Source organism: Coenobita brevimanus, chromosome 23 (assembly GCF_032717465.1).
Source record: "Coenobita brevimanus isolate Jiangsu-jjx chromosome 23, ASM3271746v2, whole genome shotgun sequence".
Lineage (NCBI taxonomy): Eukaryota > Metazoa > Arthropoda > Malacostraca > Decapoda > Coenobitidae > Coenobita > Coenobita brevimanus.
Genome location: NC_136976.1, coordinates 55,555,823 through 55,627,911, shown reverse-complemented (window position 1 = coordinate 55,627,911; position 72,089 = coordinate 55,555,823). Strand labels below are relative to the sequence as shown.

The 72,089-nt window shown below is 43.2% G+C and overlaps 1 protein-coding gene and 1 non-coding gene across 3 annotated transcripts; one reads left to right on the top strand and one right to left on the bottom strand.

Moving 5' to 3' along the window:
- Positions 1–27,006: 27,006 nt before the first annotated feature.
- Positions 27,007–61,968, top strand: LOC145392982 (mitochondrial thiamine pyrophosphate carrier-like). 2 transcript variants are annotated; one of them, XM_080267282.1, is made up of 7 exons: positions 27,007–27,058; positions 29,145–29,286; positions 36,462–36,614; positions 36,794–36,958; positions 37,096–37,264; positions 54,724–54,869; positions 61,200–61,968. In XM_080267282.1, exons 2-7 carry the CDS (start codon positions 29,149–29,151, stop codon positions 61,398–61,400), a joined length of 972 nt encoding a protein of 323 aa, XP_080123408.1. In that variant the 5' UTR covers positions 27,007–27,058; positions 29,145–29,148; the 3' UTR covers positions 61,401–61,968. The 2 variants fall into 2 exon arrangements, with proteins under 2 accessions (XP_080123408.1, XP_080123407.1); XM_080267281.1 differs by lacking the exon at positions 27,007–27,058 and having other exon boundaries at positions 29,119–29,286.
- Positions 50,992–51,110, bottom strand: LOC145393096 (5S ribosomal RNA). The gene has a single exon (XR_013896114.1). It is a non-coding gene; the product is annotated as a 5S ribosomal RNA (ribosomal RNA).
- Positions 61,969–72,089: the final 10,121 nt, after the last annotated feature.

The window sequence follows — 72,089 nt, the reverse complement described above, 5'->3', positions numbered from 1 at the left end:
ATGGTGAGAAGAGAATGGAGGTATGGGAAGGTTTGTTAAGTTTTACCCAAGCTTCATGATGTGGTGGAATGGTGATAGAGGAGGCGACAGTGGCTGGAAAAGATGGGGAGGGATGTAGATGATGAGTGGTGGGTGGTGGTGATGGGAGTCTAGTGGTGTGAGGGGCTGGGTTGGGTTTAGGTGTGTCTGTGGTATGGGACAGGTGAGTGTCTGATGGTAGTGTGTGGGGGTGTGGGTTTTTGGTGTGCCTTCGATGTTTTTTTTTTTTTTTTCTTTCTTCCTTAGTCTTGATTGCTGGTTGGTTGTGGTGGGCTGGATTGAAGTGGAGGCGGCGTTGATGGCAGTCAATGGTGGCATGTAATTCCTGGAGGAGGTCCAGCCCTAAATATCCATCGTATTGACTGCATGTTGAGTCGAATATGATGAATGGGTGGCTAGTGGATATTTGTTGATGGGTGTGGGTCTGAAGGGCTCGAGTTTCCCCACGGATAGGCAGGGGGCCGTCCCCTGCATCGACGAGGTTGGCTGAGGTGGGGAAGAGGGGGCCGAATGCACCCATGTGGCGGGAGTAGAAGTGGGAGTAGAGGCACGATCTGGCTGCTCCCATATCCACTAGTAGACGTGCCTTGACCCCGTTTAGCCAGATTTTGCCGTAAACAGGGGGTCTGTAGTTGTGTGAGGTGGCCCCCGCCACTGTGGGGAGGTGCGGGGGCGGGCCTAAAAATCCATTTGCTGTGGAGTGGTGTCCTCTTGGTCGTCGTCGTCTGTTCCCGAGAGGGCGTGCGTCGGTGTGTCGTCTTCCTGGGCGGCGGCGTCTAAGGAGGAGACTTTCTTGCGGCCTTGTTGAAAACTTCTGCGCCTGCTAGCTTTGAGCTGTTCCCTAATGTCGTGTAGAGGGCAGGTGCGGCTGCAAGCCGTGAATTCCCAGGGGTTAATGGTAATGAGGTTTCCTTGTTCCCTCGGGTTTGAGCGCTTCTTTTGGGGGTAAGCTCTAGGGACTGTGGGCGGCTCAGTAGCTGGCTGATGCGGCGGCAGTTTAGGTTTGGAAGGGGGTTGTTGCCTTGTAGGAAAACATGTCACCGCGTGGAGTGGCTGTGGTGTGGGGCGGGCGGCGAGCAGACGTCAGACGAGTTGTAGGTCATTTTCCATGTCCCCTGACGGGTCGTAGATTGAGAAATGCTCCCTGACTATGCTGGGGAGGATTCTCAATAGTGCATTGAATGTATGGATATCCCGGGCATTTGGTGGTGCCTCAGGATAGGCGGCGCTGACAAGGCGCCTAGCCCGGGTGAATGTGTCATCCAGGTTTCCGTCGTAGGTGAGGGCGTCCAGTTGAGAAAGAGCGACAACTCGGCCTATTGATGGCATGAAAGCCTGTCTCACTATTTGTGAGAATTGGTCCCATGACAGTTCTGGGACGATTTTTGGTGCGACACTAGTGATTATTTTACCCAAGTTAGGTAGAGTGACAGCGATCTTTTCTCTGTCTGAGTCAAACCCTATGTCCAGGAGGGGTTTGACCATGTCCAAATATACGTCTATGTCACACTGGTCCGGGTTGAACCTCGGCAATTGGATGTGCGGTTTAGCTGCCATTGTAAGTTCCCTTTCGTGTTCCTCCGTGTTACTCGGATCTAGAACCACCGCTTGCCATCAGTGTAATGCTGTGTTTTTAAGGCGACTTCTCGTCGTAAAAACACGAGCACTGGAACGGGGTCCTTTTACTAGACCGGATGTAATGCACTAACAAAGGAACAGGGCATAAAAAGAGACAGTACACCGAATCACATCTATTGCTTAAATTCTACTCCTTACAGTGTACATACACAATATTTGACACATAATAGAACAGAGATACAATAATACACTCGTTTACATAACTTGATCCAATATACATTAACACAGGGCACAGGGCAGCCATGGATATGTGTTACTGTTACTTAGAGGAGATATCACTTCACTGCGGTTGTCAGTTGAGATTAATTGTCGTGTCACTGGTGGATAATAATAAACGGCGGAGTTTTACTTGGATTCACTGTGATCGGGAGTCTGTGGAGGAGATGTTACTATAATAGAGGTAGGGTGCGTATGGCGACATCCGACACTGTCACCTAGTCACGGGGGAGCACTTCACTTGCCTTTCGGCTCACTCACGCACCTACCTCCTTCCTATAGAGGGGGACTGAACTGTTTAACGTTTACGCATGACTTACTATGATACCACTGTTTAATATAACTTTTATTAGACACTGCCACTGTGCATTGGATCACTGTCACTGTATTCGGGGTCACTGTCACTGTCACTGTTTTACCCTTGTTTCCTGGGTGGTTAAGTCACTGGTACTTACTGTCAGGGAGGCTCCCTTGTTTAGGGCCTCGACCTGAGGGGCGGCTCCTTCCTAGGGCCGCGCTGGTGGGGTGCAGGGAAGCCCTGCGGTCTGGGGGCCTCGACCTGATCGGGGGCCCTCGGGACTAGGACCGAACAGTCGGAGGATTCGGGCCTGCTTCCTCTGCTGCCGGGGCGTGAGGGAGCCTGGGTCTTCGTCGTCGGGGACCGCGGTGGAAGGCCTGGGCGTCCGGGGACTGCAGGTGCTCAGGGGGAGAGGCGCCGTCAGGGCTGGGCTGCGGCAGCGTCTCCTGTAGGGCTCCGACAGTGCTAAGGAGCATCCGGGTGTGGGCGGTAAATCCGCTATCAGGCCTTGCCACCACTCTAACGCCTCCGCTTGGCCAAGAAGCCTGGATGGCGACGAAGGGCTCCCCGAAGGGAAAGAGGCTAGAGGGAGACTCACGCTCTTCGTGGTTCCCTGAGTGTGTTCATAGGGCTGAGGTGGGGCTCTACTTCCCCTAGTGTGGACTTTGGCTGGAGCCGTGAACTTGCCCGGCGTGTGAGGGACACCAATAGGGTGATCGAGGTTGCCCTTTTGCCGAGGCAAGAGGCCGTCAACGTGGTGTTCCTCCCGCAGTAGGAGACAAGCCAGAGTGAGGGGCTCAAGAGCCGCACTCTCTCCAATACGGACAGATCCTACCGTCAGGGAATTCTCCACCCTGGTACGTGCCCCGGCTGTAGCCGAGTGTCTGCCCGTACGGGAAACGACTAACGGAGAAACGGGATCACCTGTCTGCTCCGGCGAGAGGCCGGCCCCGAGTCGCCGCTTCCGTAATTGGGTAGCGCTACACGTACGGTAGCAGGGTCTCTCTACCCTGGACCGTATTCTGGCCGTAGCCAAAGTACAACTGGAGAGGGATGCACACAGGCAACTCTCTCTCCTCAGCGTGTTAAGGCCGGAGCCTGGGGTCACCTTCCCCTTTACACACTCTGTCAGGCCGTAGCCTGTGTCTACTTCTCTCTTATGGCCATAGCCTTGGGCCTCTTCCTGCCCTTGGGCCTCTTCCTGCCCTAGAGGGTGTAACAAGACCGTCAAGACGGTGTTACCTGGGACTGACCTCTTTTCAGTCCCACCCCTGGTCTGACGGTCACTACCCCGCCCGCACAGTAGTTCAGGTTGTCTGAACGCCTGGGGTTGGGGCACTTGCGGGGAATAGGGGCTCAGGGTCGGGATGCCCCGATGACCCTCTTGCCCGAGGTCACTAACCTCACCGGTGTGTCCTCCTGGGGTGGTGGTGGGGTGGCGGCTTGGCGGTGGTGTGGGGGGTGGTGAGGTGGGAGGTCCTGTGGCGGGCTCGGCGGGCATTTTAGGAGCAATCTCCACCTCTAGTGGTATGGGGGGAGCATGAGGGGCGTCTCACTCGGCCTCTGGAGGGGCAGGCCGAGCCAGGAACACTGCCCTCAGTGGGAGCCTCTGAGGTATTGGAGGAGAGAAGATCGGGGGTCGTTCCCTCAGCTTGGAAAGTCCAATGGACGTTGCCGGAACTCCACTCCAGGGCAGTGGAAGGAGATCCAGTGGATGCTCCCTCTGTCTGGCAAGTCCAGTGGACGTTACCAAGGCTCCCTTCCAGGGTAGTGGAGGATGTCCGGTGGATGTTCCTCCCGCCTGGCAAGTCCGATGGACGTCACTGGGTACCACTCGTCCCAGGGGCAGCAGAGAGAGGAAGTCGGTGGACATTTCTGTGCCTGCAGTAAGTCCAGTGGATGTTACCGAGGTCCTGCTGCTGAGGGGAAAGTCACAGCCAAGGGAATCTGGTGGAAGTCCCCTCTATGGCAGGTCCGGTGGACGCTACCAAGGCTCTGCTCCCTTCTCTGGGACGACAGGTGGAGGAAGTCCGGTGGACGTTCCTCTGGCGGCAAGTCTGGTGGATGTTACCATGCCCCTGCTCCCGTCGGTGGGTGCCAGAAGAGGGAGATCCAGTGGACGCTCCCTCTACAGCAACTCCAGTGGACATTATTGTGCCGCTGCTCTCCTTGGGGTGTGTAGGACTGGGAAGACTGGTGGTCGTTCCTCCTTTAGTGGCGAGGCCAGTGGACGTTACCAAGGGCCTACATGGGACTGTATAAAAACAAGTCCCACCCCGAGTCTGGTGAGCACTGTCCTGGCCAGAGGGTAATGTACCTGGACGATGCACTTCCTGCTGGTCCGGCTGAGTGGAGAGGGGCATATTGTTACGTCCCAGTCCCCAAACTGCCACAGGCTCCAACAGCAGTAGTACAGTACAGGAAGGACGTTGCCAAGTGAGTTGTTCTTCCTGTGGACAGCCTTTAGGTGTGCAGTACTCAAAATCAGCTGAGGCAAAAATAAACACTGGCTCCTTAAGGTTCAATGTGTTACAAACACTGGAGCTATACACACTTTACTACTGCTATCACATTTAATGCTTAACAACACTTCACAGTTATCACAATACTTGACCACTGTTTTCTCATGTACCAATATATACAAACTTCAATAACCTGTCACTGTTTGCCACTGTTTTCATTCATTGCCAGACGCCATGTATCCCAAACGGGGTGGCCAAGGGCTTAGAGTTAATTGTTTTACAGGGAGGGGCACTAATCCTACACCAACCCCACTTGACACGTAGGGATGCCAACAGCATCTGGTGTTCCTAGGTCACCCATCCAAGTACTAACCACATACCAAAAAATATACAATCTTCACTGACACTGCACTACACTAAAACCGACTGCACTTCACACAAACTGACCTGAAACCAGAGTAAACTTGCAATAATCTCTACCCCATCTTGTATAAGCTTGCATTACACTCGAAACTTTGTGTTTACTCTCTACGGGCAACAGTAACAAACAGTTGCCAACTCGGAAACAGCCCAAAACATGCCAGTGTTGTCTTATATTACATACCACTCTAAATCATTTACCATACGAACTTAAACTACATAATTTAACAAGCAATCACATAAATAAAACATTATAGAGAAATAGAGCACAAAAATTAATGCATTACTTACAAAATAACTACGCTCACAAACAGCAGGCAAACTGGCAACTCAAACTCGTATCGATACAAGAACTTACGGTACGAGAAACATCTCGAAGATACGAGACTGGCAAATCCACTTTCATGACAATATGGGTAGCGGCAAGGTGCGGGGGACATGGGCCAGGGGGACAGATTATAACGCTACACTGGTGTGGCTCGGGGCCCCTGTGCGCCTCCTTGTGGCTTTCTCTTGGGGTGGGTGTCTCGCCCTCCCCGGAGTGTCCTCCTCGGGTGGGCATTTCAACCTTGATTTTTGACCCCTTTACCCTGCTGACCTACTTAGTTCATTCTCCTCTCATACTGTATCACTGACAAAAATTTGGTCGAAATCCGTCGAGGGATTTAGAAGATATCGTCCTCACAAGGATTAACTAAGTCAACCCCATATGACCTTGACCTTTGACCCCATGGCCTGGCTGACCTAAACAGTTCACCATCTCCTCATACTGCATTACTGACAAAAGTTTGGTGGAAATCCGCCTATGGTTTAAGATATCGCGCCCACAACAGTGTTACGGGACCTTGGCCTCCACCATAGTGGACGGAGGCATGTATGAACTTATGAAGGCTGTCGATTGCACTGAGACAGTCACACGTTAGTGTGCAACTTAAGAATTCTTTCTAAAGCTAACTGTTAAATAGACCTTGATAAATTCCCCATGAAAATTCATGATCACATTAAGCATTAATTATTATTAGAATGCGGGGAATCGTAGATGACGGGGAATCAAGGTGAGGGGGGCAATCGTCCAGGTTTTGACGGGGAGTTGTTTTCACAGAACCACTGTCTTGACGGGGAAGTCCCGGAACCACTGTCTTGACGGGGAATTGTTCCGGAACCATTGTCTTAACGGGGGATTGTCCCGGAACCGTGGGCTGGTAAACTTTGGTCATGTTAATATTTATTCACTCTGGGGACGACTTCGTGGCATCTGAAGGCAAAGTATTAGGAAAACCAAAGCTTTGCTGTGGTTGACCGTTGTCAGACATGTTATAATAGGCTGTCTTGTTAGAAATAAAACAAGAATAAGTAGGCTAGTTATGCAGGTTCCGTAATAGATACTGATAGTAGTAGATATTCCTCTGGTTATAGCACCTCTTCGCAAGGCGTGTGCACTGTACACCATCCATTGGGTTCTTTCATTTTGATTCGAATTGGTTCAGCAACTTTCTGTTCATGTTCATCTTTGACAACAGAGGGCACATTTTGGTTGCAAGTAGTAGTAAAGATGCAACTACAGCTCTGTTTCAAGAACCCGAAAGATTAAAAAATAATACCCGATAGCAACTAGTTTTCGTTTGCGGTATTTCCCATACAAATTTGTTAAGGAGTAATGAGTAGGAGGGAAATAAAGTTTGGGCACCAGAATCAGCTTTTCCCAAAAATGAAAACTGGGTTAATGTCGAAGGCCAAAGGATATACCATTAGTTAAAAAAATCACCCATGATGAAAATTTAATGTTGCATTCCATACTGTAGGATTATAGATTATCATTCATCTCTATTGATGCAAATTGTAAGTCATTATTTTTTTCCATAACCATCCTAATGCAACTTATAATTGAAAACATTTTACCTCTGTGACATCATATGAGCCAATTTCAGACAATGAGATGCTTTGTCAAAGAATTACATTAACCTTTTCTGCAGTACATCTGTTTGAGACAGACTGCAGGAGGGCTTCCATTTAAAGGTGATGAAAATTTTACTACAGGGATTTTCTTTATTATTGGCTTCTTTTAATACCTTTATTGCATCCACATTTTTTGCTTTTTTTTTTTTTAATGATTTTTAACCTTTATATAGATATTGAGACTTCTGCCTCAGATGACTCCTACTCTTATAGAAGTGCAACTTCTGATATGGAGTAAAACCAAAAAATGTGTTCTAAGTAGATTGCCTGAAATCATATGCAGAATAAAATCCAAATTGATTGAAATACGATATGACCTACCGGTACCTGAGTTGAGCATAACTTGCCCTAGCCAACTATCATAACCAAACTAACCTAACCATGTCCTATCTGGGGCGTCTTCATCCAGCCAGATCCCCCACCCTTCCTGGTGTCGTTAACCAGTGCAGACTTAACCTAACCTTCAGGGAGAAGGTGTAGTTTAGGTCTCCTCAGCCACCTTGACACCACTGGGAATGGGAGCTACCACAGGGTGAAGTCGTGCATCGATAGGAGAAATTACAGTACTTATGGGATGATAATGAAACCTCCATGATAAACACATTTGCGACAGAAGTGCCATAGAGAAGGCTTCCCCTAATTTGGGCACATATGTCATAGAACGTACTGAAATAACTGATGGACGTGGGTGCAGTGAAGGAAAATTAAATCTTAAACTTCATAATTGTAGTGTATTCTGTAATTCGTTTGACACCCAGATTTGTCGTATTGTATCGTTTAAATAGGCTCCAACATGCTTGCCTGCTTCGGCCTTGGTCACCTAGCCTAATGGTGGCTCTGGGAACCTCCCTGTTCAGTCCCTTATCCCTAAGGTCACAATCAGTGACTTCATCCCAGGTTTTTTTGGTTTGCCTATCACAAACCTACCCCTGACGTTCACAATTCTCACTTTCTGCACCCAGTTGTCATCCTCCATCCTCTCCATATGACCAAACCATATCAATCTGCCCATCCTTATTGCTGCAGTAGTACACTCCAGTCCCAATTTATGTTACTAAAGAGCACCAGGTCAGGTTTGTGGACACTGGCAGTGCATCCTTCAGAGGGGAATGAGTCACTTTGGATCCAAAACTTGTTTCTCCCTAAATTGTTCTGGTTAGGTTGTTAAATTAGGGTAGGTTTTTTACATTAGGTTAGGTTAGGTTAAGTTTTGTTAGGCTACATTAGATCTTAAAAGTGTTAGGTTGGATTATTAGGGACAATTGATTAGTGACGCATTGACTCTCGAGCCAAATCAACCTGAAGTCCACCATGGAGGGTAGCTTTTTGCCATGGCTTGCATGTAAAACTGATGAGGTTTTATCTTCACCTAGCGGGGCCACTGCACCCTGGGGCTCAAGAGGCACCGAGCAAGGAAGCAGCCAAGTACGAATGGCACTCTGGCCACAATGACAAGATGCACGTCAGAGTAATAACAGAGTGACCAGTTGAGTATGCCAAAGAACTGAAATACGGTTTTAGAATAATAACATTATTATCAAATAGATATGATGATAGTGAAAGGCAGCAGGCATAGTGTAAGAATGCACTTTGGGGAAAAAAGACTTATGAGGGAGGGGATGGAGGTGTTTAGCCTTGAACTGAGCAAGGGATGGTGTCTTAATGTTTTCTGCTGGAAGCGAGTTCCAGGTAGAAATAACACACAGGAGAAGTGTTGGAGTTTCATCTTGGGAGTGGGGAATGTGAATTTTAAGTTGATGACCATACCCTGATATGATGCCAGGATAAATAGATCAAAGGGGGTAATAAGGGACAAGTTGTGAAGAAATTTTTAACAAAACTTAGATCATTTGTCAATTGCCATGCCTTAGTGGAAAGTATGTTCAAACTAGAAAGTCTGTTGGCATATTAGAGTTGGGAAAGGCCATCCGTTTGTTTTGTTTATTGACACTGCACGGACTCCAGGAGTTTGTCACCCAGAAACCAAGTGGTCATGATTGGAGATGCAAAATCTAGAGTAGGAGGAATGTCTGATATCAAAATAGAGGTCATAAACTTGGGTGAGTGACAGACAGCAGATTTCAACAAGCTTGTAGCAACACTTACCTCTCTAGTAACAACCTCTCTGATGTGAGTATGGAATCTTAGCTGTGTATCTGTCACAATGCCTAGCTGATTTTGAGAGTTCACTTAATTAATAGGGGTGCTATTTAAAAAAATCAAGAAATAATGCATCATCATTACTAGTATTGACACCTGGTGAAGGTGCAACCCACAAAATTGATGGCAAATTAAAATCACCCATGATGACCAGTTCCTACCAGTGCTGAAATCTTGAATAAAGCTTATGAGTGCCAAGTTTTCAGAATGTATATAAGAAGGAAGATGATAATTCACTAATACATACGGCAGTGATTAAATCCAAGCATACGCATTGCTATAGAAGTAGAAAACTGTGAAATATCTGTTCAAAAGTAAGGCTTAATACCATTTTTAATACATACACAGACTCCATGTTTAAGTTTGAGGGACAGAATAATTTAAAACAACAGAATAACCACTAATAATAATTACTAAATCTGAAATACTACATAGTAGCCAGGTTTCAGTAACAGAAAATATGTGATTATCATGAGAATAAAAAAAAGCCTGTGCATAGAAAACTTTGTTAGAGAGGGAACTGACACTTTTCAGGCTTAATTTAAAAGAAAAGATGTGGAAGAAGAGCTCTTACATGTATTTTAGCTGTGTAGTATTTTCCAGATGCATTTAATACTAATTGGGTGAAGGGCAGAAGAGGGGCAGGCGTGGAGGATACTTAAGTGGTAGACTGGTCATTGACTACATGCAGAGAATTAGAGTCTGCAGCTGCAGCACCAGTATGTGACATCTTGAGGACTTTGTCTCTGATTAGTGTTGGAGGCTCTGTGCTGCTTCAGCTCCTCTCTTTGTTTGAATGTCAGATCTTTGTTTATGTATACCTTGAAGAAAGTGAAATTCTTTAGAAGGTTACATCATAGGGAATCATCCACAATTGCTCTAGAAAAGTTGCTTCATGTTTTTGTGTCAACTACCACCTCCCTTCATGACAAAAGAGAGAAAATACAATTGTAAATTCTGTGTCTGGGAGCTGTCTTGCATTTTTACCTCATTTTGAATCACCAAGCACTTCTGTTTCACCTTTTAAGTTATGATTTCCATGCCTGTTGATGTACCTACCGAGGCAAAAAAAAAAAAAAAAAAAAAAAAAAAAATGAAATGAGCTATTCCATTACTTTTGATGTTTGGTGCCAGACACTGCTTGTTGGATAACTCTACCATATTGTTATAATGCTTTTCAGTAATGCCAAAATATTCTGATTCAGTAATTATATGATTTATACTGATTTATACTTGATGCTGTGCTAAGATTTCCTTACATTAATTCGCCTCTGTAATTCACCTTTAACCCGCCCCATCCCGATGTTTTCTGGGCAGTGGTACGCCCCAGTCCCGACATTTTTGGACCTTTTTTTTTTTTTGGCTCAAACATCCGCTTTTGGTGAGTCAATCTATCTATCTATTGCCAGACGCCTCAATCCCGTTTGGGGTGGTCACAAACAAATCGCCTCCAAGTCGCCCTGTCCCCCGCCATTTCACTGCCCTGCTCCCAACTCACACCCCCCTCTCTCATATACCTCTCCACCCCATCCCTCCATCTCATCCTCAGCCTCCTCCCCCCCTCTTCCCCCCTCCACCTCACTCACATACACTCTCTTCGTCAGTCTTTCACCCTCCATCCTCTCCACATGGCCAAACCACCTCAGTGTGTTCCTCATAACGCTTCCTATCACATCCACATCCACACCACAACGTTCCTTTATATCCTCATTCGTTAGCCTGTCTCTCCATGTGACTCCACAGGCTCCTCTTAAATAACTCATTTCCACTGCTCTCACTTCTTTATATCCTCATTCGTCAGCTTGTCTCTCCATGTGACTCCACAGGCTCCTCTTAAATAACTCATTTCCACTGCTCTCACTCTTGACTTGTGTCCTTCCAACAACGTCCAAGCTTCACATCCATACGTTAGAGTTGGTATCACAGTACTGTCATGTAGTAACTTTTTCACTTCCATGCTCACTTCCCTGTTTCTTATCACTGCTTTCAAAGAACCAGCAACCTTTCTTCCCTGCTGTACCCTTTCAAGCACTTCACCCTCCAAACCTCCATCCTTACTCATCACACTACCCAAGTACTTAAACGTACTCACATTTTCCAATTCCTCACCATCCAACCTCGCTGTACATTCACTGACTTTACCTCTCTCAAAGACCATCACTTTACTCTTGCCTACATTCACCTTTAGATTCCGTTTCTTACACACTCTCCCAAACTCATCCACCAAGCCTTGCAGCTCCCCTTCGTCTTCACAACAACACAGTATCATCTGCAAACAACAGTACAGGGAGTTTCCAAACACTATCCTCTCTCACCAGGGTAACTCCAACATCCGCTACCCTACCTTGTACCTCTTTTATTACCCCATCCATGTACAGATTGAACAACCATGGAGACATGACACATCCCTGTTTCAACCCAACTTTCAAAGAGAAAAATTCACAGTTCACCATCCACACGCACTGCAGCCTTCGCACCATCGTACATACTCCTCACAGCATTCAACAACTTCCCATCTACTCCATATATTCTTAACACTTTCCACAATCCTTGTCTATCCACCCTGTCATATGCTTTCTCCAAATCCATGAAAGCCGCATACAACTTCTTTCCCTTCTTTAGAAACTTTTCCACTAAAGATCTAAGAATGAATATCTGATCTACACAACCTCTTTCCTTCCTAAAGCCTCCCTGTTCTTCTCCAACTAATTTCTCTGTTCTTTCTCTAACTCTGTCAATAAGTATCCTGCCATACACTTTTCCTATTGTACTAAGAAGACAAATGCCCCTATGATTACCACACACTTCTTTTTCCCCTTTTCCTTTGTACAAGGGAATAATTATACCTGACTTCCAATCCTCCTGGACTCTACCTTCCTCCCAGGCCAATTTGCACATCTTCCACATCCATTCTGCTACTGTCTCTCCCCCATGCTTCAGCATTTCACCACACACTCCATCAATTCCTGGGGCTTTCCCCGATTTAACTTTCTTCATTGCTTCCACAACTTCTATCCTACTGATTTCTTCCTGTCTTCTCACCTCCCTCCTTCTCCCAGCCATTCCCCAGGCACTTATACTCACATTACTTCCATCCTGTATGTTCAACAATTCCTTGAAGTGTTCTCTCCATCTGCTCACTTTTTCGCCCTTCTCCACTAGTAATCAACCATTTTTATCTTTCACTCCTCATCTAACTTCACTTCCACCCTGTCTTACTCTTTTCATCTCTTTCCAGAACATTTTCTTACAGTCCCTCCACTTTACACTCAAATTCCTTCCAAATTCCTCATCCACTCTCTTCTTACTCTCTCTTACTAATCTTTTCACCTCTGTCTTTCTTTCTACATACAACTCTCTCTTCTGCCTCTCAACTTCTTCCATGCCCCTATATCGCATCCATTCATTGTATGCTTTCTTCTTTTGTGCCACAGCCTGTCTCACCTCTTCAGTCCACCACGCTGTTCCTTGCACCCCCCTCCGTTTTCTCTTCCTTCCACACACCACATCACTTGCTGCACATGTTTCTTCTGTAAATATCCTTCACGCACCTTCCACGTCTCCCATCTGCTCCAATTCATATTTGCCCAATCGTTCCTCCACTTCTCTCTTATACTCTGCCTTTTTCTCATCCTCTTGTAACCTTTCCACTCTCCTTGCAACTACTCCTTCCTCTCGTCTTTCCCTTCTTCTATTCCTCCATCTTACTTGAATTGTAATTCTGGCCACCACCAAGTAGTGGTCAGAAAGTCCACTCCCCCAACCTCTATAAGCTCTTGGATCCATTACATATCTTCGCATCCTTTCATCCACACACACATAATCAATCATTGCCTTCCTTTCATTCAGTTCACCACCCACCCTTCTCATCACTCGCCATGTATACCTGTGGATCATTTTATGCCTGAAGAGGGTATTGGCTATCACCAACCCCCTCCCAGCAGAAATGTCCACTAACGCACTCCCATTCTCATCTGTCTCAGCAGGCACACCCCACTCACCAACTATTCCATCCACCTTCACATTCCCAACTTTACCATTCATATCACTGATCAAAAACACTCTCTCATTCCTTCCAAACTTTTCCATGCACACATCTACATTTGTCCAGAACTCTTCTCTCACTCTTCTAGCATGATCTTGCGTTGGCGCATACACATACACAATCGCCCACATTTGTATTCCAACTTTCAACTTTACCCACACAGTCCTTGACCCAACTGATCCATACTGTCTTATGCTCTTCTTCCATCTTTTACTCACAACTATACATACTCCTTCCTTTGCCCTCTCATTCTCACCTACTCCTGCACATATACCCCATCCATACTCCCATTCTCTCACACTTTCTCCTCTCCATTTTGTTTCAGTTATTCCACATACATCCACTTTCACACCCTCATCATTCGTTCCCCTTACATTCCACGTTCCGATAACCATGTCCTTTGTCCGGTCCTTGGTCGTCATCGTTTGGTCAGTACTTGGTGAGAAACATCGAAAATTCATAGAGAAATCGCTCACCTGAGGTTTAAAATACTTGATCTAGGTATAAGTACCTCCTTACCTGACTGGGTTTTCTAACAGGCTGGCACCAAAGAAAACAAGTTCTACGGGAGAGTAACTATTTTATCCACTCATAAACAGTATTTATTTATTTACTTGGTACGAATTTATATGTAGTACAAGAGGATATTGGTTTTCAAACAGTAATATAGGCATTATAAGCATTGTTTCACTCACTAACGCATCACCATTCATGACCTTTTTTTCCCACATTACCTGATCATCATTTCTGACTGTTTCTTCCTCTAATGCTATGTAAACTTTGTCCTCCACATTGTCATCGATTGGGGAATCACTGTGGCCCTGAATGTCTTTATTGGCCAGGTCACTGGTAACAGGTGAATTGCCGAGACAATGGCGTGCAGGGGGGGGGGAGAGGTTATGCGGTGTAAGGCATTGTCCCTGCTTGGCATCTTGTAGAGGAATAGAGGAAGGTGTCCCGTGTATACGTGCCAAAAATCACTCACGAAAATTAAAAATTGTGCAAATTAGGGACCTTGCAATGTTGCCGCGTTAATTCACGTCTCCAGGATATGAGTGCACATCATGTGAGGACGTGAATTCACGTCTCCGGGACACGGCGGGTTAAGTTGTAGGTTTTCTCAGGTTTGTTTTATGCATTGTCTATAAATGATGCTTCAAACAGTGCCAAGGTTGTGACAAAAGAATGTGAAGGATAGGGCAGGAAGATATGGCTATTTACTTGCAGTGGGTGCAACGTTGGGTCTGGTTAGTACTTGGATGGGTGACCGCCTGGGAACACCAGATGCTGTTGGCATCCCTACGTGTCAAGTGGGGTTGGTGGAGGATTAGTGCCCCTCCCTGTAAAACAATTAACTCTAAGCCCTTGACCACCCCGTTTGGGATACATGGCGTCTGGCAATGAATGGAATGAATGGGTGCAAGGATTGTATGGGTGAGGATGAAAGTAGGTATACAAGCGTGGGCGATTGTACGTGTGTATGCCCCGACAGAGGATCGAGTGGCAAGAGTGAAAGATGAGTTTTGGGTGAGTGTAGAAGCGTGTATGGACAAGTTTGAGAGGAGCGAGAGAGTGCTGTTGATTGGAGACATGAATGGCAAAGTTGGGAATGTACGAGTGGATGGAGTGGTTGGTCAGTGGGGTGTGCCAGCTGACGTAGATGGGAATGGAAGTGCTTTGGTGGACATCTGTGCTTGTAGGGGGTTGGCAATAGCCAACACCTACTTTCGGCATAAGATGATCCACCGGTATACATGGAGAGTAATGAGGAGGATGGATGGTGAACTTGTTGAACGAAAGGCAATGATAGACTACGTGTGTGTGGATGAGCGAATGAGAAGATAAGTGTTGGATGCAAGAGTGTGGAGAGGGTGGGGGAATGGAGTCTCGGACCATCACTTAGTGATGGCCAAGGTAGAGCTGCAAAGAAAGGGGTTGAGGAGACGAAGGGGAAGACAGGAGGAAGCAACTCCTGTGAGAAGAGTGGAGAAATTGCAAGATAGTGAGAAAATGACAGAGTATAAGAGCATAGTGGAAGAAAGACTGGGAAGGTATGAGCTAGAGCAGATGGAAGGGGTGGAAGATGTATGTAAGATATTCACGGAAGAGATAGGCGCAGCGTGTGAGGCGGTTTGTGGAGTGAGGAGGAGATGCAAGGGTGTGCAAGGGACAGCATGGTGGAATGATGAGGTGAAACGAGCTGTGGGACAAAAGAAGAAGGCATATAGTGAATGGTTAGTGAGTAGAGGTAGGGGAGAAGATGAGAGAGAGAAGAGAGAGGTATATGTGAGCAGGAGAAGGGAGGTTAAGAGACTGGTGAAGGAGAGTAAAAAGAAAGTGGATGAGGAGTTTGGGAGAAATCTGAGTGTGAAATGGAGGGAGAGTAAGAAATTGTTTTGGAAGGAGGTAAAGAAAGTAAGGCAGTGTGAAAGGGGAAATAGTAGGGGAGTGAAAGATAGGAATAATAGATTGTTGGTGGAGAAGAGAGAGAAACTGAGGAGATGGAGGGAGTACTTTGAGGATTTGTTGAATGTGGAGAGTGAGAGCAGTGCGAGTATAAGTGGTTGGGGAATGGCTGGGAGAAGAAGAGATGAGAGGAGGGAGGAAGAGATCAGTAGGGCGGAAGTAGTGGAAGCGATGAAGAATATTAAGTTGGGAAAGGCCCCAGGAATTGATGGCGTGTGTGGTGAAATGCTTAGGTATGGGGGTGAGATTGTTGTGGAGTGGATATGGAAGTTGTGTAGATTGGCTTGGGAAGAGGGAAGGGTTCCAGAGGACTGGAAATCAGGTATAATTGTTCCTTTATACAAAGGAAAAGGAGAGAGAGAAGTATGTGGTAACCATAGGGGTATTTGCCTACTTAGTGTGACTGGTAAAATATATGGTAGAATACTCATTGATAGGGTTAAGCATATGACAGAGGAGCTAGTTGGAGAAGAACAAGGGGGATTTAGGAAGGGAAAAGGGTGTGTAGATCAGATATTTGTTCTAAGATGTTTAGTGGAGAAGTATCTAGAGAAGGGAAGGAAAGTGTATGCTGCCTTCATGGACTTGGAGAAAGCTTATGACAGAATAGATAGGCAAGGTATGTGGAAGGTATTAAGAATATATGGAGTGGATGGGAAATTGTTGAGTGCTGTGAAGAGTATGTATGAGGGAGCTAGGGTTACGGTGCGAGTGGATGGTGAGCTGAGAGAGTTCTTTGATCTCAATGTGGAACAGAAACAGGGTTGTGTGATGTCTCCATGGCTGTTTAATATATACATGGATGGGGTTGTAAAGGAGGTGCAAGGTAGGGCAGTGGATGTAGGGGTGGCTCTAATGAATGAGGGTGAGATTTGTAAGCTTCCGGTGTTGCTGTTTGCTGATGATACAGTATTGTTGAGTGAAGATGAATGGGAGTTGCAAGGCTTGGTGAATGAATTTGGGACAGTGTGTAGGAGGAGGAATCTGAAAGTTAATGTAAACAAAAGTAAAGTTATGGTGTTTGAGAGGAATGAAGTTACAGAGTGTGCAGTGAGGTTGGATGGTGAGGATATGGAGAATGTGAGTGCATTCAAGTACTTGAGTAGTGTGATGAGTAAGGATGGAACTTTGGGGGATGAAGTGTTTGAAAGGGTACAGCAGGGAAGGAAGGTCGTTGGTACACTGAAAGCAGTGATGAGAAATAGGGAGGTGAGTATGGAAGTTAAGAAGTCACTGCATGATAGTATTGTGATCCCTACCCTGACGTATGGAAGCGAGGCATGGACCTTGCAAGAGGGGAACAAGTCAAGAGTGAGAGCAGTGGAAATGAGTTACTTGAGAGAAGCATATGGAGTGACGTGGAGGGACAGGTTGACGAATGAAGAAGTGAAGGAACGATGTGGGGTGGATGTGGATGTGGTTGAGAAGATTAGGAGAAATATACTGAGGTGGTTTGGACATGTGAAGAGAATGGAGAATGAAAGACTGACTAAGAGGGTGTATGTAGGTGAGGTGGAGGGAGGAAGAGGGAGAGGTAGCCCGAGGATGAGGTGGAGGGATGGAGTTGAGAGGTATATGAGGGAGGGGGAGGGTGAGTTGGGGAGAGGGTAGTCAAATGGTGGGTGACAGAGCGACTTGGAGGCGTTTTGTCTGCAGCCACCCTTTGCAGGATTAGGGCGTCGGGCTATAGATAGATAGATAGAAATAATGGATGTAGGTTTTGCTAGTCCTCTGTGTCCAGATTGGAAAGCTCCAAAAATTGTAAAATTCAGAGGCAAGTATCAAATTGGTTCAGTTTAAAAACTTTCAGTATTAGCTACATTTCCAAATGGGTTCTTATACATTGTGTGTTAATCCTAATTTTGTCTGACCTAAGCCCATCCCAATTTGTTGCATTATAAGAGTGTGAGGGAAGAAAAAACTGTCATGAAAACTACAAAATGGTAGTGTTTTGTCGTACAGCTGAATTTCAGAATAATTCAGATTTATGTCAAAACATAGGAATCACAATGTTTGTAGTAGCAAGAGAGAGAGAGAGTCTCTAAGTGGCTAACATTTCACCAGAAATTTATCATCATAATCATCATCATCATTATTCCAGCTTAAATTCTCACATGGGAGATGGAGTGTGGTAGTTAAGATCCAGGAGCAAGTATACCACAGACAACTCACGAAGGTAGTGTACCATAAATTGGGGTGAATTCGGACGATTTTTTCTTTTTTTTTGTGCCATGTAATCTAGTTTTTAATTCAGTCCAAGATCTTAAGTATTGTATGTGGGGCTGGTCCACTAGGGTATCATATCATAGCCATAAAAAATTTAAAATGTTTCATATGTAATTATAGCAAATATAGTAATAAGTGTCTGAATTTGTACTCAAACTCTGGTGACTTTGGACACACCGTATAAATTCGTACATAAATAGAAAATGAATGCAGATGACTATCCTAGGTTCCCAGTTTAGTCTTGGCCGTACAGTATGTGGGGCCATTTTGGACGTTCTGGGGCTTTAAAAAAAATGTTCTTCCAGTACAAAAATAATGTCACTCCCTGACAAAATAAGCTAATGATTATAATGAGATACGAACACAACAGCAAATTTATTTTTTTCCATGGTTTAAATAAAACATATTAGAACACATGTAGGTAATATGAACCTTAGTATATATACTTAACAATAATTTCTGACTAATAATTTTGTTTTTGGAAGACTAATGGAAAATTAGTTAAAGGTGATATGTAACATGATTATTTGGCTTTACCAATTTTTTGCTTGTTTTCTTTACCACAATATGGACCTTCATCTCCACCAGTTCGTTTCTTAAATGTTCGAGTCATTGGGTGACCTTGCTTAAACAGGTAGTACCATAAAAGCTCAAGAGTATACCTGTAAATGACACATATGAACCCAGTTACACACAATATCCACATCTGGCAAATTATAGGCAATTGTACATTGTAAAAATGTCATATTTTTTGTTCATACTCCCCCTGTCCGAATTCACCCCAATGTCCAAACTGACTCCAATTTGCATTAAAATTTTAAAAATTTAATTAAGTGCCCAATTAAGAGATTAATTGAGGAGATAACGCCAATTACTTACTTTGCACTTTCACACTACACATGAAAGTACATCTGCACACTGAAGATTTTCCTGCATCTATTCATTAACATTTCTGCCAAAGAAAGTTTGCCGGTATTACAAATTTTATTCTCTTTATATCTGTTTGCTTTTTAGGATATATTTGGTATGTGTCGCGTGATATATTAAATATCTTTATACACAAAAGTACAGTAAAGAGAAACAAACAATTGGGTGCGGACAGATTTCTAATATTTTTATTCATTAATTATTAATTAATTTAAATAATTTTTTATTGCAATAATATCCGAATTTGCCCCGAGTCCTAATTCACCCCAGTTTATGGTAGCCTAAATAGCGCTAAAGTTTCCACTGCCAGGGGTGAGATTCTCAAATGGTACCTGTGTATTTATGATCAGCTCCATGTCATAATTTGGCTTTTATTTTTGCAGGAAAAACAAGGGGAGTGTAGAATCTTTACATGCATTGTTCATTGTTAAAAATATCTTACCAGAAGTTACGAGAGGAAAGTGATTATGAATTTTTTCTTTTTTCACAAAGGTCAGGGAAGAGAAAATGCAAAAAATCCCTTTTTCTCATACTCTTCTTTCAAATAAAAATTGAAGTTACAAGGGAGGAATTGGTTGTTAATTGAAGTGTGAATCCAGGCCTTGATTGGCATTGTAATGTACCAGTATTATGATTTTCTAAACACACTGATCAATGTAATACATTCTAAGTTTTATCCCCATACTGGTAATTACACTGAGAACAATGTACTTGAAATAATGTTGACTGCTGACTGATGTGCAGCAGTGGCAGCTTTTGTTTTACTAATGATTGGAAAACTATGAACAGCATGCTCAGAAGAAAATGGTCCTCATTCATTAATGCATCATCTATGGCCTTATTCATTAATATGCAAGGAAGAAGGAACCAAAGGCCAGGAGCCTGCAAATTGTTCCCTCCAAGAAAAGAACAAAAACAAGATAAAAGAGAGCCAAATTCACGATCCATTTGCACTTTGTGCATTTGTTTTGATTTTGATCTCCCCCCTCCCCTGAAAAGATAAGCTTCTCATGCTCCTGTGGGATAGATTCACTCTGTTGGCTACCTGGCACCAGGTGCAACCCTTGTCATGCACATCTCATACATACGAGTATTTTATGCAATAAGTTTTATCTCAATAATTTCCTAAGTTCCTCGGTTTTCATATCTTGCTTTCTTATAACTATGGTACACTCATTTGTGGTACCTATCCATATTCCTTGTGGCCTGCCACACCTTCCTCTTAAGCTGCTGACATAGAAATTTCTGAAGAACAGATAGTAGGTGATTCATGTGGTGTAAATTGATAATCAGTTATGACTGATTCAGTTTTATTGTTTCCGTAGTACATTACTGTGTGATCCATTCATATTCATTAATGTTGGACACAAGTATGGTAGATTAGTTCATAGGTTGAGATCATAGAGTGCCACAGCTAGGCGCAGATTCCGCATTAAGTTTTTGTCTTTGGTGAACTTGGCTCAGCTGCTTCTGCCCGATGATTCTGAGGGAGTTGACATGGACACGGTCTTACCACCCCAAGGAACTACCCTGACTCCTCCTTTGCTGTCTTGTCCTGGATGAAAAGGATTTTTTTAACCCATGAGGAGGAGGATGGCAGTCCTGAACGTCCTGGCAAGCAGGCTTGAATCGCCTCTTGACTGTTTGTTATTTGCCGGGTCCGAGGACTCACTTGTGATCTACCGTACTATACAGTGTTCAGTTAGCAGATAAATCACAAATATTCAGTGACCTCTAAACTCTCACCGATGCTATATGTGACTACGTTTACCAAGTATTGCCATGAGAATGAGTCAAGGGTGTTGGGCTGGTGCTAGGTGCTCTTGATCAGGTTCACTGCCAGTGTGGTTGTTACCCTGCCATTGGAGGAGCTAACTACCCTGGGTAACTGGTGTGTCACCTGCAGGAGGACTACTCCTCATCTCCAGTTGCATGTAAGTTATGGTCGGGTCAGCCTGGTAGCTGTGGTTGTTTCTACTGCTGATATCCTGGGAAGCCTTTGTCCCCTGGATGGGGGGTTGTTTCAAGATTGGAGGGTCATCACTTCCCTGTGGCCTGCAAGAATCCTGTCTGAGTCTAGCAGTAGGGTTCCTTGGGTGTCCAGGTTTGCTTTGCTCCCCTCCCCCCCTCAGGTCACCTATAGTCATGTGGTTTACTTCATCAGTTCCTATGCTTTTCCCCTCCCGGATTGTTGTAACTGCCACCTTTTTGGACACAGCCAAATGACATGCTGGAAGAAAGTTCACTGCTTGATGTGTAATGAATTTTCTCCATCTCACTCAGATGGCCAGAACTGCACCAGTCCTCCTAGGTGGTACCTCTGTGTTAGGGTGACCATAGGATCCTTTTTAAATTATGCTTTGTATATGGTATGGTTACCTCTCCTTTCCCTGACTCAGGAGGGAAAGGCCACCTTATAGCAGGTCAACATCCAGCTTCAGGGTCTCAGTAAAGCTGTCCAGTCCACTCTTTTTCCCCATCCTTGGTGTCACTGACTGGCCAACCGTGGATATCATCAGCTCACTCCCACCCTTCATTGGTGTCCTGTGTGTCCGTTGTCATTCACTTCATCCCACTTCAGTATGGTGACACAGACTTGCTCCCATGCACCTAGACTGTGATGGTTATTACTATGCCAACCCTCAACTCACCCATAGTGCTCCACCCCCACCCCCACCCCCAACGGCCGTCTTCAGAGCAACAACAACAACTTCCACCTCTGGCTGTCTTGGATGATGAACTCATAGATCAAGCTATTAATGTTAACTTTACACAAGATTGTTCACTGCCACCACCTCATCCTGTGCCCCACTGTCCACATCCTTGCCCTTGGCCCTCTATGCCTGGACTCTCTGCCTGAATCTTACATCTGACCCACTGCGGCTTTCTTCCAGGCAGTTAAGTTGTACAGTCTGGTCACCTACTTTGTGAATCACCTAGTTTGCAAGTTGTACCTGAAAGTTTCATTTTATTTTATTTTATTGATTTATTTTTTTTAGCATGATCCTATTTTGCCAATTGGGCACGTGGAATTGGGGGAAATATGGCATCGCCACTCACTTTGTGAGGCTGGAACACTACTTTTGCGATGCCTGCCACATTTTAACAACAGTGTACAGTGTCACAAGAAGGCAGGACCTGTCTCCAGGATTGCTAATTTAGGGATTTTATGATTAGTTTTAGTGACATTATATGTCCGATTTTGGCTTTGATAAGCACTTTTTCTTTCTTTAATGAATGCCTTTAGTAGTAAAGTCATTAGTTTATTTCAGATTTGGTGACTGCTTGGTGAATTTAGTGACATTTTACATGACTGTCTTTGACAATTTACTTGTCTCCCTCCTCCCCATCCCTCCATAGCCTTATTGTTGTGGTGTTCTGCGCTCGCAAACTGAGGTGGTTTTATGCATTGTAAAGGTTCCACCATTGCTGTACTTGTTATACTGTGGCTCCACAGCAACTTTTAAAGAACAAAAATATAAGTTTAGAATTAGAAGTGAAAGTTATGGCAATGAAAAATTAAGATACAGTAAGTGCAAGTTGAGCACTGGCCATGAACTTAAGTTAGGTGAATTCACAGTATGGATGACAGTGATGACAATGCAGCCCCATGGGACCAGAGTAGTCTTCCCAAGCGGGCTGGAGTAGTTTCCCCAAGCCTTGGAAACCCACCTCCTCCCTTTCCAGTAAGCCCAGCCTGCTTTCAGTTTAAAGTGCATTGTTTGAGTTGTTTTATTGCATTATCATGCTTATCATTCTTGCATGAAATATTGTATATTCTGGGTAACCTTAAAATGTAGAGTGTCAGGTAGGCAGTAAATTGAAAATGCAAAGGCAAAATCGGATGAGATGTCGTCCATATACCCTTACTTACATTGTTCATACTTTGCAAGTTCTTAGTTTCCAGTGTGAAGTGTTGACCATATTCTCGTAAAGTAGATGGCTGTACAGTACTGTACTTCATGGGCACCTCCCTCTTGGACATCTTCACCCAGTTATGGCTGTATCTGCAGGAATTTCTACACATCATGTGGCTGTCTTCCTTCTCAGAGTAGTCATTCTTTAACCCCTTATGGGTGGGCAACGTATGAGTTATACGACCATGTGGGACGGCATATTTTTGGAAAAATAAGGTATCAAAGAATAAGCCTAAACATGCATAGATCGATGAAAATGGATGAAAAACGAAGGCAAGAGGTGTTACATGCATGGTAATACATCTCTGCTGGCTGTGGGAGGAGTCAGGGAGGAGCGCGGGCAGGCAGCTTATCACCAGGCATGCCTGGGGCGAGGCTAGTAAACTATTTACTCATTTGCCTTTTCTTCACCACTGAACACTATACTGTATTTATCATTTATGCATTCTTTTCACTATTCATTGTCTTTAAAATCTTGTATATATGTTTTCTGTTTTACTTGAACACTTATAACAATAAACCTTATGTACGTATATACAATTTTACCTGAACAATTATAACACTACAGCTTATATAATTATGTAAATTCTATTTTACTTGTTTCAAGGCTTGGGAGAGTAGAGGGCAGGACAGTAGGTGACAAGGATGCCTTATCACCCAATTTCACCAATAAATTAGGACTGAAAATGGCCGGACATTACGTAACGTCGCCCGCCTCCTCACGCACGGACGTTATGTAATGTCGCCCGCCTGTTAGGAGTTAAGAAGGCTTCTCTCTTCATCTGTGGTACCTTTGATTTCAAATTAAACTTAGCTTCATCATCATCTTTCATTGCATGCCTTTGAGAACACTTCACCCTGCCATGCCCACTGGGGGATCATCTGCTCAGCATTCAGAGATTGAGCTGTTCCTGGTCAGCCCTCATATTGTTTAGTTTGCCTGTCCACTGCCCACCCTTAAACATCTCAACAACAGCAACAAGCTTGAGTCAAAAAATGCCATGTTTTGGACCAGAATACATTACTGTGTCAAGTACTGTACTGTACAGGTGTTGATTTTAAACTTGGTACAGTACCCTCGTGTCCAACACGCGTTTGTCCAGCATGATTCGCGTCCAGCACAGAGAGCAAAAAATTAGTATGATTTAATAGTTTAATTACTGTAACACGGGTGCATTAGCATAACACGGACGGAGCTCCGAGAAGTGGGTGAAATCCACAGAGTTCGCCTCTAGCACGATCACCCCCGGTCCAATATGGTCATAGTGGACATTCCCGTGATGCTGACAGCCAATCAAAACTTCTGATCAAGTAGCCTCCCCAGCCCGCTATCATGACGTGATCGTTATGTCGCCCAATTAAAAATGCTTCTGCTCTCACATGATGTTTTGTTTAATTTCTCCCGCCACAGCGCCACTCAGTCGCATAATTCGCATTGGACAGTGCTTTTTTCTTGTTGCAATTTCTGCCCTTGCTACTGCATTTTATCCTGCTCATGATGCCTAGGAAGCCTTCTGAGAACCCCAAGAAGCAGCGGCACCTTTCCAGGCCACCGAGCTAGAAATCATCGAGAGGAAGAAGAATGGAAAGAGAAATGTGGACATCGCCAAGGCCTACGACCATAATAAAAAACCAAGACAAGATCTTCCAGCAAAAGGAGGAAGAGAAAAAGTGCTAGGACAGGCAGAATTAGGACCTTCCATGGATGTGGACGAGGATAGTGATTCTGAGTGCAATTTCGAAGGATTTATGAGGGAGGTTGAGGAGGAGCAGCAGCCATTACCAGCTAATGATGCCAGCAGCCATCCTCTGAGGGCCCAGTAGGACTACCTGCAGCCTCGGATACCACCTTCCATTCCCAGCAAGCCCGCCAACACTATCCTAAAAGGTTAGTTATCATCATAGTACAGTACCATTTATTATAATTACAGTAGTACCAATATATGTATAGGTATATGGTAGGTATTTAGGGTGACTTTTCCTAGGGTTGCCGACATAATTCATTTTTCCTCATAAGCTCTGTTGTTTGTCCAACACATTTTTGGTCCAACACGAGACCCGTGCATGACAATATTACCATGTTGGACGCGAGGGTACTGTAGATTGATTAATTATATTAAAATATATGGCCCTAAGATCTTTCAAAATGAAGCGCTCCCATAAAAAAATAATGTACAATGAAGGATTAAAGTTGGGTCATGAACTTTGGGGAAGAGATCTGCCTGAGGGCTAAACTGATGCTCTTTGCCTTGTATCATATGGATTTTGGTGAAAAGCTCTGCCTCAGGGCTAAACTTCTGGTGCTTTGTTTCATGTGTCATATGGTCAGTTGGCACCACTTACATCAGTTGCCATTTGCTCCAGATAACTTGCTTATGCTGGCAGGCATATATTTTTTAACTAATTGAAGCCAATGTACTGTATATATCTTTCCGACTGCATTAATTTGGTAATTCCTATCTACCGGTTTTCTCTTTTTTGCAAGTAGGTCTGCTTGGTGTTCTATGGTAAGATGTGAGATAGAATTATTTGGTGATCATTGCGTGACTGAAAATGGTTCGCATTCAGCATCTCCTGTGAGACTTGGATGCAGTAACCTTTGTGCATAGATGTAAAGGCCTCAGAAATTATTGGGTTCCATTGTACCATTTGCATATCACAATGTTTGTTCATGAAATGCCATTCATTAATATGAAGTCGTGTTTCCTTGTTTTTCAGGATCAGTTGGATGCATTTTGGCTTGGAATCACTTGGATCTCCAAAGTAATCTAAGGACATTTCTTTGCACCAAACGTCAGTTCAGTCTTGAGGTTGTCCGGATTGGGTGTCTTCTTCTCTGCCATGATTTTCTTCATCTTTGCCCAGCAGTTTTCTATCAGATTTAGATCCGGACTGTTGCTAGGCCAGTCGAGGACCTCAGTCCAATTATCTTGAAGCCATTTTGTCACCTTTCTAGACTTGTGACATGGAGCTGAATCGTGCATGAAAAAGTTGCACCCATGAAGAGCAAAAAAGTTTAACAAATGATCTTTCAGAACTTGAATGTACTGGCCACGATTCATCATCAGGATCTTAGGAAGAAAGTAGAGACCCCCCCTTTCCCTTTCACTTGAGAAACACCCCCATACCATTACTGATTGTGGGTACCTAACAGTCAGCACTGTGTAAGCAGGGTCATATCGACTACGGGAGGCAGGGCAATGAACCTTGGCAGAACGCACCTGGAACACTTGAAATGTGCATTCATCGGAAAACATAACTTTTCTCCACTCATCCGATGTCCAGTTTACATACTTCTTGGCAAACTGAATGCGCTGCTTCTTCGTGCGGTCGGTGAGAAGCGGTTTTTTGGCTGCAGTGCAGCTTGGCAAACCCAGCTCCTTCTGCAAGCGGTGTTGGATAGTTCGAATTGAGACGTCTTGTAACAGCTGGGGATGCATTCTCTTCAATTCTGCTGCTGTCAGTCAAGGATTCTTGATTACTTCCTTCTTCAGACGTGTATCTGTACCTCTGGAAGTCATCCTCTTCTTTCCACTGCCATGCTTGTGCTCTGGTACGACATCAGGCGTCAGGCCACACACTACAGCAAGAATCCTCATGATGGTCGACTTTGTGCGTCCAGTACGTTCACAAATCATGTTGATAGGGACATTATCCTTCCTCCATGCAATGATACAGACCCTCTCATCCCTTGAGCAGTACTTTCCAGGCATGACAACTCGACTCTAGGAAAATAACAGGGTAAACAGTAATGCATACGAAAAAAGAGGGAGGTGCAAGCTTGGAGCTATGGAAACATATACTCCCACTCTCGCTTCTGGGCAAGCACTGACATTCTAAGTGTTTCACCACCTCCCGCCAACCCCAGAGGAGTTGCCAGTTACTTCTTGCCAAAAAAATTTGCTTGGTAGAGGTGGAAACACAAAGCAAAGACAGACAACTCTCCCATAGCAATTCTGTGTGTAGGTCCTAAGTCAGTTTGCAGTGGGTGTAATAAGGCAGTGTAAACTAAAATTGCACTTGTCAGAGGGTTTTTTTTTAGTAAAGGTGTGTCCATCATAAATTTTCTTATCTCTTGCCACTGTTGTAGTTCTTGTTGAGTAACCTTGGTCTGTCTGGTCAAGGAGCTGAGCAGATCCATGAGGCAAGCAACCACCCCTGAAGGGCTGTCCCATGTAGTAAACTGATGTTCCCTTGTGGCAGACGGCACTTTTCCACAATGAAATGCAGGGAAGAGTGCAGAAGTTTGGTTCCCAGATGGATGCTGCATTTGTGTCTCTCCATCCAGGTAATGGGCACCATAAGAGGTTCTACATTGCCCCATTTTATGGTTATATGGTTACCACCCAGTGTTGTTAATGGTTTCTTGGGTCACAGGAAGTCATTAGGTTTGTCACACAGTGTAGAGCAACCAGAAGAGGAGAGAAGAGTAATAAAAAGTGACAGGAAAGGTAGAAGAGGTAGGAAAAGAGGAGGGCAAATACAGAAAAGAATAAAAAAGATGAAGAAGTAGGCAACACTACACCAAGTGAGTGGATGATGGTCACCACCACCTACCATGAACATTTACAGTAAAATGGCACTCTAGTGTATTGTCATCTTATTAGTTCAGTAAAGGATGTTCCCAGTGTATGAATATCTAGAAATGTACTGGAACAACATACTGGGTATGATTATTTTAATCTAAAGTTAGTAGTGCAGTCTAAGATATGCCTGTCAGACAGGATATTCATAGTGGTGAAAATATGAAACAAATTGACCTTTTTCACTTTGATAATTTTCATAGAAAAACTTATCATACATTCATAAAAGCCCAATCACAAGTAAATCAGTCATTTTACTTGCTAATGACACAAACTGGAAGACCTGGGTATTCATATTCATGCAGTTATGAGTTGGACCATGTTTTTGGCTATTTCAGGCCATCTGAACATGTTTTTCTGGACTTGCACCCTGGGGGTTTGGAAATAGCCACCACTGACCACTACATGTGACGGTTGCATTACACAATATCGGGCCAGTTGTCATACATACACAAGTGCTTTTTCTCGTAAGGAAACACATTATATTTAAAAAACAAGGCAATATTCTGCAAGGCACACTATTGGCCATGGGAAATGCATTCTGAAAGGCACATTGCAACTGAGAGGCAAAGGGTCAGTCTCATTATCCCCATAGCCTTTATTTATTGGGTTCATACAGTGCGTGTGGATGGTGAACCAAGTGAATTTTTCTCTTTGAAAGTTGGGTTGAAACAGGGATGTGTCATGTCTCCATGGTTGTTCAATCTGTACATGGATGGGATAATAAAAGAGGTACAAGGTAGGGTAGTGGATGTTGGAGTGGCCCTGGTGAGAGAGGATAGTGTTTGGAAACTCCCTGTGCTGTTGTTTGCAGATGATACTGTGTTGTTGAGTGAAGACGAAGGGGAGCTGCAAGGCTTGGTGGATGAGTTTGGGAGAGTGTGTAAGAAACGGAATCTAAAGGTGAATGTAGGGAAGAGTAAAGTGATGGTCTTTGAGAGAGGTGAAGTCAGTGATTGTACAGCGAGGTTGGATGGTGAGGAATTGGAAAATGTGAATACGTTTAAGTACTTGGGTAGTGTGATGAGTAAGGATGGAGGTTTGGAGGGTGAAGTGCTTGAAAGGGTACAGCAGGGAAGAAAGGTTGCTGGTTCTTTGAAAGCAGTGATAAGAAACAGGGAAGTGAGCATGGAAGTGAAAAAGTTACTACATGACAGTATTGTGATACCAACTCTAACGTACGGAAGTGAAGCTTGGACGTTGTTGGAAGGACACAAGTCAAGAGTGAGAGCAGTGGAAATGAGTTATTTAAGAGGAGCCTGTGGAGTCACATGGAGAGACAGGCTGACGAATGAGGATATAAAGGAGCGTTGTGGTGTTGATGTGGATGTGATAGGAAGCGTTATGAGGAACATACTGAGGTGGTTTGGCCATGTGGAGAGGATGGAGGGTGAAAGACTGACGAAGAGAGTGTATGTGAGTGAGGTGGAGGGGGAAAGAGGCAGGGGGAGGCCGAGGATGAGATGGAGGGATGGGGTGGAGAGGTATATGAGAGAGGGGGGTGTGAGTTGGGAGCAGGGGAGTGAAATGGCGGGGGACAGGGCGACTTGGAGGCGATTTGTTTGTGGCCACCCCAAACGGGACTGAGGCGTCTGGCAATAGATAGATAGATAGATAGATATTTTTTTCCAGTTGTGATTTTCCAACCATAAGTTTCATTCAGAATGTAGCCTAGGCAGTCTGTTGGGAATGACTCTGTATTTAATGAGTTACTTAGAAAGAGTAGCCTAATTAAGGTTGTCAACCTTGCAATCCTTATATTTTGATGTATACACTTTACTGTATTTGCAGGGTTATGATGAGCCATGTAGGTTACAGTTCAGATGCCAAGGAGCAGTTGAGTGCCAGTAGCCATGCCATAGCTGGTGCCATCAGTGGGGTGGTGACCCGTGCCATTGCACATCCTCTAGATGTCCTCAAAATTAGATTTCAGGTAGCTAATTGATCAGATTTGCCAACTTATCCCTTAAACACCAACCATGGGTGGGAGGCACCCAGCACCCATGACATCATTACAGTTCTGTTGGGAAGCAGATGTCTTAATTGCCTGTGAGCTCCAGTACCTTCACCTGGTAGGCAGTTGTGGAGGAGGATGTTATGCCCATCCTGCTCTGACAGTTGGTTTCTGCTGTAAGGGGTCAGTCGGATGCATTACACCCATGGTTGGTGAAACAGTAGCTAGGGGATGGTCAGCCCTTCAGAAGAGGCCCAAAGGACTCACAGGAGGATATGAGAGGAGTTTAGAAGACATTGGACAATTATGTTTTTTGTTTTGTAATTTTGTCTGGAAACTTGTTTAAAAAAATTGTTTTTAAACATTTTTTCAGTACTTGATTTACATAAGAAAGTAATCTGATTTTCAGTTTCCTATAATGTAAACTACAAGTTGTTCTTATGTATAAGTTTATTTGAATAAAAATTTGTCATCATCATCATCATCCAGATCTCCTTTCCCACCATAGGACAGGGTGAGGAGTAGCAACGTCCAGACCTCTTTTCCCACCTTAGGGCAGGTTGAGGAGTAGCATCGTCCAGACAGCCCAAGTTTACCCAGTCCAATGGGCCATGCTTCTATTCACTCATCATTCAAGCCCCTGGAATCCTGACTCCATCAGATACAACAAAAAACTTTCACCACATTCTGTAGCTTCACATAACCATATTCGACAGAGTCAGTCCAAACACTGTCAAGCCAAAAAGGGGTGCCAAATCCCTGATCATGCACTTCATCTCACAACATTCATCCAGCCAGCTTGATCTCTTGTCAGTCCCCCAGCCCCACCGACTTCTATACTTCCTCACACCCTCATCCACCACATCCCTCCACCCTCTCCTTAACCCACCTTGCCTCCTCCCTCCATCAAATTTTCTCAGATATACCTTTTTCACCACTCCATTGTTATCCATTCTTTCCACATGACCACACCATCCCAGTACACTTTCTTCAGTTCTGGTGTCCATAGATTTCCTCACTCCGCATCTCGCGAATCACACCATTTTGTATTGATCCACTCTCTGTACTCCACATACATTCCTCAGCAGTCCCATTTCCACTGCTGTCAATCTTGACTTTTCATTTTCATGCCACATCACAGTCTCGCACCCAAATGTTAAAGTTGGCACTAACACTCCTTCATGTAAGCCTCGCACAGCTGCAACACCGAAGCCTCTGTTTCTCATCAAGGCCTTCATAGCACCAGCTACCCTCCTTCCTTGTGTCACTCTTTTTTCCACCTTTTTTGCACATTTTCCTCTTTTTTTTTTTTTTTCCATCGCTGTACCCAGGCACATGAACTCTTTCACCAATTCCAGTTTCTCTCCATTCACTGTAGCATCACATTTGGAGTCACCTTCTCCCTTGATTATTATCTCTTTACTCTTTTCTACATTTACACTCAAGTCATGATGCTTACAGACATCAGCAAAACTCTGCACTAGTCTACCAAGTTCTTGTCCTGTATTTGCGTCATCAGCATACGAGAAATTTGAGATATTCCATCCATCATCATTCATTACCAGCACCATCCCTCTCTCCATTACTCACGTTTTTATTTCTCCTGTCACCTCATCTATATTTATATATTGAACAACCTTGGGGACCTCACACAACCTTGTTGCACACCACATTGATTGTGAACCATTCACTTAGATACCCATTTACCTTTACACATGCCTCACTTACATAAAAACTCTTGATGGCACCTAGCAGCTTACCTACTCTGTACATGTGCAAAACCTTCCACAATCCATCTCTGTCTACTTTGTTGTATGCTTTTTCCAGATCCATAAAATCCAAAAATGCCATAAACACTTTATAGTCCTTCTCACAAGCCTTCTCCACTATCTGTCTCACTGCAAATATTTGATCCACACATTCTCTGCCACTCCTGAAGACACCCTGTTTATCACTCACTAGGACTTCTGATATCTTATTTTCTTTATAAAAATTCTTCCATATACTTTCCCTACAACACTCGATAAACTTATGCCACGACATTCCATGCACTCACTTCGCTCACCATTATTTTTGTAGAAGGGTACAATCATAGCCTTTTTCCACTCTGCTGGCACAGTTTCACTCATCCAAGCCCTCCCACATATCTCCAACAAACACTTCATTCTGCTCCCTCCACCACACACAAACATCTCTGCATACACCTCATCAACCCCAGCCGCTTTCCCACTTTTCAGCCGCCTCACAGTGTTCTTCCTCTGTGCGAGGGTCATGCTTCCTGGCACTGCACTTCCTGTCTGCACACCCCCACAACCAAGCATGTTCACAGTGGTGCTACTGTCTCTATTCTCATTCATCAGGTTTTCAAAATATTCTTTCCATCTGGTCCTTACTTCATTCCTATGGGTTAATAATCTACCGCTTACACCCTTCACACTTTTGCATTTCTTTCCGCTGTCACTTCTACATTTCCGCACCTCTTTCCAGAATAACTTCCTATGTTCAGAGTAACCTGCATTCATTTTTCTTTCTAGATCATCATTTACCTCCTTTTTCCTCTTCACTAGTCTCTTTACGTGCTTCTTGCTTTCAACATATACTGTATTCAGTTCTTATTTCAAATGAACTCCAGTCCTGTAACCACTCTAGCCACTTCTTCCTCTTTTCCTCCAGTGCTTTCTTAACCTTTTCATCCCACCATGCCATACCATTCTTCTTTGTTGTTACTCTTTCCACACCACACACTGCTTTAGCATTCCTACCTAAGCAGTGCCTATATACATTCCACAGGCTGTCCAGATCCATTTCATTCCAATTCACAGATTCCAAGTCCTCCCCTATTTTGGTCCTGTATTCATCTGCCGTTTCTTTGATGCTTAGCTTCTCGACTTTCAGTCTTTCTCCCTGACTGCTCCTCTCTCCTGGTCCATCTCACTCCTCTCAGCTTGATGTTGCATACCACATCGTCCTCTCACAGCCCTCATATCAATAGCCATTCCCAGCATCGACCTCTCTACAAGCATGTACAGTAATCAGTCAGGCTCTTTTAAACATGATCCCTGTTCCCTCTATACCATATATATTTAAGTGTATCATTGTGTTTGAAATAGGAGTTACAAAGGTTTGTAAAAGTTTGTATTTAGTATTTTTTGTGCAGGTTTTCAATGTCGTGTGTGAGCCACCCATGGTTAGTATTGAAAAACGTAAGGTTAGTGTTTAGGGGTTAACAAGCTGGCAGGTAGACGTTAACTTGATCTTTAATAACCTTAAATCATATGTAGCCACTTGTGTACAGTAATTATAAGGTACAGTCTAACTACCATACAGTATACTGTAACAGAGATGCTAGTGCAGTACTGGTTACTGTACTGTATTCTGGGCATGGAAATGTAAGTAAAGTCAAATATCAAGCACAGAGTTGTGGATAGTTAGGTCCTCTTCAATATCTTCACTTAGTTTTCTGTTGCAGTACTATCATTTAGCTAACTGATAATATACTGTACTGTTATTGGCCAGATGCATGTGATACCAATACTCACATCCTTTAACGCTTTGCTAATATGCAACTGTGCCTATATGAATCTAGTGCCTCCCTGTAGCTTGGAGAGAGAACATGTCTTTAACTAGTGTTTAACTGATGTACTGAATAATTTTAGCAACTTGTGCCACCCATGGATGAGTGAGGCTGGTCACTCTCATCTTAAATGTCAGGACCAACTTGCCTAGCCTGGGGCTCCTACGCTTCTCATGGGGCAAGCCAGGATTAGATGATGAATGAATGAGTGATTGATTCTGATGTACATACATTTTCTCCTAAACGTATCAGTGCACACTTTGTATGAGACAAGCAGACGCCATAGGTGATGGATATTGAAAAATACCCAATGATTCCACCTCACTTTGGTAAGTCTGCTTTTATGGGGATACATTATGTTGCATGCTTGTGCCATTTCCTAGTCATTGTTACCATATGAATATTCACGTGATAAAGTATTAGCCATCTTCAGACATCGCAAACTGTATTGATCAGTTTTTGTTCAGGTATACCCTGATAATTAGACGAGTCGAAAACCGATGTTTAGTCCTTCCAGTGATTCGACCATTGGCAGTTTGAAGTGCATGCTAATCAGTTCATGTATTTTTCAGCACTGCAAAATGAAACATTGTAATTGTATGGGAGCAGCATGCAAGGATTCCCCTTACATCACTATCATCACCCATAATCTTCTGAAAAAGTTGCAGTGGGATCACATTTATGTAGAGATATCATTCCACTTATGCCTCCACTGCTGGAATGAGAGAGAGAGGGAAAGTGACAGAGATAGAGCAAAACTATGTAACCCCAATGACAGACGCTCAGAAGCCAAAAATTCCTGCACTGGCTTGTGTAAACATTGTCTTGGCAAATAATAAGAGGGTGAGGTATGCAAATTTCTTATATTGTTTTCTTTTATAACTTTGGATGTGGCCTGAAAATGAATAAGAGGGAAGGATAGATTTACAGGAGGAGGAAAGAGATTGGGAAAGGAGAAAAGAGGAGGAGGAAAAGTGGGAGAAAAATAGAGAGTGGATAGAGAAGAGAGGGATTAAGTAGTGGTCTGTCAATGTGAGTTTTTTTTAAAGGAAAAACATATCCCTGCATACACAAGACTGGCTGTGTACTGGTTCGCACTTTTGCCCTAAATTTAATCAGGCAGCATACGACCCTGGCAGTTGCGCCACCAGATTTTAATTACTGGGTATATTCATTTAGTACCCTGAGTTTAATGGACAGCAGCATAAACTGGTTACTGTACTGTATGAACACATAAGCATGGTGCTTTTAGAATATATAAGGCACTTAACTGCTTACCACGCAAAGCGCCAAGGTGGCCGAAATTGATTTATACATGCCATTGTGTCCCCACACCCTTCCACCATCTCAGGAAGCCGAGCGGTACCCAGAATGCATCCCGCATTAGGGTCGAATATCCAGTACAGTTAACTTACCTTCATTGCCTTGTATCATGGCAGTGTGGTGTGAACTGAGTCTTGGCTGCATACCAGTCTAAGCTCCAATGCTCCCATCCATGGGCATTCAATTGCAGCCTAGTATACCTTGTGGGCTGATGGCAGCCTGTCACAGTTCTAACATGCTAAGCATCATCTTACACCACCAGCTCCTTGGAACCTTTTCCCACAGATAGTGTTTGCATCATGCCTCCCACTTTTTCTGTTTTTTTTTGTTTGTTTAAAGCAATATCTGTGGTCGTGTCGAATTCCAGCAGTGACATTGAGATGCCGAGACCATCGATGGGTAGGAGAAAAGGCTGCTATCTCGAGGCTTGGCAGCAAAATGTTGCCAAAAAAACATGCAGTCTTGGTCAGGTACCACATGGTACAGCAAGGTACAGCAATGCCTATTTTTAGGACTACTGTAATGTAATTCTATTATCTTTTTAACTTATGCAATGTTGTCTTAATTGTGATCTTACCATCTTAGTGTTTTTATTTTGAAAATATGTGGTATGATTACCCGGTATTATAGGTATTTGGCATATCATAGCACTATCTTATTATCTTTAATCTTGGTTTTAGTATCTTACTATCATTATTGTAATATTATTTCGGTATCTTACTTTTTTTACCTTCATTATACATGTCTATAACTCTGAATATTTTGATGTTACCAGTATAATGATTTAGCTAGTTTGAAATTACTTTTTTTTTTTTTTTTTCTGGTATTGAGTCCCCAGTGCTAGGTCATTCATATCATGATGGCAGTATCTTGCACTCAATAGGTAGGTCATACAATGAAAGTCCATGTGATATCTTTATTACTTTTGGTAGTTTTAATGTTTTACATTTGTGGTATCCTGGGGTGTGTACCTGAAATAAGAGAAAAGCACATTAATTATTTGTCTGCCAAAATGCCTGTGAGTTATAAAGATTTCAGTATGATAGCACTAAAGTACATACCTTTGACCCCATTAAAAAAAAAAAAAAAAAAGTAGTGGTTACTGAGATATTGCATTTTGAGAGCTGCAAAAATTTGAATGCATTTTTAAATTTATTTACTTGTACGGGATTATGGCGTCTGGCAATAGATAGATAGATAGATAGCATTTATTTATCCCAGATTTCAAGATCAACTTGCTTAGCCCTGGGTTCCTACACTTCTCATGGGGCAACATTGGCGTGGATGATAGATGGATGGAATTTATTTATTATTATTATTATTATTATTATTTATATGTTTATTTTTTGTGGGGGGCACTCACCATCCACCCACTCAATATAGTGCTGCTCTTGGGTGACTGTCCTTTCCTTTCTTCCTTCCTTCTTTCCTTCCATCCTCTTCAGTCTATCTTTCCTTCCATCCTCTTCAGTCTATCTTTCCTTCATCCTTTCCTCTTCCTTATGCCTGAAGGTGACTCTACACTCCCTTATCTGTCTTTTTTCCTTCATTCCTTCCTATTTTTTCTGCCAGTGGGTGATTTTACACTGAGTGACAAGCCAAATGGTTTCCTGTACAACAGGAAACCATTTACTGTGCTGGGTGGTAACCATATAATGAAATTATGGCACCTGGTGGTTTAGTGGGTAATTAAGGCACTCCAGTCGGATTAAGCCTGTGCAAGTTTACATCCAATGGGTGGTTGGGGTTTATTGCTCACGTAATGCCACTCAGGGATGAGTGAGATTGGTCACTCTCATCTTAAATATCAGGACCAACTTGCCTAGCCCCAGGCTCTTGCACTCCTCATGGGGCAGCACAGGATTAGATAATGATGATGATGATGATGATGATGATGATGATGATGATTTTTGTTGTTGCTCAGTATGTAACTAGGCTCCTCAAATAGAGTAAATCCATTAAACACTCATTGTACTTGGTATAAACTTTACCAGTTTTATTTTATGTTCTTTGTTAGTAGATTACTTTACATACATGTGAGTTTTGTGTAGGGGGTGCAGCGCATTTTCTCTTTCTTATGAAACATATGGGGAAAACTGCTTTGAAATTCATCAAAATCAATATCTGACAACTATCATAGGTATGCATACCCATTATATATCAGGGTATAACTGTATATCATAGAGCCCTCTTGTCTGATGCTTTTTGGAGCTAGTGTACAACATACTATGATTGGCCACATTAGTATGTTTGTCAGCTCCAGGTGGAGCCAATTGGCAGGCGAGGTGGAGGACTGTACCAGGGGTTGATGCAAAGTGTTGCCACCATCATGCGTATGGAGGGAATTCCAGGTTTCTGGAGGGGTCATGTTCCTGCACAGGCTCTTAGTTTTGCCTTTGGTATGGCTCAGGTTAGTCCAGCACTGGTGTGGTTTTACTCTATATATATAAGTTGCTTGCTGACTGAATGTGATTTTCAGATGATGATTCATGATTAAAAATCATTGTTGGGAGGTTATAATAGTTTTTATTTATTTTTTTCCCTTCAAGGCAACTCTTATTGAATTATGAGCTAATTATTTTATTGCAGTTCGGGAGCTATGCAGTGCTAACCAAGACAGCCAGCAAGGCAGGCCTTGGCGAGGGATTTGTATCACGGGGCATGTGTGGTGCAGTGAGTGGCGTGTGTGGTACCCTTGTGTCTTTCCCTTTTGATGTTGTCCGCACCAGACTCATTGCTCAAGGAACTCCGAAGGTTTACATCATTTTTACAATTCGTGTATGGTATGATGTTGAGTATAAGCTTTGTATATGAAATAACATTTACATATTCTTGAATACATTATTTACTGTATTGTAGTAACTAGCATAATATTTTTCTTTTGTGCCTAGAGGTACAGAGGTGTGTTAGATGGTCTGGCTCAGATGGTTCGACATGAGGGTCCTCTCAGCATGTGGCGGGGTATCGTACCTGCCCTGATTATGAGTGCTCCATACTCTGGTCTTACATTTTATTTTTACAGTGTCTTCTCTACCCTGAATGCCTGGTTAGCAGCAGAGGGTAAGTTGTTTCTTGATTCATCATGTCATCAACAAAGTTCATTATGATTCTGCTTGATTTGTAGTCAGTTATCAATAATGAATACTGTACTGATTGTGTTTGTATTGTCTGGCTATAGTACACTGTAATACAGAGATGACATTATGTTAATAAATTGCATGCATCTTTATATATATATATATAGCAGTCAGGTAGATTATTTTCTGGTCAGGAGGGCTGATAGGAGGTTAGTGAGGGATGTTAAAGTTATAGGAAGCGAGGAGTGTGTGCAGCAGCACAAACTATTGATTTTTGATATGGTGCTTAAAGAATGAGTGATGAAAAAGAGGACTTATGTACCTAGGAGGAAAATAGGGAAGCTGGAAAACCAAGCAGTAAGGGATGCCTTCTATAGCGAGATGAGGAGAGTGGTGGCTGAACAGGGAGCCTTAGACAGAGGCGTAAATGAGCAGAACAGTGCCCTCAAGAACAACCTCTCGAGAGTTACTGATGTAGTATGTGGTTGGACAAGAGGCCCACCAAGACATAAAGTAACTTGGTTGTGGGATGAGGGTGTAGAAGCTGCAGTGAAGGAAAAAAGAAGTCTTTTCCGGGAATGGAAGAAGGTTGGTAACAAGGAGGAATACTTGGCTGCCAAGCGTAGGGCTAGAAGAGAGGTATACAGGGCGAAGTGTGAGTCACAGAGACTTTTACTTGATAACCTAAATCATGAGGAAAGGAAAAATATGATATTTAAGGAGGCAGTGGCTCAGTCAGTAGAGAGGTGGCCCGCAGTCCCACCCGACCCAGGTTCAAATCCCCGCTGGGGCAGGGAACAGTTCAAGGATTTGAATTTAATAAAAACAGACTTTACTGATCTACCAGAAGACCTGCCGACATATCATAAAAATGCCCCCACTACTACCAATACACCAGTCCTGTATGAGACTGCCCTAGCATGTATTCAATATGGACGGTGGGTGTTAGCGCCGAAGCGGTGACATGTAGAGGTGTATGGTATGTAGGAGGACTACTGGGCCTTGGGAGCAGGCTGTGAAGCCTATGCTCAGAGTCGGAAAAAAAAAAAAAAAAAAAAAAAAAAAAAAAAAAAAATCAGATGAAGAGGGATATTTGGGATATTATAGGTGAACAGTGCATGAAGAATGATGATGGAGGGTAGTGGTGAACAATGGGGATATTAAAGATGCATGGAGAGAGCATTATAGCCGGTTGTTGAATGAGGAGTTTGACTGGGACAGGGAAGGTTTGGAGCCAGCAGATCCAGTGTTTGGCCCTTGGCCTTTGATTGATGCTGCTACTGTGAGTGAGGCAATAGGCAGGATGCAGGTGGGGAAGGCAGCAGGTGTCTGGGTTGACTACCGAAATGTTGAAGGCCTCAGGAGATATAGGGGTGAGGCTAGTCACTGACCTGATAAATATGATTATACATGAGTGTGTTGTCCTAGATGACTGGTTGAAGAGTGTAATTGTAAATGTGTACAAAGGGAAGGGTGATGCTCTGGAAAGAGGAAATTATAGAGGTATAAAGCTTTTAACTCAGATTTTGAAGGTAATGGAGAGAGTTCTAGAAGGTATGATTAGAGAAAGAGTGAATATTGATGAGATGCAGTTTTGGGTTTATGCCAGGCAGGGGGACCATTGCTGCCATATTCATTGTTTGACAGGTTCAGGAAAAATATATTGGGAAGAAAAGGGATCTGTATTTTGTTTTTATTGATTTGGAAAAGGCCTTTGACAGAGTCCCTAGAGAGGTGGTGAAGTGGTCAATGAGAAAGCTTGGGTTGGAGGAGTGGCTGGTTAGGGTGGTTATGGCCATGTATGTGGGTGCTTGCACCCAGGTAAGAGTGAATGGAGATTTGAGTGATGAGTTTTCCATGAATGTTGGTGTGCATCAGGGGTCAGTTTTGAGTCCCATGTTATTTATCATGGTACTTGATGCCCTTTCACGTGACTTTAGAAACGGACTTCCGTGGGAGTTGTTGTATGCTGATGATTTGGTGTTGATTGCAGAGAACGAAAGGGAGGCAGAGGAAAGATTTAGGAAGTGGAGAGATGGTATGGGGCACAAGGGCTTAAGGGTAAATGCAGATAAAACAAAAGTGATGATATCTAGGGTTGGTGGTGGAATAGTCAAAGAAGAGGGAGAGTGGCCATGTGCAGTTTGCCACAAGGGCATGAGAAGCAATTCCATCTTGTGCAGTGTTGTGATAAATGGGTGCATAAGAGATGTAGTGGTATTAGAGGTAGACAGCGAGATAACACTGATTTTATGTGTGCGGTGTGTCAGGGAGAGCAGGTGGAGATTGTCAGGCCTGAAAGGATTGAACTTGCTGGTGAGTCTCTTGAGTGTGTGGAAGAGTTTTGTTATTTGGGAGACACGTTATGTGCTGGAGGTAGGGCTGGAGCTAGCTCTGTGGCTAGGGCGAGAAGTGGTTGAAAGAAGTTCAGGGAGCTGTTGTTTCTCCTGACATTGAGAGGACTCTCCCTACATGCTAAGGGGTCTTTGTATGCAGCATGTGTCAGGAGTGTGATGCTGTATGGTAGTGAGACCTGGGCAGTAAAGGAAGAGGATATTTGCAGGCTCAAATGTACAGAAATGACAATGATTAGGTGGGTGTGCAGTGCGTCCCTCCGTGTAAGACCTGGAGGGGCTGAGTTTACGATGGAAGAGTTGAAAGGTAGGATGGGACTGGAGTGTATTGGTGTTGTGATGAAGAGAGGTAGATTGAGAAGGTTTAGGCATGTGGAGAGGATGAGGTATGATAATTGGGTGCAGAAGGTAAGAAGTGTTAATATTGGGGGTGGGGTTGCAAGGGGTAGACCGAGAAAGACGTGGGATGAGGTCATTAAGTGTGACCTCAGGGTTAAGGGACTGAACAGGGAGCTGCCATGGATCATGCAGCATGGAGGGCTGCCATTAGGTGACCAAGGCTGACGCATGCAAGCATGTTGGAGTCTTCAAAAGCGAAACAAAATGAAACAATATATATATATATATATATATATATATATATATATATATATATATATATATATATATATATATATATATATATATATATATATATATATATATATATATGTATATGTATATATATATATATATATATATATATATATATATATATATATATATATATATATATATATATGTATATATATATATATGTATATATACATATATATATGTGTGTGTATATTCTGTATATATATATATATATATATATATATATATATTAGGTGGTGGCGACCATCATCCACTCACTTGATGTAGTGCTGCCTACTTCTTCCTTAGCCTTTATCATTCTTTTTCTGTGCCTGTCCTCCTCTCTTCCTGTTTCTCCTATCTTTTCTCTCACTTCTTATTGCTTTTCTTTCCTTTACAGGTGGCTTTACATTGAGTGACAAGCCAAATGGTTTCCTGTAAGCCAGGAAACCATTTACAACGCTGGGTGGTAACCATATAACCAAAGCCTATGTGCTCCCTACGTGTCAACAAGTGGGTTGGTGGAAGGTTAGTGCCTGTCCCCGTAAAACAAATAACTCAAAGTCAAATGGCCACCCCTTACGGTATTATGGCGTCTGGCAATATATATATATATATATATATATATATATATATATAGTAATCCCTCTAATATCCGAATGCCCAATATCCGAACATCCCCACTAACCGGACATAATCGTCCTGGGATCCAATATTCAAAAAAAAAAAAAAAAAAAAAAAAAAAAAAAAAAAAAAATCTGACTTTTTTTCCCTCCCGTAATTTGAAATTGCCGCCTGGCGCCGAACAGCTGTTACACCATGGTCCCTTCACCCCTTCCTTCCTCCCCCTCCCCTGTCAAGGTTGCCATTTGGTATTTTTCATTACTAAGTGTGGGCCAATTTGGTAATGAAAAATTCGTTTGGTAATGAATCAGAATAATGCATTACCAAATGGATTTTTCACATGTATGAGGATACACAGGATGGAGATGGTGGACTGTTTGCTCTCTCTAATTAATCTGCTACCCTACATAGCGTGAAAATAATCAACATGGTGTTAATTATAAGGAGAGTGATTACATGTATTTCCACTTGTATATATAATTAGTGAAGAATAAATGCTAGCTTTATGAATTTGGTAATGAAAAATTAAATTTGGTAATGAAAGTTGAGGAGATTGGTAATGTGGCCGTTGCGATCTGGCAACTCTGTTACCCTGCCATCTTCAACAGTCACAGCCAAACTCTGATCGAGAGCAGATGCTAATAGCAGTGCAAGCCGCAGGTGATTGTTTTTTGTGAATAAACAGTGAATAAACTGCAATACCTCGCCACTAGAACACACAGGTATTTACAGTGTTGTGCAGTGTTAAGAAATTAGAATTTAGAGTGCAGAGGATTAACTGTGGACCGCAAACTGGCGGTTCAAACCAGTCCAGGAGCCAGGGACTTGTAAGTACCCAGAATGTTTAATATTGTATAAACTCACCTCTAAAACCTCATTTTATGGTTCTTTTGCATTTATTTCAGTCTTTTATGTCCCTTATTGGTGTGATTTGGGTCTTAAATAGGTGCAGTGCATGTCCAGAGGGAGTTGTATAGGTGTTTTTCTGAGTTAGGGTCCATAAGTACAAGTCCAGGAGGCTGGGGCCCAATATCCGGACAGGATCACTATCCGGACATGCCTTTGGCTCTATTACATCGGATATTGGAGGGAGTACTGTATATATATATAGTAGGCTTTTCCAGTGCGCGTCATCACAGTGAGCGAATCGCATTGTGCGCGAGTGACCAAAAATCATAACGAAAAACCTTGAATGCGCGAGTTTACCCCACAAAACACGAGGTAGAGGCAAGAAGTGGCTTAAAAACGCCATTTTCCATCAGTACGCGACCCCCCCCCACACAACGCGCCAATAGTGACCTAGAGGCTCATGGGGAAGGTGCTCAAGAGGAGTCTACAATAAGATATCGTCAATAACAGCTTCAATAATAACGTTTTCGGCAATAACAGTAAGTTAGAATAGATACCCAGTTTCTATAATAATGATGTTTATTTCATGAATACCAAGTTGTTATACTGCCAATACGTCCATAACAAGATGAGGAATGAAACAAACAAGCAAGAAGAGATGAAGGAACTTGCCGAAAATGTGAGCAGTAGCGAGGAGGAGAGGGAGGATCCTCCCCTCACCACCTCCCCTGACTCGCCCACCACTGTCCTCCACTGCCCCACCTGACTCACCAGCTGCCTCCCTCTCCACCTTCACAGCCCCACCTGACTCACCTGCTTCACCTGGCATACCTGCAACCCCCACCATAATGACTGTTGCTGCATTCTGGAAGAAATGTAACATTCAACAGGCTGTAAATTTCTTCGTCAAAGCCTGGAATAATACAACATTGGCAACCGTTAAACAAGCGTGGTGCAGCCAGGGTGGTGGTGGGGGCACTGTAAGTGCGTTGCCACGCCTCAGAACTCTTGTTGTTTAAATCTATCAGGCCTGTTGTGTACTGTTGTTAAGGTGACTGCCCATATTTTTGTTATTGCAGCTATATCTGTAGTACAATGTCTTAAAAATTTGACCTTTATTATGTCTCTAAGGGCCAAAAAATGTCCAGGTATGAGGGGGTACCGCCCATATGTAATTATTCCCATAAGATTGTGTATTCCCAGTACGCGAATTCCCAGTGTGCGAGGTCGTGGACCGCCCAATCTCTCGCTCACTGTGCGAGCCTACTGTATATGCCGGTATATATATTTATATATAAGAATTATCATGGCATAAGTTTATTGAGTGTGGTAGGGAAGGTATATGGAAGAATTTTTATAGAGAAAGTAAGAGAGATATCAGAAGTCCTGGTGAGTGATGAACAGGGTGGCTTTAGGAGTGGCAGAGGATACGTGGATCAAATATTTGTAGTAAGACAGATAGTGGAGAAGGCTTCTGAGAAGGACTATAAGGTGTTTATGGCATTTATGGATCTGGAAAAGCATACGACAGACTAGACAGAGAAGGATTGTGGAAGGTTTTGCGCATGTACTGTGTAGATGGTAAGCTGTTAGGTATTGTCAAGAGTTTTTATGATGGTAGTGAAGCATGTGTAAGGGTAAATGGGCATCTAAGTGAATGGTTCATGATCGGTGTGGCGACAAGGTTGTGTGATGTCCCCATGGTTGTTCGATGTCCAGTATATATATATATATGGATGGGGTGATGAGAGAAAAAAAAACATGAGCAATGGAGAGAGGGATGGCATTGGTAATGAATGATGATGGATGGAATATCTCAAATTTGTTGTGTGCTGATGATGCAGTACTACTTGCAAATACCAGACAAGAACTTGGTAGACTAGTACAGAATTTTGCTGATGTCTGTGAGCGTCGTGCCTTGAGAGTAAATGTAGAAAAGAGTAAAGTGATGGTTATTGAGAGAGAAGGTAACTCACAGTGTGATGTTACAGTGAATGGAGAGAGGCTGAAATCAGTGAGAGAGTTCGAATACCTGGATATAGTGATGGAAATGAGAGGGAGATATGCAAAAGAAGTGGAAAGGAAGGAAGGTAGCTGGTGCTATGAAGGCCTTGATAAGAAACAGAGGCTTGAGTGTTGTAGCTGCATGAGGCTTACTTGACGGAGTGGTAGTGCCAGCTTTAACATATGGATGTGAGACTATAGCGTGGCATGAAGATGAAAGGTCAAGAGTGAGGGCAATGGAGATGGGACTGCTGAGGAATGTATGTGGAGTACAGATGATGGATTGGATACAAAATGGTGTGATTCATGAGAGATGTGGAGTGAGGAGGTCTGTGGACACCAGAATCGAGGAAAATGTACTGAGAGAATGGATAACAATTGAGTGGTGAAAAAGGTATACAGTATCTGGGCGAATTAGAAGGAGGGAGGAGGCGAGGTAAGCCAAGGAGAAGGTGGAGGGATATGGTGGATGAATGTGTGAGGAAGAGACATTTGGAAGTTGGTGAGGCTAGGGGACTGACAAGAGATTGAGCTGGCTGGATGAATATTGTGAGGAGAAGCACATGATCAGGGATTTGGCACTCCTTGTAAACGTGACAGCATCCAAATTGACTCTATCAGATACGTCTATGTGAAGCTACAGAACATGGTAAATGTTTTTGGCGTATCAGATAAAACCACGTTTCTGGGGGCGTGAATGGTGAGTGAATGGAAATGTGGCCCATTGAATTGGGCAAATTTGGGCTGTCTAGACGGTGCTACTCCTCGCCCTGCCCAGGAGTGAGAGGGGAGGTCTGGATGTTGATGATGATGATGGTGATATATATATATATATATATATATGTATGTATGGGTATGTATACACAGGCTGTGGCACAAAAGAAGAAAGCATACAATGAATGGATGAGAAATAGGGCCGTGGAAGAAGTTGAGAGGCGGAAGAGAGAGTTATATGTAGAAAGAAAGAGAGAGGTGAAAAGATTAGTAAGAGAGAGTAAGAAGAGAGTGGATGAGGAATTTGGAAGGAATTTCAATGTAAAGTGGAGGGACTGTAAGAAAATGTTCTGGAAAGAGGTGAAAAGAGTAAGACAGGGTGGAAGTGAAGTTAGCAGGGGAGTGAAAGATAAAAATGGTAGATTACTAGTGGAGAAGGTAGAAAAAGTGAGCAGATGGAGAGAACACTTTAAGGAATTGTTGAACATAGAGGATGGAAGTAATGCAAGTATAAGTGGCTGGGGAATGGCTGAGAGAAGGGGGGAGGTGAGAAGACAGGAAGAAATCAGTAGGATAGAAGTTGTGGAAGCAATGAAGAAAGTTAAATCGGGGAAAGCCCCAGGAATTGATGGAGTGTGTGGTGAAATGCTGAAGCATGGGGGAGAGATAGTAGTAGAATGGATGTGGAAGATGTGCAGATTGGCCTGGGAGGAAGGTAGAGTCCCGTAGGATTGGAAGTCAGGTATAATTATTCCCTTGTACAAAGGAAAAGGGGAAAAAGAAGTGTGTGGTAATCATAGGGGCATTTGTCTTCTTAGTATAATAGGAAAAGTGTATGGTAAGATACTTATTGACAGAGTTAGAGAAAGAACAGAGAAATTAGTTGGAGAAGAACAGGGAGGCTTTAGGAAGGGAAGAGGTTGTGTAGATCAGATATTCATTCTTAGATCTTTAGTGGAAAAGTTTCTAGAGAAGGGAAAGAAGTTGTATGCAGCTTTCATGGATTTGGAGAAAGCATATGACAGGTTGGGTAGACAAGGATTGTGGAAAGTGTTAAGAATATATGGAGTAGATGGGAAGTTGTTGAATGCTGTGAAGAGTATGTACGATGGTGCGAAGGCTGCAGTGAGTGTGGATGGTGAACTAAGTGAATTTTTCTCTTTGAAAGTTGGGTTGAAACAGGGATGTGTCATGTCTCCGTGGTGCTCAATCTGTACATGGATGGGGTAATAAAAGAGGTACAATGTAGGGTAGTGGATGTTGGAGTGGCCCTGGTGAGAGAGGATAGTGTTTGGAAACTCCCTGTACTGTTGTTTGCAGATGATACTGTATTGTTGAGTGAAGATGAAGGGGAGCTGCAAGGCTTGGTGGATGAGTTTGGGAGAGTGTGTAAGAAACGGAATCTAAAGGTGAATGTAGGGAAGAGTAAAGTGATGGTCTTTGAGAGAGGTGAAGTCAGTGAATGTACAGCAAGGTTGGATGGTGAGGAATTGGAAAATGTGAGTACGTTTAAGTACTTGGGTAGTGTGATGAGTAAGGATGGAGGTTTGGATGATGAAGTGCTTGAAAGGGTACAGCAGGGAAGAAAGGTTGCTGGTTCTTTGAAAGCAGTGATAAGAAATAGGGAAGTGAGCATGGAAGTGAAAAAGTTACTACATGACAGTATTGTGATACCAACTCTAACGTATGGAAGTGAAGCTTGGACGTTGTTGGAAGGACACAAGTCAAGAGTGAGAGCAGTGGAAATGAGTTATTGAAGAGGAGCCTGTGGAGTCACGTGGAGAGACAGGCTGACGAATGAGGATATAAAGGAGCATTGTGGTGTGGATGTGGATGTGATAGGATGCGTTATGAGGAACACACTGAGGTTGTTTGGCCATGTGGAGAGGATGGAGGATGAAAGACTGACGAAGAGAGTGTATGTAAGTGAGGTGGAGGGGGGAAGAGGGAGAGGGAGGCTGAGGATGAGATGGAGGGAGGGGGTGGAGAGGTATATGAGAGGTGGGTGTGAGTTGGGAGCAGGGCAGTGAAATGGCGGGGGACAGGGCGACTTGGAGGCGATTTGTTTGTGGCCACCCCAAACGTGATTGAGGCGTCTGGCAATAGATAGATAGATAGTATGTATGTAAGCAGTATGGCATCAAGAAGCAGCCGCTGTTTCGTACAGTCAACGTTTGGAGCTCATTTGTTGTGTTGAGAAGGGAGAGAAGTTTTCAAGGCTGGCGAAAGAATTTGGGAAGAACGAGTCAACCATAAGGACGATCTACAAAAATGGAGAAAGTGAAGGAGTGCATCAAAGCTTACAGGACAGGGCTCATTGACGGCTGGGTACGGTGCAGAGACAAGGCAGTAATTTGAACAGAAAGATGTCTGGAGATGTTCATGGTGAGGCAGGCAAGGAAGAATATTCCGGTCGACGGCTCAGTCATCAGGGAGAAGGCTAAGAGTTTTCACAAATTGGCAAGTCAGCGGCTCCGTATCAACCCCCCTAAGCCCTTCTGTGCTAGCCATGGGTTGTTGGCTAACTTTCTGACAAGGAAGCACCTTAAGAACGTGCAGACGACTGGAGAAAGAGCGTCTGCTGACGTGGCCGCGGCAGAGGACTTTCCAACCGTCCTCCAGGCAGTTTTGGAGGAGGGGGGTTATATAGCACAAACTGCTTTCAACATGGATGAGACTGGACTCCAGTGGAAAAAGCTGCCTAGCACCACATACATCCCACGTCAACACCGAAAGGCCCGGGGAAGGAAGCTCGACAAGGGGCGGTACACAGTCATTTTTTTTACCAATGCCAAAGGAACATTCAAGATGAAGCCTTTTGTAATTAATAAGACAAGAAAACCCCGCTCCTTCCACAACTTCGAAGATATGGATCAGTCAGGGGTGTATTGGCATCAGCAGGCTAAGGCATGGGCTACTACAGGCTTAGTCATGGACTGGTTTGACAGATTTGTTGAGGATGTGAATGCTCATTGCAAGCTTGTTAAAGTGCCGTTCAGAGTGTTGCTGCTCATGGACAACGCTCCCACTCACCCACAAGCCCTAACCTCACGTCACCCCAGCATCAAAGTTATGTTCCTCCCACCCAACACCACCTCTCTTCTCCAGCCACTTGAGCAGGAGATAATAGCGAATACGAAGCTGTTTTACACCCAGTTATTTTATCGCCAGTTCACCTCAGCTGTCATCGCCGATACACCGAAGCGGCAGTTGCTGAGAGAGATCACGGCAGACAGCAGTGACAGTGAGACAAAGAAGGATGTTGTTGAGCCTGACCCCGGAGAAAGTCGGGAGGTGTTGTCTGTGTACCAGTTCTGGAGGCAGTTTAACATCAAAGACTCTATCGATGCACTACTAGAGGCTTGGGGCAAGCTTAATGTTGCAACGATTGCATGTGCCTGGCGCTTTCTCCTGCCTAACCTCACGAGTGACGACATGCCAACTCAGAGTGTAGAGGACAACGTACAGGCTGTTGTTCAAATGGCTTGGAATCTGCCAGGCTGTGGTGAAGTGTCAGCTAGTGACATAATGGACGTGATTACTGAGAAGGTTGATGATGCTGAGGCTGTCGTGGAGGCTGTTATACAAGACGATGAGTACTTGGAAAGGCAAATTAACCGTGAAGTAAGTGAAGTGAATGAGTAAGAACTTGGCGAGCCTTCTATGAAGGAGCTCAGCGATTTGCTTGTTTACGTAGACTTGGCCAAGGAGATTGTGAAATCCATTGAACGTGATGAGGAAAGGTGTAGTGAGAGTATTGGTTACTTAGAAAAAGCTGTGCGTTTTTACAAGGAATTGCATAATCGCAGAGTTAATGAGAAACATCAGGAACTCATCACCCACCATTTTGCCCGGGTAAGGGCAGAAGCTGAGCCTGAACCACAGCCTGGCTCTTCACATACTGAGGACGTGGATGATGTAGCATCTGTCAACTCTGAGGCAGACTTTGAGGGCTTCTTGAGGGAGGCAGAGGAGCTGGAGAAGGGAGAACAGCATGAGGGAGCACCCCCACCTCTTGCTGAGAGGTTTCTTCCCAACACCACCTCACTCCATTCACTTAAGCAATATCATCATAAGATTAAGGTGAGATCCCTTAACATGGCTTATTTCTATTTAATACATGTACTGAACATTCCTAAATTTGTATGTTTGTGTTTGATGGTGCCTAGATAGGTGTAGGTAGGTTGCTGTGGGGGGTGGTTGGCCAAAGTCCAGACCCAAATTAATTTTTCACATAAGAGTTATTATATGTAAACCGCGGAATTTGTAAATCGTGGGAGTGGTCCAGACCCAAATTGCCGTGATTTACGAGGATTGAGTGTATATATACAGTAAAAGTCCTATTATTCGGCAGCTGATTATTCGGTAGATCCGACATTTCGGCAGTTTTGAGAAACAGTCCCATTTACGAAAATCTTTGATTGTTCAGCAGATGTCCGGAATCATCACGGCAGTCCAGGAAGTGTTATCTGTGACTTGTAGGCCTGTTTCATTACACTTCTGTATGTTCACCAATTTCTATATTTTTTCAGATTCAGGTATAGTACTGTAGTGATTACAATACTGCACAGTATCATACAGTACAGTAAACACCCCCTCCATATTAGGGAGGGTTACGTTCCAAGCCCCCTCACTAATTCTTGAAATTCGTTCATTCTTGATGCCTTCCTGAAAGTGACATTTACCGGTAATTGCATAGCCCATGAACCACTGATACTGTAATGCATTACCCATAAATAAATGGTGCTTGTTAAATCAGTTTCCCCATTGTTTTTAGCTGTACGGTTGTGACAGCTCTAGTATTTTTATTCCTCAGCATAATGGTGGAAGGGACTGTCCTGTTTAACTAAACCTAACCTAACCGAGTTTAACTATACCTAATAATTTAACCAAACCTAACCTAACCTAAAGTCAGAAAAATTCCTAAAAATAAACTGGAGGAATATGAATTGCTAAGGTCTCTCTGATGAAAGTTAAACGTACATTTAGCGCTCATTCTTTTGTTCGTTTTTGTGTTTAATGTGAAAGAGAGAGTATTGATGCAAACAGTAATGTATCCCACTAACCCCTAAATAACCTCCGACACTGAGCAACCCTTTACAGTACCGATGTCAGTGATGTCAAGTTAGTGTGAGCTATAAAGAAAACTGAACAATTATGGGGAGGGAACGAAGGTCACTGGTATGTTTACACGACTCTATGCTACGATTCCAAGCAGCCAGGCGGTCGGTTAATCTCAGACGTTTTCACCCATTTGGTAAGTGCCCCGTAACTTTATCAATTTTTCCGACTCATAGCGAATCATAGCATGGGTTTAGGAAGCTAAATAACACATTGCTAGGTGAGCCAGACGATTATCTTCACATCTTTAAGAAAAACAAATTGATTTCAGAAGAACGGACGAAACTTACTCTACGTACTCAGAGAGGGATTAAATTTCTTCCATTTTCTTAAAGATGTGAAGATAATCGTCTGGCGCACCTAACAACGTGTTATTTAGCTTCTTAAACCCATGCTATGATTCATGGGAGAAGTTACAAAGTTACGGTGCATTTACCAAATGGGCAAAAACATCTGAGATTAACCGATCCTCTGACTGCTTGGAATCGTATCGTAGAGTCGTGTAAACATAGCAGTGACCTTCGTTCCCCTACAATAATTGTTCACAGTATTTTCATAGCTCACTAACTCGACATCACTGACATCGGTACTGTAAAGGGTTGTTCAATGCTGGAGGTTATTAAGGGGTTAATGGAATATATTACTGTTTCCATCAATACTCTCCCTTTCACATGTAAGAAAAAAAACAAAAAACAAAAGAATGAGCACTAAATGTATGTTTAACTTTCATCAGAAAGACTTTACCAATTCATATTCATTCACTTTATTTTATGCAATTTTCCGACTATTTTATTATGTGTTTGGAAAAAGTACTGTATACAGCACTCACTCCAAACATATTTGTAATAATATAAGTAGTGATGAGTTCACCAATACAAGTGATGTGCTGTGCTGGTAGGTAATATTTCGTATCATTTCGGTCATCCAGGAAGTGTTATCTGACGTGTATGCCTACTGTGTCATTACACTTGTATATGTTCACTAATTTGTATATATATATATATATATATATTTCAGATTCAGGTATAGTACTGTATTGATTGCAGTATTGTACAGTATACAGTACTCTCTCCAAACACAGTTGTAATACCATAAGTGGTGATGACAGTGTTCACCAATATATTTAAGGTACTGAGTGGGTAGGTTTTTGATTATTCGGCAAATCCAATATCTCAGCATCATCCCGGTCCCATACATGCCGAATAATGGGACTTTTACTGTATATATATATATATATATATATATCTTTTACTGTATATATATATATATATATATATATATATATATATATATATATATATATATTCATTCATTCATTCATTCATTGCCAGACGCCATGTATCCCAGACGGGGTGGCCAAGGGCTTAGAGTTAACTGTTTTACAGGGAGGGGCACTAATCCTCCACCAACCCCACTTGACACGTAGGGATGCCAACAGCATCTGGTGTTCCCAGGCGGTCACCCATCCAAGTACTAACCAGACCCAACGTTGCTTAACTTCGCTGATCGCATGGGAAGCGGTGTACTCAACGTGGCATGGCCGTTATATATATATATTTAATTCATGTTTCATGTTTGGTTGGGGTAATTGGCAAATAACCTCACCTCCCAGCCACATAGTGTCTGGTGAGATGGAACCTTTTTGCCACCATGTTCATTATATTTGGTGGAGCCCTGTACACAGCATATATATATATATATATATACAGTATATATACAGTAATCCCTCTAATATCCGAACGCCCAATATCCGAACATCCCCACTAACCGGACATAATCCTCCTGGGATCCAATATTCCCAAAATGGGCCAAAAACTGCAAAAAATTCGAAAAAAATCTGACTTTTTTCCTTCCCATAATTTGAAATTCCCGCCTGGCGCCAAACAGCTGTTACACCATGGTCCCTTCACCCCTTCCTCTCTTCCCACTCCCCCCTCCCCTGTCAGGTTGCCATTTGGTATTTTTCATTACCAAGTGTGGGCCAATTTGGTAATGAAAAATTCGTTTGGTAATGCATTAGAATAATGCATTACCAAATGGATTTTTCACATGTATGAGGATACACAGGATGGAGATGGTGGATTGTTTGCTCTCTCTGATTAATCTGCTACCCTACATAGTGTGAAAATAATCAACATGGTGTTAGTTATAAGGAGAGTGATTACATGTATTTCCACTTGTATATATAATTAGTGAAGAATATATGCTAGCTTTACGAATTTGGTAATGAAAAGTTATATTTGACAATGAAAGTTGAGGAGATTGGTAATGTGGCTGTTGCGATCTGGCAACTCTGTTACCCCACCAACATCAACAGTCACAGCTTAACTCCGATGGAGAGCAGATACTCATAACAGTGCAAGCCACAGGTGCTTGTTTTTTGTGAATAAACAGTGAATAAACTGCAATACCTTGCCACTAGAACACACAGGAATTTACAGTGTTGTGCAGTGTTAAGAAATTAGAATTTAGAGTGCAGAGGATTAACTGTGGACTGCAAACTGGCGGTTCAAACCAGTCCAAGACCAAGGGACTTGTAAGTACCCAGAATGTTTAATATTGTATAAACTCACCTCTAAAACCTCATTTTATGGTTCTTTTGCATTTATTTCAGTCTTTTATGTCCCTTATTGGTGTGATTTGGGTCTTAAATAGGTGCTATGCATGTCCAGAGGGAGTTGTGTAGGTGTTTTTCAGAGTTAGGGTCCGTAAGTACTAGTCCATAAGCTGGGGCCCAATATCCGGACAGGACCACTATCCGGACCTGCCTATGGCTCTATTGATCCGGATATTGGAGGGGTTACTGTATATATATATATATATATATAGATAGACAGAGATAGTTTTGGTAGTGAGACCTGGACAGTGAAGAGGGAGGATATATGTAGGCCCAAACATAAAGAAATAACAATGATAAGATGGATTTGTAGTGTGTGCTTGAATGCGAGACCTCGGGAGGCTAAGATTGTGACTGAAGAGTTGAGAAGAAGGATGGGATTTGAATGTATTGATGTTGTGGTGAAGAAGGGTATAGTGAAGTAGTTTGAGCATGTTGAGAGAATGGAGGATGACATTTGGGTGTAGAAGGTGAGAAATGTAAATATTGGGGATAGGGTTGCAAGAGACATGCTGAAAAAGACTTGGAACAAGGTTATTGAATGTGACCTGAGAGATGAGAGACATTACGGATGTTGCCAGAGACTGAGCAACGTGGAGAGCTGCCATTATGTGATGAAGACCAATGCATGTAAGCATGTTGGAGCCTTTATAAATGATAGAACTTGTGACTTTTGTATATTGTGCCAGCAGACTGCAAACTTTTGCTCTTTTAAGGATTGATTATTTTAATTTGGTAATGGCAAAGTGCAGTGTTTTATGTGAGTTTAACAGTAAGGATATTTTTCAGAAGTCTATAAGTGAACCCTCACTTTATTGAACCCCGATATAACGGATTTTGGATTTATCTAATGCCCACCAACTTTCTTTTTTTGGCTATGCCTAACTAGGGTTGATAAATGGGGCATGTCACGTGGCTCTTCCAAACTGCTGGCAATGTGTTTGGTGGCTCATATACAATTGCCAAGTTTGTGGTTTCTCCTGTCCAATTGGGCTAGGTTGGAAATCTGCCGGAGGGAGAAAATAATAAGGTGGACACTTTGGGGGCTATTTCTGGTATGATTGGGTGTGACCAGAGTCTGTAGACACACTGTATGACACGTGATCAGTCACGGTCTAGCAGTGTCTTTCATTGTGATCAGACTATCACATTTATGTCTCACTTCTCTCAGCTTTGCCAAGTGTTTTCTGCCATTAAGAATGGCTCCTGGTAAGGAATCTTCCTCCACCTCTTTTTCTGGGAAAGCCAAGGGGAGGAATCTTCCTGTTGCTGATAAGCTTGAGATGTTTAAGGCCAATGCGAAAGGCACGAGATTGATGATGAGTGAAAGTTCGTTCAACGTACAGCCTACAATTTGAGTGGCAGTGTAAGAAGTGTACAGCCATCTATAATGGTACAGTGTTCAGTACATGTTTCGTACTCATTTTTACTCCAACCTGGTCTGAAATTGCCCTTACTGCATTGTGATTACTGAGTTTAATAACTGATAGTAATACAGGATGGAGGGTGAAAGACTGACGAAGAGAGTGTATGTGAGTGAGGTGGAGGGGGGAAGAGGGAGGGGGAGGCCGAGGATGAGATGGAGGGATGGGGTGGAGAGGTATATGAGAGAGGGGGGTGTGAGTTGGGAGCAGGGCAGTGAAATGGCAGGGGACAGGGCGACTTGGAGGCGATTTGTTTGTGGCCACCCCAAACGTGATTGAGGCGTCTGGCAATAGATAGATAGAATACAGTATTATACTAGTCATGAAGAAGTGCTATGACAAGGATGTGAAACAAGCCACAAAAGGGCGAAATAGTGGGCCAAGTTAGTGTAAAATCGGTATAGTTTTCTCTCACCTGGGGAAGGTGAACCTCAGCTTTATCGAACTTTCAGATTTATTGAATCAGTCTTCCCCCCAATTAGTTTGATATAGCAAGGGTCTACTGTATTTATCCTAATTATGGTAGTCTACTTTGTGTTTGCATCTAGTACTCCACTTTCATATTTCTCTTTTATTCTGTATCTGTTTGTATTGCCTCCCACAAAATAAACAGGATGAAAATAAGTGGATGTAGCTTTATGCTTTTATCATAAATATTTTTGTTGGTGTGGAAGGTTTCAGGGTTCAAGTTGGTTAATCCCAGACACCATAAAGCATTGTCAGACAAATGAACTGGCCAATGTATATTCACCTGCCTTTCACCATCCTTGTCTTCTACTTCCCTTTCGACAGAAGGGTAAAGAAACTTTTGCTTATGACTCTGTAAGCATTCATATTTACGGTTTAGCAAAATAATAGTGGCTGCTTCATTTGCTTTTCATCAGCACTTTGAAGACCTGTCTCCTTGGATGTGCTAAGTTGAGATGGTCATCTGACCACCAGTATCGCTTTTGCGTGTAATGGTCAAGAACACCTGAACCTCTGTAATAGCGTAACAGGAAAATAGATGTTTCATAATTTTTTCCTGATTTTTTCATTTTTTAAATCATGCATAGCAGTTTGACTGGGAGACATGAGGATGATTACAGAAAACTAATTGTGCAATGTGTATTCTTAGCAGAACTTGAGCAGCAAATTGTGAGTGCGGCAGCTGTGAGTGGTACAGCAGCTGGTGTATGTGCAAAGGTCTGTGTCTACCCTCTAGATGTGCTCAAGAAGAGACTGCAAATTCGAGGCTTTGAAGAAGCACGCAAGCAGTTTGGGAAGGTTTGTATTGTCTTTGTTGTTTTATTAGTAATTACATCCTTCATGCAGTCCAGTATTGCTCCATTAGGAGTTACAGAGTCTACAGTAGGGCTAGGCTACTTAGCCTAGACATTTAAGGCAAGAGTGACTATCGCTCACTCTTTAATGGCATTATATGAGCAGTAAACCCCAGTCACCCCTCAGAAGTAGACCCTTTTGGGTCACATCCAGTTAGAGCACCTTAACTTGCCAGACCATCAGGCATCGAAAAAGTATATGAGGGCAACAGGGCTAAGACATAGCATTAGTATACAGCACAAACACTCACTCTTGGTCCCCCCACGTGCATCAGAGGACTGTGCCATAAAGGAAAAATACTCAAATGCAACAGTGAAGTCTATCTATCTATTACCAGATGCCCCAATCCCGAAAGGGGTGGCCACAAACAGATCGCCTCCATGTCACCCCGTCCCCCGCCATTTCACTGTTTTCCCCCCAGCTCACACCACTCTCTTTCGTATACCTCTCCACTCCATCCCTCTATCTTGTCCTCAGCTTCCCCCTTCCTCTACCCCTCTCCACCTCACTCACATACACTCTCCTCATTAGTCTCTTGCTCTCCATCCTCTCCACATGGCCAAACCACCTCAGTGTATTTCTCCTAACGCATTCTATCACATCCACATCACAACGCTCCTTCACTTCCTCATTTGTCAGTCAGTCCCTCCATGCAACTCCACGTGCTCCTCTCTAATAATCCGATTCCTTTGCTCTCGCGCTTGATTTTCTTTCCAGTCTTTCCAGCGAGGTCCAAGCTTCACTACCATATTTTAGAGTTTGTATCACAGTACTATCGTGCAACGACTTTTACATTCATGCTCACTTCCCTATTTCTTTTCACTGCTTTCAAAGAACCAGCAACCTTTCTTCCTTGTTGTACCCTTTCAAGCACTTAACCCTCCAAACTTCAAGCCTTACTTGTGACACTACCCAAGTACTTAAATGCACTCACATTTCCCATTTCCTTATCATCCAACATCACTGTACATTCAGTGACTTCATTTTTTTTGGAGACCATAAGTTTACTCTTCTCTACATTCAACTTTAGATTCCATTTCTTACACACTCTCCCAAACTCGTTCACTGAGGCCTGCAGTTCCCCTTCACCGTCGCTTAACAACACAGTATCATCTGCAAACATTAGTACAGGAAGTTTCCAAATGTTGCCCTCTCTCATGAGGGCTGCTCCAACATCCACTGCCATTGTAATTCTTTTATGTCTCCATCCATATACAGATTGAACAACCATAGAGACATGCCATAGAGACGTGACACATCCCTGTTTCAATCCAACATTCAAATAAGATAGAAAAAATTCACTCGTTCGCTATCCACACGCATTGCAACCTTAGCACCGTCAGCTTAATCCTGCATCATCCTTGAACATGCTTGGGGTTTCATTTACTCGGGACTTATCTTGGAAAGACCATATTACATCTCTTGTAAAATCTGCTTCCAAGAGATTGGGTGTGCTAAGCCAACTCCGCTCTTTCTTTACCCCTGCACAATTGCTGACTCTATACAGGGGTTTTATCCGCCCCTGTGTGGAGTACAACTCTCATGTGTGGGGAGGCTCCCCACATACAGCTCTTCTCAATAGGGTGGAGTCAAAGGCTTTTCGTCTCATTAACTCTCCTCCTCTTACTGACTCCCTTCAACCTCTGTCTTTTCGCCGCACTGTTGCATCTTTATCTCTTTTCTATCGCTGCTTTAATGGTCATTGCTCCTCTGAACTGTCTGCTTGCATTCCTCCACCTCTACGACGGGCATGTAGCACCCGTCTGGCAGCAAACTCTCATCCCTTTTCTGTCCAACTCTCTAATGCAAGAGTTAACTGTTACTCCCAGTCTTTCATTTATGCAACAGGTCAGCTCTGGAACTGTCTCCCTCTGTCTGTATTTCCTGCTGCCTATGATCTCCAGTCTTTCAAACGCAGTGTGTCCAGGCATCTCAAAATGATCGGATCTTGATTTTGGCTCTCTATTATATTTTGTTTTTCTCTAGGAGGGAACTGTTACTGTGGGCTCATGGCCTTTGGTTTCTTCTTCCTCGCATAAAAAAAAAAAAAAAAAAAAAAAACGTAATCCTCACAGCATTCAATAACTTCCCATTTACTCCATGTACTGTATTCTTAATATTTTCCATATGCCTTTCTTATCCACTCTGTCATATGCTTTCTCCAGATCCATGAAGGCTGCATACAACTTCTTTCCCTTCTCTGGAAACTTTTCCTGTAAAGGCCTGAGGATGAATATCTGATCTACGCAACCTCTTCTCCTCCTAAAACCTCCCTGTTCTTCTCCAACTAATTCCTCTCTTGTTTCCCTGACTGTGTTAGTAAGTATCCTACTGTATACTTTTCCTCTTACACTAAGAAGACAAATGCCCCTTTGATTGCCATACACTTCTTTTTCCCCTTTTCCTTTGTTCATTCATTCATTCATCATCTAATCCTGTGTTGCCCCATGAGGAATGTAGGAGTCCGGGACTAGACAAGTTGATATTTAAAATGAGAGTGACGAGCCTCACTAATCCCTGAGTGGCATTATGTGAGCAATAAACCCCAACCAGCCCTTGGATAGGAGCCTGCCAAGGCTCAATCGTGTTGGAGTGCCTTAAATACCCACTAACCACCAGGTGCCATAATTTGGTTAAATGGGTACCACCCAGCACTATAAATGGTTTCCTGGTGTTGAGGAAACCATTTGGCATGCCACTTAGTGTAGAGTTACCCATAGACAGAAGGAAGAGGAAAGAGGAGAGGAAAGGGAAGTCACCCGAGAGCAGCACTACATTGAGTGAGTGGACAGGCATAATTATACCTGACTTCCAGCTCTCGAGGACTCTGCCTTCCTCCCAGGCCAAGCTGCACATCTTCCATTTCCATTCTAAAACTTTCTCTCCTCCATGCTTCAGCATTTCACCACACACTCTATCAATTCCTGGGGCTTTCTGCATTTTGACTTTCTTCATTGCATCCACAACTTCCATCCTACTGATCTCTTCCTTCCTTTTCACCTCCCCCGTTTCTCCCAGCCATTCCCCAGCCACTTGTATTTGCATTACTTTTATTCTCTGTGTTTAACAGTTCCTTAAAGTTTTCTTTCCATCTGCTCAGTTTCTCCCTTCTCTACTATCAATCTACCATTTTTATCTTTCACTCCCCTACTAGGTTCTTTATCACCCTGTCTAACTCACTTTACCTCCATCCTGAACATTTTCATGCATTCCCTCCACTTTACACTCCAATTCCTTCCAAATTCTTCATCCACTCTCTTTCTCCTATTAATCTTTTCACTTCACTTTTCCATGCTACATATAACTCTCTCTTCTGTGTCTCAACTTCCTTCATGCCTCTGCTGCCCGTCCTCTCACTATATGCTTTCTAGTTTTGTGCCACAGCTTGTCTCACTTCTTCATGCCACAGTGTTGTTCCTTGCATCCCACACACCACCTCACATGCCTAACAGATTTCTTCTGTAAAATAATATCTTGCACAAACCTTCCACCTTCTCCGTCTGCTCCAAATCATATTTACCGAATCGCTCTTTCACGTCTCTTATATTCTGCCTTTTTTTCATCCTCATGCAACCTTTCTGTCTTCGTTGTTTGGACTACGTCCTGCTGTCTTTCCCTCCTTCTATTCCTCCATTGCACTTGAATCTTGACTTTCACCACCACCAGGTGATGGTCCAATAGTCCACTCCCCTAACGTCTGTATGCTGTTGCATCCGATACATACCTTCTCATTCTCTCATCCACACACAGTCAGTTGTTGTTTTCCGTTCATTCAGTTCACCACCCACCCTTCTCATCACTCACCATGTATACCTGTGGATCATTTTGTGCCTAAGGAGAGTATTGGCTATCGCCAACCCCCTCCTTGTACTGTACAAATGTCCACTAGAGCACTGCCATTCTCATTCACTTCTGCAGGCACACCCCACTCACTGATTACTCCATCCACCTTCACATTCCCTACTTTTCCATTCATATCTCCAATCAAAACACTCTTTCATTCCCCTCAGACTTCTCCATGCATGCTTCCACATTTGCCAAGAATTCTTCTTTCACTCTGATTGTGCTATCTTGCATTAGTACATAGACACACACAGTCGCTCACGTTTGTAATCCTACTTTCAATCTTACCCACACAGTCCTTGAACCAACTGATCCATCCTCTCGTATATTCTCTTTCCATCTCTTGCACACAACAATACATGCACTTTTTTTTGTCCTCTCATTCTCACCTACTCCCTTGCTTGTACCCCATCCATACTCCCACTTTCTCACACTCTCATCACCCCAATTAGTCTCAGTTATTTTTAGTTAGATTCAGTCTCATCTTAAATGTCAGGACCAGCTTGCCTAGCTCCAGGTTCCTATGCTCCTTATGGGGCAACGTAGGATTGGACGATGGATGGCTGTTTTCCGGGGAGAAGCACTAACCTTCTGCCAACCCACTTGTTGACACATAGGGAACACATGTTTGGGTATAAGGTTACCACCCAGCATATTAAATGATTTCCTGGTTTACAGGAAGTTATTTGGCTTGCCACTCAGTGCAGAGCTACCTTGAAATAGAGTACCACTACACTGAATGTGTGGATGATGGGCGCCCCCATAGGCGATAATGAAGTGACGACGATGAAGTAATTGCTGTAATTTTATTATTTAACTTCATGTCTTTATGTGCTTTAGTGGACATTTGTGCCAGGAGGGGGTTGGTGATAGCCAATTCCCTCTTCAGGCACAAAATGATCCACAGGTATACATGGCGAGTGATGCGAAGAGTGGATGATGAACTGAATGAAAGGAAGGCAATGATTGATTATGTGTGTGTGGATGAAAGGATGCGAAGATGTGTAATGGATGCAAGAGCATACAGAGGTTGGGGGAGTGGACTCTCTTACCAATCAAGGTCTAAGTAAAATGGAGAAATAGAAGAAGAGAAGGAAGGGAGGAAGAAGTAGATGTAAGGAGAGTAGAAAAGTTACAAGGGGATGATAAAAAGACAGAATATAAGAGAGAAGTGGAGGAATGATTGGGTAAATATGAATTGGAGCGGATAGGGGGCTTGGAAGGTGTGTGCAAGATATTCACAGAGAAATATGTGCAGCATGTGAGATGGTGTGTGGGGTGAAGAGAAGACGAAAGGGGGTGCAAGGAACAGCATGGTGGAATGAAGAGGTGAGACAGGGTGTGGTGCAAAAGAAGAATGCACATAGTGAGTGGATGAGAAACAGGGGCGTGGAAGAAGATGAGAGACGAAAGAGTTATATGTAGAGAGGAAGGCAGAGGTGAAAAGATTAGTAAGAGAGAGTAAGAAGAGAGTGGATAAGGAATTTGGAAGGAATTGTGAGTGTCAAGTGGAGGGAATGTAGGAAAATGTTCTGGAAAGAGGTGAAGAGAGTTAGATAGGGTGGCAATGAAGTTAGTAGGGGAGTGAAAGATCAAAATGGTAGATTTCTAGTTGAGATGGGAGAAAAAGTGAGCGGATGGAGAGACCACTTTAATGAATTGTTGAACATAGAGAATGAACGTAATGCGAGTATGTTTGGGGAATGGTTGGGAGAAGGAGGGAGGTGAGAAGACAGGAAGAAATCAGTAGGATGGAAGTTGTGGAAGCAATGAAGAAAGTCAAAATGGGGAAAGTCCCAGGAATTGATGGAGTGTGTGGTGAAATGCTGAAGCATGGAGGAGAGATAGTAGTAGAATGGATGTGGAAGATGTGCAAATTGGCCTGGGAGGAAGGTAAAGTCCCGGAGGATTGGAAGTCAGGTATAATTATTCCCTTGCACAAAGGGAAAGGGGAAAAAGAAGTGTGAGGTATTCATAGGGGCATTTGCCATCTTAGTGTAATAGGAAAAGTATATGGTAGGATAATTATTGACAGAGTTAGGGAAATAACAGGAATTAGTTGGAGAGGAACAGGGAGGCTTTAAGAAGGGAAGAGGTTGTGTAGATCAGATATTCAATCTTAGAGCTTTAGTGGAAAAGTGTCAAGAGAAGGGTGTATGAAACGGCTGCAGTTTATCATAAATGAATGACCTAGGTGAAAAGTAATGAGATATAATGTGTTTGTTGAACAGTTTTAGGGTTGGAGGGAAAGGTTTGAGCTTTTGTAATCACTTGATGACCTGTGATTCAGTAAAATTATTTTTAGTCATCAGTAGGAAACAGTACTGTACTCATCATTTATGATACCTACAGCAGGCAACATCTTCCCTGCTCACATTCATCATCTCTGTCAAGTGACGTTGTTTCTCACTAAGTATGTTTCCTTTACAGGTAGTGGTATACCCAAATCCATGGAAGATTATTATTCAGATCACTCGGGAAGAAGGACTTTCAGCTTGGTTTAAAGGGTTGTGGCCAAGCTTGATTAAAAGTGGCTGTTCCACAGGACTCATATTTGTCACCTTTGAGGCCACCTGTCAAGTCCTTGCTCATATACACCGCAGGAAGGAAAAAGACACTGGGATCAGATAGTGGAGTGTTGAGTTCAAGTGATGCAAAAAGGATAGGAAGGTTGATTTTGTTCATTTCCAGATTACTCTTTGGTGACAACAGCAGCAATAACAACAACATTGAATAAGAACGAAAAAGTTCAGTCTGGTGCATAAGGAATAAGAGAAAAGTTGGTTTGAGTGGTTGAGTGTTAAAAGGATGATGTTTTTAAGTTACCATCAGACAAAGATGTTCCAGTTTCATATATTTGCCTGTCTAATAGGTCCAGTCATTCTTTCACTGCCATTGGACATCATTAAGGATTATTATTTATTAATGAAGTATCTTTTCAATATGTGATATAGTCTTGTAAATACAGTATTATAATGGATGATTTTTATTAACCACGGAGGTTTAAATTGTCCTAATGAGGCTTTATTCCTGTGTAGAGGGTGTGGATGTTGTAGTTTGTATTGTAATTATTCTGGAGTAATATGCTTCTTTCTTTTATAACATGGTTATCCCTAAACTTACGAAACTCATATAACATAGTTATCCTCACACTGAAGAAACTCATGTAATCGATTCACACAACTCATACTCAGTAACTAATGGGAAATACTGCATCCATGCCAAACTTCTCCCTCCCCAGTGTCATCATTTCCATTACATGATTATCCTCACACTGAAGAAACTCATGTAACTTTCACATAACTCATACTTAATAACTTGATGGAAAATACTACATCCTTGCCAAACCTCTCCTTCCCCAGTACGTTCCTTTCCACGTATCACAACTTCTGGTTTTACCTGTTGTAAAGGACCTTACTGACAGTCAGATATGTAAAAAAATTGTAAAAATTGTATCATTATAGTACTTTGTCGTTTATAAAGGCTCCAACATGTGTGCATGCGTTGGCCTTGGTCACCTAATGGTGGCTGTCTATGCTGCTTGATCTCTGGCAACTTCCTTATTTAGTCCTGTATCCCTGAGGTTGCACTCTGTGACTTCATTCCAGGTTTTTTTTGTTCTGCCTCTCACAGCCTTACACCTGATGTTCACACTTCTCACATCCCACACCCAGTTTTCATCCTCCATCTTCTCCACATGCCCAGACCATCTCAGTCTACCCCTCCTCATCACAACACCAATACACCTCAGTCCCTTTCTTTCTTTCAACTCTTCCATCATAAACCTAGTTCCCTCACGCCACACATTCAAGGATGCACTACATATCCATCTGATCATTGTCATTTCTTTACATTTGAGCCTACGAATATCCTCTTCCTTTGCTGTGCAGGTCTCATTACCATACAGCATTACACTCCTAACAAACATCGTATACAGAGATCCCTTTGCTTGGACGGTGAGCCCTCCCAGTATTGTAAAAATAGCCTTATTAATTCTTAGATGGAAAAAAAAAGCCAGGCTACTGCTGATGGTAGTCATGGTGGTGGCAGTGGCAGTGGTGGTAGATAAAATATGGTGCCAGGGTGGTACGTGGAGGCAGCCATCATCCACCCTTCTGATGTAGTGCGTCCTACTTCTTCCTTCACCATTATCATTCTTTTTCTTTGTCTGCTTTCCTCGTTTCCTATTTCTTCCATCTTTCCTGTCACCTTTTATTACTCTTCTTTCCTTTTTAGTTGGCATTACATTAGGTGACAAGCCTAATGGTTTCCTGTAAGCCAGAAAACCATTTACAGCACTTGGTGGTAACCATATAACCAACCCATGCATGTTCCCTATATGTCAACAGATGGGTTGGCAGAGGGTTAGTGCCCCTCCCTGTAAAACCACCAACTCAAAGACAAACGTCCATGCCTTATGGGAGTACAGAATCTGGCTGTAGATGGATAGTTTGATAGATAAAGGCAGCAGGACCTTTTCACTGCTGTGTGTACCACACACGGATGAACAGGAAGGAAATACAGATTATGTAAAAGAAAAAAAAATCCATACAACAGATCACAGGCGTCCTCCATTCATAAAAAATCTTTAACAGTTGGACTTGAACTGGTGTAAGCTGAATTTTTTTTGGGGGATGCAAGTTTCAAAGAGATGCAGTTCAGGGAATAAAGGAATTCTGATTGGTAGAAGTTGTGAAGTTTGGCAATGTGACAGTATTTCTGTTTCCATATTAAATTAGACCTTGTGCTCTCAACATGATGGAAATAACTTATCAGTCCTGGCTGTGGGGGTATGATAAGTGGAATCACACCAAGTTGCATGGCCAAGTTAGTTGAAGCCAACCTTCCCCACACAAATATGGCTGGTGTGGGCATACAGCCAATGTGGTATCCACGTTGATACTGCTTCTTACTGGCAGTGTCACTGAGAGCATCCCAACATGATACTAAAATTGCATTTCATTCATTGCGTGCTACATTATATTCTGTTAACTCAGACTACACCATTAGTGGTAGTTCTGCTTATAACAGCCTTGAAAGATATATTTTGTGCTGTTAATTGCCTGTTTTTATATGTGTATGTCACCTGCAGACAGATCTCAGCTACTGTTTTGATTGGCAATACATGCAGTCATTTTCAGATTGACTTGCTATACCTGTAAATACAGCATGGTTTTTGAATGCTGTCAGTACAAGAATGAAATTTTTTTGGCAAACATATGTTAACACTAATGAGTAAGGTCATTTTTCACTAATTTCTTTTCACATAAGACATATACAGCATTTACATTTTTGGATGGCAATGATACGTTTGCTTTGCATTTCACAGTGATTTTTGCATGGGAATCATCAACATTTTGGCTAAGTAAGACACTGTAACATGCTTCACACTTCAAACATTTCATAAGTTTCCCTGAAACAAAGCCAGTTATATATATATATATATATATATATATATATATATATATATATATATATATATATATATATATGTGGTAGGTGGGGGCGCTCACCATCCACTCACTCGATGTAGTGCTGCTCTCGGGTGTCTGCCCTTTCCTCTCCATCTTTCTTTCCTTCCATTCTCATCTGTCTTTCTTTCCTTCATTCTTTCCTTGTCCTACTGCCTACGGGTGACTTTACACTCCCTCTTCTGTCTTTCTTTCCTTCATTCTTTCCACTTCCTTCAGCCTGTGGGTGACTCTACACTGAGTGACAAGCCAAATGGCTTCCTGTGCACCAGGAAACCATTTACTACGCTGGGTGATAACCATATAACCAAATTTTGGCGCCTGGTGGTTTAGTGGGTAATTATTGCACCCCAATTGGATTGAGCTGGTGAAGGTTTATATCCAAGGGGTGGTTGGGGTTGATTGCTCATGTAATGCCGCTCAGGGGTGAGTGAGGTTGGTCATTCTCATCTTAAATGTCAGGACCAACTGCCTAGCCCCGGGCTCCTACGCTCCTCATGGGGCAACGTAGGATTGGATGATGGAGATACATATATATATATATATATATATATATATATATATATATATATATATATATATATATATATATATATACACCCCTGGGGGTAGGGTTTTTTTTCAAGAATACTCCCCCAGTATCCCTGCTTGTCGTAAGAGGCGACTAAAAGGGTTGGCGGAGGGTTAGTGCCCCTCCCCGGAAAACAACTAACTAAAAAAAACAAACAAGAAGCCTCGGACAAGGACTGACCAAACGATGTCGACCAAGGACCGGACAAAGGACATGGTTATCGGAACGTGGAATGTAAGGGGAGCGAATGATGAGGTGAAAGAGAGAGATATTGTCCAGGTGCTTGAGGGTGCGAAAGTGGATGTATGTGGAATAACTGAAACAAAATGGTGGGAGGAGAAAGTGTGAGAGAATGGGAGTATGGATGGGGTATATGTGCAGGAGTAGGTGAGAATGAGAGGGCAAAGGAAGGAGTATGTATAGTTGTGAGTAAAAGATGGAAGAAGAGCATAAGACAGTATGGATCAGCTGGGTCAAGGATTGTGTGGGTAGAGTTGAAAGTTGGAATACAAATGTGGGTGATTGTGTGTGTGTATGCGCCAACGCAAGATCGTGCTAGAAGAGTGAGAGAAGAGTTCTGGACAAATGTAGAAGTGTGCATGGAAAAGTTTGGAAGGAATGAGAGTGTTTTTGATCGGTGATATGAATGGTAAAGTTGGGAATGTGAAGGTGGATGGAATAGTTAGTGAGTGGGGTGTGCCTGCTGAGATAGATGAGAATGGGAGTGCGTTAGTGGACATTTGTGCTGGGAGGGGGTTGGTGATAGCCAATACCCTCTTCAGGCATAAAATGATCCACAGGTATACATGGCGAGTGATGAGAAGGGTGGGTGGTGAACTGAATGAAAGGAAGGCAATGATTGATTATGTGTGTGTGGATGAAAGGATGCGAAGATGTGTAATGGATCCAAGAGCTTATAGAGGTTGGGGGAGTGGACTTTCTGACCACTACTTGGTGGTGGCCAGAATTACAATTCAAGTAAGATGGAGGAATAGAAGAAGGGAAAGACGAGAGGAAGGAGTAGTTGCAAGGAAAGTGGAAAGGTTACAAGAGGATGAGAAAAAGGCAGAGTATAAGAGAGAAGTGGAGGAACGATTGGGCAAATATGAATTGGAGCAGATGGGAGACGTGGAAGGTGTGTGTAGGATATTTACAGAAGAAATATGTGCAGCATGTGATGTGGTGTGTGGAAGGAAGAGAAGACGGAGGGGGGTGCAAGGAACAACGTGGTGGACTGAAGAGTTGAGACAGGCTGTGGCACAAAAGAATGAATGGATGAGAAATAGGGACGTGGAAGAAGTTGAAAGGCGGAAGAGAGAGTTATATGTAGAAAGAAAGAGAGAGGTGAAAAGATTAGTAAGAGAGAGTAAGAAGAGAGTGGATGAGGAATTTGGAAGGAATTTGAGTGTAAAGTGGAGGGACTGTAAGAAAATGTTCTGAAAAGAGGTGAAAAGAGTAAGACAGGGTGGAAGTGAAGTTAGCAGGGGAGTGAAAGATAAAAATGGTAGATTACTAGTGGAGAAGGGAGAAAAAGTGAGCAGATGGAGAGAACACTTTAAGGAATTGTTGAACATAGGGGATGGAAGTAATGCGAGTATAAGTGGCTGGGGAATGGCTGGGAGAAGGAGGGAGGTGAGAAGACAGGAAGAAATCAGTAGGACAGAAGTTGTGGAAGCAATGAAGAAAGTTAAATCGGGGAAAGCCCCTGGAATTGATGGAGTGTGTGGTGAAATGTTGAAGCATGGGGGAGAGATAATAGTAGAATGGATGTGGAAGATGTGCAGATTGGTCTGGGAGGAAGGTAGAGTCCCGTAGGATTGGAAGTCAGGTATAATTATTCCCTTGTGCAAGTGAAAAGGGGAAAAAGAAATGTGTGGTAATCATACGGGCATTTGTCTTCTTAGTATAATAGGAAAAGTGTATGGTAGGATACTTATTGACAGAGTTAGAGAATGAACAGAGAAATTAGTTGGAGAAGAACAGGGAGGCTTTAGGAAGGGAAGGGGGGCGCGGTAGCACAGTGGTAGCGCGCTGGACTTGTGATCGGGGGATTGCAAGTTCGAGCCTCGCCCGGACTGCCGTGCCGGGAGGGGTAGCTCCAATACAGGGCTTAGCTCGGGGGAGCTCCATTTCTCCCGTTTAGGAAGGGAAGAGGCTGTGTAGATCAGATATTCATTCTTAGATCTTTAGTGGAAAAGTTTCTAGAGAAGGGAAAAAAGTTGTATGCGGCTTTCAGGATTTGGAGAAAGCATATGACAGGGTGGATAGACAAGGATTGTGGAAAGTGTTAAGAATATATGGAGTAGATGGGAAGTTGTTGAATGCCGTGAAGAGTATGTACGATGGTGCGAAGGCTGCAGTGCGTGTGGATGGTGAACTAAGTGAATTTTTCTCTTTGAAAGTTGGGTTGAAACAGGGATGTGTCATGTCTCCATGGTTGTTCAATCTGTACATGGATGGGGTAATAAAAGAGTAGGCTACAAGGTAGGGTAGTGGATGTTGGAGTGGCCCTGGTGAGAGAGGATAGTGTTTGGAAACTCCCTGTAGCCTACTGTTGTTTGCAGATGATCCTGTGTTGTTGAGTGAAGACGAAGGGGAGCTGCAAGGCTTGGTGGATGAGTTTGGGAGAGTGTGTAAGAAACGGAATCTAAAGGTGAATGTAGGGAAGAGTAAAGTGATGGTCTTTGAGAGAGGTGAAGTCAGTGAATGTACAGCGAGATTGGATGGTGAGGAATTGGAAAATGTGAGTATGTTTAAGTATTTGGGTAGTGTGATGAGTAAGGATGGAGGTTTGGAGGGTGAAATGCTTGAAAGGGTACAGCAGGGAAGAAAGGTTGCTGGTTCTTTGAAAGCAGTGATAAGAAACAGGGAAGTGAGCATGGAAGTGAAAAAGTTACTACATGACAGTATTGTGATACCAACTCTAACGTACGGAAGTGAAGCTCTGACGTTGTTGGAAGGACACAAGTCAAGAGTGAGAGCAGTGGAAATGAGTTATTGAGGAGGAGCCTGTGGAGTCACATGGAGAGACAGGCTGATGAATGAGGATATAAAGAAGCATTGTGGTGTGGATGTGGATGTGATAGGAAGCGTTATGAGGAACACACTGAGGTGGTTTGGCCATGTGGAGAGGATGGAGGGTGAAAGACTGACGAAGAGAGTGTATGTGAGTGAGGTGGAGGGGGGAAGAGGGAGGGGGAGGTCGAGGATGAGATTGAGGGATGGGGTGGAGAGGTATATGAGAGAGGGGGTGTGTGAGTTGGGAGCAGGGCAGCGAAATGGCGGGGGACAGGGCGACTTGGAGGCGATTTGTTTGTGGCCACCCCAAACGGGATTGAGGCATCTGGCAACAGATATATATATATATATATATATATATATATATATATATATATATACAGTAATCACTCTAATATCCGGACGCCCAATAACCAAACATCCCCACTACCCGGACCTTATCGTCCTGGGATCCAACATTCCCAAAATGGTCTGAAAACCCAAAAAAATAAAAAAAATAAAACGATTTTTTCTCATCCGTAATTTGAACTTGCCGCGCGCGCCGCGGGAGAGCATTGTTTTGGTGCGTCATTCCTCCGACGTCCGATAGAGCGCCGCTGCATCCTCCACACTTCCCGCCTGTCTCTCACCGCGACTGGACCTACGCTCTTCGCAATGGCTGCCCACGTGCTCGCTTTTGTGGTGGTGCTGTACTTGCTGCAGGGCCTCCTGCTGCTCTCGGGCCTCCTCTTAGTGTGTGTGATGATGACCCCGCCACCTGAGAAAAGGAAGAGAGTGGTGTTGACTCTGGAAAAGAAGAGGGAGATATTAGAGAAAGTTGATGCGGGTTGGTCTTCTTCCCGCATTCTCCGCGAGTACAACCTGGCCTGGTCGACTTTGTTCGATATCAAACGTTCCCGAGACAAACTCATGCAGTACACGGCTGACTTCTCGTCGCGAAGCAAATGCAACGTGGAAAGGAAGGTTATGTTTACCCCCAAGTTTGCAGAAATCGACCGATCCATGTTGATTTGGTACCAACAGCAACGTGCAGCTGGTGTGATGGTATGTGGAACGGAGCTGAAGGCTGCTGCTGAGAAGTTCGCAAGGCTTCACGACGCCCTAGACATCAAGGCATCCGAGGGTTGGCTCTTCGCGTTCAAGTTGCGACATGGCCTTACTAACCGTAAAGCACATGGCGAAGCATTGGACGCTAACGAGGATGGAGTTGACGAGTTTCGGCACAAGGTGAAAGGCTTGATCGACAGGGAGGGCCTAACTCTCGGTCAAGTCTACAATGCTGACGAAACTGGCCTATTCTATCGCTCGCTGCCAACGAACACTCTAGCCAAGGAGACGGAGAAGCGTGTACCTAGCCGCAAGCTTTCCAAGGAACGGATATCTGCTTTGTGTTGTGCCAGTGCTAACGGCATGCACCGGCTTAAGTCCGTTGTTGTTGGCCGTGCAAAGCAGCCTCGGTGCCTTCGTGGGGTGATGGATGTCCTTCCTGTCGTCTGGTACCATTCTTTGAAAGCATGGTTCACAGCTGTGATTTTCAAAGACTGGTTTCACCGTCACTTCGTCAAGGAGGTCATCCATTACCAGACGAAGACACTGGGAATCCCTCGCGACCAGGTAAAGGCTCTCCTTCTGCTCGACAATGCACCTGCCCACCCGTGCGACAAGGACTTGGTTGCTGAGAATGGCCATATTAGGTGCATGTTTCTGCCACCTAATACGACTGCTCTCATTCAACCCATGGACCAAGGAGTGATCGTGGCAACAAAGCGCCTGTACCGTCGGAAGTTCCTGGACGAGGTGATGGTTGTTCTCGAGGACGAGGACGAGCGCAGGGAAGGACGTGACACTCGAGGCAAGCGGACTTTGGAAAACCTTCGCCGCTACAACATCAAGTCTGCGCTGTACAACTGGGCTAGTGCATGGAAGGAAGTCCCTGTGAAAACTCTTGAAAATGGTTGGTCTCGTCTGCTTCTCAGAATGGATGTGGAGTACGATTTTCTAGGGTTTGACGTGGATGACTTCCATGCACGGTTACGTACGCATGGCGACGTTGTTGATGTGGACGATGTTCGTGAGTGGTTGGACGATGACGAGGGCGATCCTGGGTATCAGACGTTGTCTGATATCGAGATCGCGTCTTCGGTTGCTGGTGTCAGTCCTGAACTTAAAGATTCCGACGACGAAGGCGACGATGATGCGGACTCCTCTCAGCAGGACACTACTCCAGCCATCCCCAAGCTGAGCGCACTCCGGGAACATCTAGAGTTCGTCCTAGACTACCTGGAACACCCGGACTGCGACAGGGAGATGGGGCCCTTGGGACTCGTGGAGGAAGTGCGTGCTTTCAGGCAGCGCATCATCAATCGCCAGAATCGTCGGTCCTTGCGTCAGTCAACGATTGACAGTTTTTTCAGGCCCGTGACCCCTGCTGTGCCAAGCCCTGGCTCCACTCCGTTGCCTCCCCAAGACAGGCTCTCATGCTCTGAGCCACATCCCAGCACATCAGCCACGGTGGAGTCACCGCTCGACGTGAGTTTGCGGCTTTCCTCAGAGTCCTCTGCAGTGGGTACGCCATCACCACGACCCAGCGATGCACCCCTTGGTCGCCTGCCAGTGATACTCTCGGACTCTGACAGTGAATAAACAGCAAGAACTTCTCCACTAGACCATACGGGAATTTTGAGTGTTGTGCAGTGAAAAAAATGGTGTTGTGTTAAGGTTTTCGAGTTGAGAGAAAAGACTCAGTGGAAACTAAATTTAACGTAAATAAACTTCTTTGTTTTGGCTTTGGAAATTTTGAAAAGATTGGGAAAAGGTAATGTGCAACACTAAATTTAACTGGAACATTATTTGGACTAAAGTGAACACTGTGAAGAGAATGGACTTCTGTGTGTTATTGACTAAGTTCAGTGCAAGACTTCAGGAAGAGAACACTGCAAGTGCTTCAGGAAATCATTCTTACTGTCAGAGTCCGAGAGGAGGCGGTTATTCATCGAGGTGGCCAGGGACTTGCTGTAAGTAGCCAGAATGTTTCATACTGTACTTTTTTCCATACTATACTTACCAGAATGTTTCATACTGTACTTTTTTCCATACTATACTTACCTCATGCATGTGCAGTAGGAATGTGTTTTTCTGAGTTAGGCTAGGTTAGGGTCCATAGGTACCAGAATGTTTATTAATGTATGAACATACTTCTAAACCCTCATTTTATGTTTCTTTTGCATTTATTTCAGTCATTTATGTGCCTTATTGATGTGATTTGGGTATGCATGTCCAGAGGGAGTTGTATAGGTGTTTCTCTGAGTTAGGGTCCATAAGTACAAGTCCATAAGCTGGGGCCGAATATCCGGACAAAACCAATAACTGGACCTACCAATGGCTCTATTACGTCGGATATTGGAGTGATTACTGTATATATATATATATATATATATATATGTATATATATATATATATATATATATATATATATATATATATATATATATATATATATACCGGTATATACTGTATATACAGTAAACTCTCCCCGAACACGTTCTCGCCGAACTCGCTCGTGCTCCGACTGACTTTTTAAAAATATTTGCCAAAAATCAGTTATTAGTCCTAGAATATTAAAATTATATATGCTTATGGCACATACCTTCAGCTTTCCCCTGGGATGTTTGTTGAGCCTTCGTCGTCTATCGTAGGAATTGTAGAGACTTCTGAAGTTGGGTAATGAAGTCTTCACTTTACACTTCCCGATACCCTGTAATATGGTAACCACTGCCTGATATTATAACTACAAACACTATTCTATGAATTTCAAGTAGTTTGGAATACATATTAAAAAAAAAAAAAAAGCAATATAAATTATGAGTGCATACGAGCTTTCCTCCCGTGCTGGTTCCCCGATGGTATTCTGACGCGGAGCTGTCATTTATTATTTATAAACACACTCACACTTTATATTCCTAGTACTTTATTACACTTATTTATATATACAATATTTATCTATAAGTTTCTTTCAGTACTAGCATTGAGAACGAATCTGTCACTTTCACATTCACTTTCATAACTCATAGTATTCATACATGCTAGAGTGAAACTTTCACTTTCATTACTCCTAGTATATATACTCGTATTATTATATTACTACTCATTTACATTTCTATTTACATTCTCTATTTTATTTACATTATTTACATTTCTATTTTATTTACACTTTGTTATGCACTGTCACTTGCAGTAACTTATAAAACTATTTTTCACTGT

What these genes read in the sequence shown, in the direction of transcription:
- LOC145392982 (XM_080267281.1), top strand. Translation starts at nt 29,119, where the DNA reads ATGTATACACTTTACTGTATTTGCAGGGTTATGATGAGCCATGTAGGT. An exon ending in TCCTCAAAATTAGATTTCAG is followed by an intron (nt 29,287 to 36,461) that starts GTAGCTAATTGA and finishes TATGTTTGTCAG; the next exon opens with CTCCAGGTGGAGCCAATTGG. An exon ending in TGCCTGGTTAGCAGCAGAGG is followed by an intron (nt 37,265 to 54,723) that starts GTAAGTTGTTTC and finishes TATTCTTAGCAG; the next exon opens with AACTTGAGCAGCAAATTGTG.